Here is a 72,089-nt window from a genome sequence, read left to right as displayed (position 1 = left end):
GAGTTGATGCGGTGCAAAATGGACTTATATGGAACCTTGGAATCTCTAAAGATTTTATAATTCCGCCACTTCCATGCACACCAGATCATAATAACAAGAAGAGGACGCCTTGACTCGCTTTGAATACACCACCATTGAAAGGCTGCATGAACAAAAACAAAGACAATATGAGGAAAACCAAAAAGAATGGCAAGATCATACCAGATTTCCTGAGAGGAGTTGCATTGAAAAAACATGTGTAGATTAGTCTCCTCATCTGATTTGCACATCGAACACCTGCTAGGACCATGCCATCTGCTTTTCCTCAAATTGTCCCATAACAAATTCTTATTATTATACCGTTGAAATTAAGTGTTATTTTCTCTCCAATTGATTAATTATATTATCGTTTTGTTTATTAACTTAATTTTTTTGGTACCTCCATGATCACGGTTAGTGAGATATGTAATTGTTATTCCTCTCTACAATCTAAATAACCGATTATTTATAACTTGAAAATTACATGAGTATATCATTAGTTTGTTACAAAGTAAAAGGATATTTGATTGTGATAGGTTTGATAAAAAAACGGAAAGGTAAATAATGTAAAGAATATATAAATTTTGGGCTATAGAGTCTAAAATAGTTGATGATATATTTTAATATTAAAGTGTTTTTGGTATAAAAATTATTAATTCAAAATTTAATGGATTTAGTTAACAAAATTTTTTATATAAATTTGGATTGATTTGTTTTTTTAATTTTAAATTTTGAAAAACTAAATAATTATTTTTTTATAAATTTGGCAGGATAGAATCATTATCATATTCAATATTATCTGGTGGGGAATTGATCCGATGACTTCACATCAAAGAGTGCCTTAACAGAAATCAATAGTCATTTATCCAAAAACCCTAAATAGTTATATATAAATTATAAAAAACAATATATAATATAAAATTTAGATAACAATATGTATAATAATATTTAGACATTATTATATTGAAAGAATTGAAATGTATTATACTAGTATAGATCTACTTTAATTACAGATGTATCAAGTGAGATCAAATCTCTTAAGATGCAAACCTTCTTTTGAGTGTAAAATTTGAGAAAAAGTTTGTATGTCAAAAGATTTAATTCCTTTAGATGCTTGAAAAATTCAAAGTTAAAATGAATCTATGTTGATTCTTAATAACAATATGTATATTTATATAAATTCAAATCTCTTTTTATATATAAATATTTCTATACATATATGACATTTTTCTTTAACATGTTTTATAAAAAAAATTGTTAGTTTAGTTTTTTGTGTGATTTCTATAGTATTGATTATATATATATATATATATGGAAAAAAAATAAAAAGGATTTATTGTAAATATTGAATTTTTATATGTTTATTAATTAAATTTAAATATGAAGTTTGACACATAATGATTACACATATCAATCATTATTTTAATTTATATGGTTCAATGGATCTTAATTTATAACTACTATTTATATTTGACATACATTTACATTTTTATATTTAGATTTTTATTTTATTTTATTTCTAGGTTTATTAATTAATTTTATTAAGTTTTTATATGTTTATTAATTATATCTTATGAAATGTCATGGTTATGACTATGAATTATTGTTATTTAAATTTATTTTAAGGTGATATGCATATTATGATTTATAAAAAATTTGTTTATGAAAAACAAAATTACAATATAACCAATTGAATTGAATTGATCTATTTTTCTTATTACTTTTTAATTGAGTCACCATTATGTTTTATTAACCCAACATTTGAATGTTTACACTCATTTACATACATTATAACATCTCTCCCACAGTATGCTATAATTCTTCCCTATACTAAGCTATAATTCAATGTTAAAGAGATTGTAACAATCATCAGACCTAATATCCATCTCATTAAAAGTCAATCCAATATAAAATGTTATACAAACTAAAAATATATTATTATAAATATAATATGAATAAAATAGTAATGATTCTCTCATGGACACACATAAACAAAGTATTATAAAGCACAAAATTTATATTAATTTTCTTTTCAATTATTTTTTAAGATTCCTCTCAACACTTAATAAATCTAGAGTGTATTTGCATTTATGAATCCCTAAATAATTATTTAAATTACAATTATAATTTTATAAATGAATTTAATCATTTTCAACAACAACAAGGCTTCAAGCCATTACAACGAAGTTCCTTGTGTATCAGATCAATATTAAAAATATATATTCGTTCTTAAGATGGATATTAGTAAAATGAAGATGAATCCCTAAATAATTATTTAAATTACAATTAAAATTAATTTATTCATTTTCAACAACATGGTTCAAAGCCATTACATCAAAGTTCGTCATGTCACTTGAAGAAATTGAACTTAGTTGAAGAGGATCCCAATTATTCCTCCCAATAACCTAAGATAAACCCAATAGACCATTATTCTTTGAACTTTATATAGAAATGTATTAACATAAAAGTACTATTTATATAATTTTATATTAAAATAATTGCTAAATTTTAAATTTAATATTGATAATGATAATTAACATCTACTAAAGTCAAATTAGTTTATTTCATTTTAAAAAATCAATTATGAGATATTATTATAATTTCCTATATATTTTTAAAGAACATTAAAAAAACATCCCAAAATTACTTTAATTTTACTAAGTTAAAAAATTATATAAGGAATTTCCAGAGAAAATGTGTTTCTAATTTAACCTTAACCTTATTAGCGTGAGAAATGACCGTTTTTATTTCCAAGGAGTTTTGGGAATTACGTGATGTCTTCTTCCATGAAAATTGAATTTTTTTAACAAAGTTAATTTTTTCCTTTACATCCTTTGAAATAAAAAAATATTTTTGATTTTTTAAAATAAAACTGATAATCTTTTTAAAATATCTTAATTTTCTTTTTTTTTTCAATTTTTTTATATCATCATTATTAATTTTTCTTAAAAAAATTCCAACAATAAAATTAGAAATTAACACATTTTTATTAAGTCAAATTAATTTAAATAATATTTAATTAAAAAATAATAATTTCAAAAATATATAATAAACTTTATATTCCAACCATAAAATTAAAAATTAACATATTTTTATTAAATCAAAATAATTTAAATGATGGTTAATTAAAAAATAATAATTTCAAAAAATATATAATAAACTTTAAATCTTTTTCTTTAAATAAATTTAAATTCAATATAAAAATATAATTACTATATTAATTTTATATAAAAATTTAATAAAAATATATAAATATGTTTAATTTTTTTTAATGTTTAATAAAAAATACAACATATTAAAAAAAATGTATATTTAATGAGCAATAAGTGAAATTTATATTAATGGAAGATCGCCTCAACCCCGCAACGTGGAGGGTGTCTTTGAAGAGACCCGTCAAAATAACCGAGGATGTCAAAATCTAGAAGATTTTAATAACCAAAATTAATTTTAATAAAAATTAACCACCACAGTAGTCCTTATCATCATACATACATCATTGTAGAGTCAAGTCTACATAATGAATTCTTATAAAAAAATAAAATAAACAAGATTATTCTTTGACAATTTTGTTGACTTTTCAAAATAAAAATAATATAATATTGTTTGATCTTAGGAAAGGAGGGGTTTTAAAAGATATTTGACAATGGCCTCTCAGAATACGACGAAATCTTTGTGGATCTCATGTGCACCGCACTAACGTAATAATCGTTATTTTAAAGCATAAGAATTTGCATACATCAACTTATATTATAAGTGTATTTATGGTTTTTTTATACAATTTAATAAATTTAATAAATTATTTTATTTTATTTATTTTTTATTAATATCTTTAGTAAAATTATTGATATAAAATATATGTATTTTAAAATGGAGAAATATTTATTTATTTTTTATTTTTTAATCATAATTTAAAAATTTATGAGTAGAAATATGTATTTAAGATACAAGAGAAAATTGTCAAGTCTTACTAACATAATTGGTTGAGGACAGGGCTCATAGCAAGGTGACCCAGGATCAAACCTCGCGGGGGTGGTTGTGCCCTGTGCTAGGGGGAGGAGATATGCTAAAAATTCTAGTTAGCTAAGGGTTAGTGTGGCCCATGTCGGGGGTGATCCCCAGGTGACTTTGACAGCTTAGATGCCCCTGGGACATGGCTTCTCAAGCCACAGGTCGGCCCAGGTCGGGTGCGATCCCCAGGTGAGTTTGACGGCTTAGATGCCACTGGGACATGGCTCCTCAAGCCACAGGTCAAGCCTGGACGATCATAGACAACTTGACAAACAAAACAAAAAAAGATAGAAGAGAAAAACAAAATTATATCTAAAATTGCCCTTAGGCTAATTTTTATTATTAAAATTAAAGGCTCATATTTTATAAAATATAATAACTTAAATACATTATATTCTTTATGCTTTATTATGTATATTAGATAGAAGATTTACAAAATATTACATAGATCTTTTTTAACTATGGAGGATCGGTAACTTGTTGGAGTGATCTGGGCAAGGCCCAGTTCCCTAGTATCAAACCTTCTGGCTGCCACTATACCACCACCAAGGGTATATTTGATATGCCATTAAAATGAATATATGAGGAATATATGACTTAGCAAGAACCGAGATGTCTCATATTGACTACAAACGGAGTAACTCCCTATAGTTGCCTATTCCTCTAGAATCATCACAAAAGGTTTAACATGTCATTTCGAATCGAACTCATGTGGAGAGGGAGTTAATGTCTCTTGTTAACCACTCGACCTACCCTTGCTTGAAAAAATATTACATATTGTAACTTGCATATGAAACTCGCTTAAAGAGTTGTTGACCCAACTTGAGGAGGAAGCTTGTTGATCAGATACGTAAATTCAATGTTGGTGGGGGGGTATCAACTTGAAGTGCTAATGAGTTTGAAGTCTAGGGAGCTTGTTGTCATGTAAAATCTATATCTTCTATCTTGGACCCAAGTGCATTTATCTCATCCTCTAATTTATATATTTGTTACCTCTAGCTGAAGTTGGTTAATTTCATGTTGTGTGCCATCCATTACTTCTACCTCTTCGAAAAGATTTATCTTCTGGTTCTTATTGGGATGATGGGCCATTTTGACAAAGAAGCTTAATCCCTCAGAATGAGACTTAGGTTTGTAGTTCTTTGGAGTCTTCCCTAAAGAAAAATACGAAGAGAAAAGGAGGAATAAGGGTTGTTCCATAATTGCTACAAGTATGTTGCATGTCAACTTGTGGGACCACACCACCACCAAACTTTCCAATATGAGGTCCTTAACCATAATCAGGGGTTGAGGGTGTGGGAACCCTAATCATTGATTAACATAGTTCCTTCTTAACGATGAGTGGCTTGGTTTACCAAAGTATTTGTTTGTTTGTTATTTTGACACAACATGTCGTAGACTTGAATTTCTTGGATATGATTTAAGGTCAACCAAATCCTTTTGAAGATAGCTTTAAGTCTTGTCATCTAGTGGGAGGGAATGTGAATGAAGATTCTCAATTATGAGAAAGGAATCTCTAAGAATGATTGTTTGATATTTAGTGTTATGACTTACTTGATTCTTTAATAGACTACATATGTTTTTGCTTAATTGTTGGAAGCTATGCCCTACTTTACATGAAAAAGCTATTTCTTCACGCCCTCCAAAGTGCACACTTATCGCCTTAACTTATTAATTGCTTAAATTAAATTTTTATTATAATATATAGTAAATAAAAATAATTGTAATATAATTTATATAATTTTATCATCAATAAATAATATTATTACTCGGTTGAGAGTCACTCTCCAGTCTGGTATGGAAGAGATGTTGTATTGTCCTTTTGTCATGTTATTACATAAAATTTATTGTTGATGATTTTTAAATCTACCAAACCTTGAAAAAAATCAAATTTTTTAAAGTGCACATCTCTTTTGAAAAGAATAGAAAAAAAGAAATCTCGTGGCACTAATTAAATCCAAAATTAAAATGATAAATAAATATTTATTTTATCATATCTATACAAACAAATAAAAATTCATAATACAGATTCAAAAGATTACGTAACTTTATATTTTTATTAAAATAATATAATTACTGTCACTTTTAAAATATTGATGAAGTGAACAGCCGGCAAGTAAATGATATCAAACAAAATGAGCATCATTCACAACTTCAGCATAAAAAAAATTACGTAATTTTGCATTTTTAAAGAATGTGTATTAAAATTTTATATTTTTTACAATCATTCATTAAAATATTAATAATAAAGAGAAGAGTTAAGACGTCACGTACAAGAACGTCTTTCACCAATAAACTTTCAAAATAATAATTTTTAAAATATATGATATAAAATAATTTTAACGATAAAATGGCATATATCATGTGCTATATATATATATTTATGATATAAAATATTTTTAACGATAAAATGGCATATATCATGTGCGATATATATATATATATTTTGGGCATGATATTTTTTTAAGCAAATTATATTTAAAATTTTTAAAATAAGTTTAAAAATTGAGCAATTTAATTAATTAAATATAAATCACTATAATAGGGGAGATAGAAGTGGGATGGGTTATTTTTCGCTTCGCTGGAGAAGTAGGGAAAAAAAGGTTTGTATTTGAATTCAGATTAGCCTCAAATAATCATGCGGAGGAACTAGGACTATGGTAAGGGTTTAAGTTGGCAGTTGCTGAAGGAATTTTTCAATTATGTGTCTTTGGAGACTCTCTCATTACTATTCAAAAAAGTATCAACCTGAAACAAAACAAGGATCTCAATTTAAGGCCAACCATGCAAAGAATCCATTTAATTATGGATAAATTTGAAAATTTGGAGTTCTATCATATTAAGCGGGAGAATAACGATTTGGTAGATGTCCAAGCCAATATAGGCGTCAATTTGGAGCAAGGTGAATTAAGGGAGGACGAGGGCATAATAACCACATGTCACATTCCATGATTGTTCATAAATTGAGAACCTCAAATTGTTGCAGGATCATTAAGGAGGATAATTCGTCTGACAGGTCGATTGAATGTTGTAGTTATACCATGGTACATTTGTTTCGTGGTGGATGTCCCAAAAAAAGACGGGTCGTTCATCCAACAAATGGTTAATAGTGAGGATTAATGACAAGCGTGTGGACGAGCGAGATGTCGTCGTCCAAGATTTAAGGCATGCTAGCAGTGAAAGGGGAGTTATTTCTATGATTGAGGAGGAATACCTCAGATCGATCATGTGTGTTCATGATCCAGATCAAGAAGCAATGAATCCTAATTTGGTACTAGGGTGTGCAGTGAATTCAAATAGCATTAAAATTGAAGGGACTTCCCCCGTCGTCATTTTGGAGCTAAGTTTGGATATAAGAAGATGGTTGTGCAGATTACATGCTCTGTGGCTTTCCATTTATTCCCGTCGTGCTGAAGAAATGTCCTGTTGGAAAAATGTAGCAAGAAAGGCTCAATTTGACTTTAGCCTTAGTCAAATTGAGTAAAATCAAATTTCCACATCAACATGACAACTTGGAGGTAGTTAACTAGTGTGACATGGATCTTGTCACTCAATTAGCTCAGTAAATTCGAGTTAGAGGACTTGGAGTTCAGTTATGCATGTGTGATTGCTAAATTTTAGTAATCTAGTTCAATGATTTTCAGTTGTATTTAGTTAACTGGTCTCTAACTATTGATAGAGTCAGTTGAAGGTCAATTGTGTAGTGGGACAACAGTCTAACTCAGAGATTTGTCAATTAACTGATCAATCAACCCAAAATAGCTAGTGCATGCAAGGAATTCAAATTCCTCAGTTGAAGTGGAGATGACAAGGCAATGTAACATGATTTGTATACTAGTTTGAGTGTACAGGTGTTGCATGAGGTCAGATGATCAATCCTTGGGAATTGCACAATTGATTCGGAGGAAATTCCTATCTTTTAGGGATTAATTTCCTCAAGATTTTCACAAGGAAATAGGAGGCCCAGTAGCAAATATTTGGTTAAGTGTTGGCCAAAGGTTCTCATTGAGGAGAGAGAATAATTATTCTTTTGCAAGTTGAGCTTAGAGTTGGAGCTAGCAATTGTAATAGTTTCTATATTCAACTGATTAATGCAAAGAGGCTTGAGGGTTTTTTTCGCAGTTGGGTTCCCTTACAAATCACTTTGTATTTGTGGTTTTTCTTATTGCATGTCTATGCATGTTGTTCTAAATTGTGAATTTCATTTCGCAGATCATTAGAATAGAATTTTGACTCTTGTATTTTATGTTTGAAATTTTGAGCAGTTGTAATTTCTATCAAATTTCTACATGGTATCAGAGCCTTGAAATCACATCAGAACCAATATTTCAAATTTGTCTCTCAAGAATTTTGATTTTGCAGCTTCAGAGCAACATTTTTTCTTCAGGATCGGGAGAATTTCTTTCAACGGGCTGAGATTGGAGTATGCCCTGGAGGGTAGCTCGAATTTCATAGCTTGGAATGATCGAATGGAAACAATGCTCAATGATAATGGTGTGTTAGAATATGTCAAAACTGATATTGCAAAACCCCAGCAGTCTGATGCATATCAATTATCCCAATGGAAGAAGGATGTTGCGAAGTCCAGGAGAATTCTTCTGGAAGGTGTGAGGGACCATGTGGTCTCAAATCTCTATGGAAAAGAGACAACATCTTCTATGTGGAAGACGTTAACTGAGCGATTCGAAAATAGTAGTGACCATAGATAATTAAACCTGAAAGACAAACTTCGAAACATAAGGATGTAGAAGAATGATACCATTTTGCAATATCTCTCCAAATTTACACAAGTTAGAGATTAGCTTGGAGGGGTTGGAGTGAATGTTTCAGAAGATGACTTGGCAAGCCTAGCTCTTCTAGGATTTCCAAAATCTTGGCACAACAACCAATACTTTGTGAATGGAAGGGAAAAATTACCGAATTGGGAAAGGTTGTGGTCCGACTTGGTTCAAGAAGAGTTCAGGAGAAATACCAGAGATGGGATATCATCTAAAGCTGAGGATGAAGAGGATTTTGCCTTGGTTGGAAAGGGGTAAAAGGGCAAAGGAAAGAAGAACCAGAGCAAACCTAAATCTAGCCAAAATAATGACAAGAAGAAAGATTTGAGCAAGATAAAAGGCCTCCACTACCACGAATTCAGGCACTATGCAACAAAATTTTCACACAATAAGTCTACCAAGATGCCTTGAGGAGGAGCAAGAGGTGTTGCAATGGCTTCACACTTTGAATTAGACTTCACCCTAATAACATGCATGGCCAAAATTGCTATGGGGAGTGTGTGGTACCTTGATTCTAGTGCCTCGTTCCATATGACAAGGGTGCAAGGAGTTCTTTAGTAGCCTGGAGGAGAAGTTCTCTAGATGCATATCAAAATGGGGGATAATGGGAGGCACAGTGTTTGAAAATTTCATCTATCACAACAACTTGAAATTATTTTCCTAATTGTTAATTTATTTAACAATTTATTGCAGTTTTCTACAGCAAATACCAAATAATTCACACTGTGATTTCCACAAATAAACTGCGGAAAAAAATAGCGCTAGAAATTGAGAAAATCTAGCACACACACATAAAAACATGACACCGTTTATTTTTGGGCAATTGTCCCCAGAGAAACCCAACTTGGGAAAACAAGTGCAACAACTGAGGGTTTTATTATTCACTAGTATAAAATCGTGAAATTAGTGACTAAGTGACTAAAAATGTTAATCACCACAACTTTTCCAAGTGAAACACTACCAAAAATTAGCAATATTAAGAGACCCAACTAAAAACGACTAACATAAATGACTAATTTAGTCCTGAGTTAAAATATATGACTAAATAATAAGTAATACTACTAAAAATGACTAACCTGAATGACTAATTTAGTCTAGCAACAAAAATATGACTACATAACAAGAACTACAATAATATGAATTAGCCGTTTATGTTAGTCATTTTAATTGTGTCACTTCAACAATCTAAACTTACAAGTGATAGGGGATTCAAAGGCTTTTATAGAGTGGATGAAAGGTTATACTTTCTTACACACTTCTTTATTAGATCAAAGGATGATTAGAATTATGGAGCTTATTAGAATCTTTATGGTTATATCATTTGATCATATTCATAGGGAATTAAATTAAAATGTTAACAAATTATCGAAAATGGGAGTGGGCATTCAACACCTCCTTTTGCAACACAACATGACCACCTATATATGTTGCAACAACCTTTCCAACTTATTTAATGGGTTGCACATCTATTTCACATTTCTTCTTTGTCTTTCAAAGTGGTAGTGCTAAGGAGAGGGTATGAACTTTGATTAAGGAATGTTCAGTTAGTACCACTACCAAGTTTCCTTCGACGTGCAGCTTGTCAAGTGTCTTAAGTTTGCTTCACAACTTCTCATGGTGCTTAAATTACTTGTCTAAACATCTATTTGAGACTACAACCCTCCCACTAATCTCTCACTAATCACTAAATTCCCATATTTCCAGCTAGAGGTCTTGTTCATGGAAATTGAACATGAGAAAGATTAATTTAGGGACTAAGGCCCTTGGTTTCTTGTCCTAACCATATAATAGACACTAACTCCCATATGTGGTGATAAACACCTCGTATGGTGCCCATATCCCGACTTAAGACCAAAGATCAAGATCCATGTGGTTTTTAAGTTTATCTCATAGCCCTTGAGACTAAAAAGCTTCTTGTAAGGCCTAATTCCCTTGTTTACCTCCCTTACCCATGGTAAATTCCTTGAATCCTATACATGGTGTGAAAAAAATCCTAATGGAATCAATATCCTATATATCCCTAAGATTATTTAGATAGGATCTATGTGGTTTTCCAATGCCAAATTCATGGCCCTTGAGCATGAAAAGCTTCATTTTAGAAGTAATTTGTTTATCTACTTTGAACGTACCTTATGAACATAACAAAATTAGACTCTTATGAAATTGTTTGAATCCTAATGAAATTTTGATAATGCTCAAACATTAGATGTTTCACATATTAAAATATCACGTCATATAAGTGAAATAGATTTAGTATACATTAGATGATGTAAATTACACCTTGGCATTAATATTAATACAAAAATGATAATTTTTTTATTGGAATTTTTTTTTTATGGAAGAGGTTTGATGACACCTTCCCTTGCCCATCTAAGACACTATGTATAGGAAGAGGTTGCTTTATGTATCACATTTAGCTTGGTATGTATGATATATGTGTATATGATATTTTCAATGTGTATTATTTTTATTGTGACCACTTAATCACTCTATTCTAACTCTTGATGCTTTGGCTATAAATTCTAAGCATAATTGTTTCATGATATTTCATAATTTTACTCATATTTGATGATAGAAGTATAATATTTGGTAATTTGAATAGCTACACATCTATGTTAAATTCTAAGCATAATTGTTTCATGATAATTCATAATTTTACTCAAATAAATATCATATTTGATGGTAGGGGTATAATATTTGGTAATTTGAATAGCTACACATCTATGTTATTGGACCCTTATTTCCCACCAAAAAATTTCGGCTCCACCTTACATTTTTTGGTGCTAATGAAATCTTGTTTACCGATCGAAACCTTCACATAATTTTTTTAGATACACAGAAATATGTAAGTGAGCTAAAATCCGATGAGTTTTTTGGAGAATGCAGAGAATAGCAGGATGGGTTTGAATTTTGGTAATGGACCAGATCGAAATTCATTGGTTTTAGTACTGTCACTACTCTCAAGGAAAAACCAAGAGCAACTCAATTTCTCGAAGGTGCCAACAAGAGCTCTGCAAACACCAATCCCTATGTTGGTCTCCTGCAGCGCTGCATTGGAAAAAGGACTTTGGCCGAGGGAAAAGGCGTCCATGCCCATATCATTAAAACTGGAGCTGAAGGAGCTGCTGGATTATCTCTGGGAAATCATCTTCTTCACATGTATTCCAAGTGCCAAAGCATGGAAGATGCGTGCCAAGTCTTTGACAAAATGCAGGGTATGTGAAATATGGGCGATTGGAGAATGCTCGTGAGTTGTTTGACAAAATGCCTGAATGAGATGGGGTGTCCTAGAATGTGATGATTGTCGAGTATGCGAAGCATGGACCGGCTAAAAAAGCCTTGAAACTTCATCGACAAATGCAACATTTGGTCGTAAGACGAGATGAGTATCCTCTTGTGAGTGTACTTAGTGCTTGTGCATGCTTACCTGATCTACAACATGGCAGGCAGATCCATGCTTCTGTGATTAAAGGGGGTTTTGAGTCGGATGCTTTTGTGGAGAGTTCCCTTGTTGACATGTATGAAAAATGTGGATGCATCGAGGATGCTCAACACGAATGAGATGTAGTGTTATGGACAAGCATGATTGCTAGGTATGCTTGCTGTGGAAATATGGAAGATGCACGCCATGTTTTTGATGAAATGCTTGAACGGAATGTATTTTCATGGAATGCAATGCTAACAGGATATGCACAGAATGGGCTAGGTGAAGAGGCTCTGAAATTATGGTGTCAAATGCAAAGGATTGATACTAAGATAGACAATGTTACCTTTGTGGCCGTTCTAAGTGCTTGTGCTAGCTTGGAAACTCTGGAGCAAGGTAAGCAGGTTCATGGCCATGTCATTAGAACTGGATTTGATTCAGATGCCTTTGTAGGGAGTGCTCTTCTTGGCAGTATAAAGAATGCTCACCAACATTTTTAGAATATGCCAAAACGAGATGTGGTATCATGGAACACTATGATCACAGCATATTCCAAGAATGGGTACGACAAGGAATCCCTTCAGATCTTTGCATGAATGTTACAGGCATGCATGAAGGCAAGCATAATTTCTCTCATCACAGGGGTCTGTAGTGACCTTGTTACCTTGCTGGAGGCATCCAATTAGCTGGTTGCGTGACCTGTGCAAAAGCAGGGAGCTAAGCACCCTGTTGTTCGTACCATTACTGCTGACTTTGTATGCCATCATTTGAAGGACGAAAATTGGATTATGGCAACGTATTCATTCCTATAGTACTGCTGGAACGATCTCTAAAATGGACTGATATTTACATGTAGAAGAATGCCAGGTTCCTCTAAACTTTGCTCGTAATACATGTGTTTGGTTGTTGACAAAGTTTGAAGGGGACTAATATTAGTTATTGAGTACTATAACAGTCCATATTAATGGCTTGGGTCATAATGAAAGACATCAATTTCGGGTTTCTTATTTACTTGTCAAGTCTGTGCATTTCCTGATCATTATGCAAACACATGTCACTGATTTGTAGTTGTTATCAGTCTTATTTTTGGTACTATGCATTTCTGGTTGGTGTAAACAGACAAAAACTAAACCTACAAGATGTCAATGAAGTACTTGAATATTTTGGAAACAATTTTGTTGAAAACACTTGGGAATTGCACCTTTGTTCGTGGGCTTCAAGAGGGAAGATTGTGTGGATTCTAAGGCCATATCTTTCCCCATAAAAGTCTCTTCACACTATTGTTATAACTAGGTTCATATACCACTTTGAAATCATAGTATAGGTATGTATCAACTCTCAGACTTTGAATAATCTCTTAGTATTATTATTGCTGGTGCAATGTTATAAAATTTTGAGTTTAATAAAGAGAGCAATTGAGTTAAAGTCTTTTCATATGGGCACTATTTAAATGATGATTTTTCCTTCAAGTAAACGTAATGAAGATCACCTACAACAACATGCTCATCATATACATTTGAAAATATTCCTCACTAAATAAATTTGTTTAAACTCAGGAGTTATTGGCAAATTTTTTAGATATTTCCAATAGCAATATTACAACAACACTACTACGAGCTTGTAATAAAAAAAACAAGTTCATGTTGTTGTAGTTTATGAAGGAGTTTCCATACCATTTATTATCAGAAAATATCCAATATAATTACTGTGATAGCCCCAATTGGTTGCACTCATGTATGCAATGTAAATATCTTATAAATGGGCTAAGTAATGGGACACAATAATTATATTGCCCAAGTTGTACATGGCTTATGCTACACATTTTATGGTACATTATTTTGAACCAGTTATTGGTGCTTTCTCTCCATGATCTTAATAGTGAGATTGTTAAAATTGGCAACTAGGGCCAAACTCCATATGGGTCACCTTATTTATGGCAGTTGATATTTTTCTTGGATTCCTCTCTCTGAGAGGAATAGGATTTATCTAAAGATCATCCGATTCTGACATGTGTATATGGATATATGAATTTATTTATATTATTGACAATTTGTCAAGCTCGACCATCAAGAAAAATAATCATTTTCACCACCAACTTAACCTCAACGTTGCATATAAAAGGAGGAGACCTCATGGAATTATTTCACCATCTCGTCCTCACACATATATCTCTCCTCTCTTGATTTGGGTACATAGATATGGGCATCTCTCTCACACGTGTGAAGGAGGAAGACATTTTGTTTAGGGCAGCGTTGACCAAGCTTGAACGAGGTGCAGAAGTGTTGTTTTGATAGTGTTGACCAGCGCTAACCTATTCTTGTTTGTGGATTAGGTTAGGCTATCTCTCCTTGGCAAGCCGTAGTTTTGGACATCCACTTTGACCATACTTTGACCTTGCGTTGACCAACGTTGACTGTCCTAGGGTTGGTCGCAGGCTTGACTGTAGTTGACCTATGTTCGATTGGGATTTTTAGACTGATTCGGGCTGATACATCTTGTTGTTGGAGGTCGAGTTGATTGAGCTTTGACCGAGCTTGATTGGAGGTCAAAACTGACATGTTTGACCAATGTTGATTTGTTGGCTATGGTTTCTTGTTGATGTCATAAAATAACAGATTTGTATATTTGTACTATCTCTCTCTGCTGAACTATTGAAGAATATAAGTAGAATTGATCAAGGGTTTCCCCAAATTGGAGTTTGTCCCTGGTTGGTGCCACATCTTGTGTCCTCTTGTCTTGGCTTGTCTTCTACTGTTTATGTTTATGTTATATCTACATTTTACTATCATGTTGATGTGATTGCTAAATTGGATATTGATATTGGGATAATAAGAAAATTGAAGTAAATTGCTCTTAAGCATTGAACATACCCAAAATTAGCATGGTATCAGAGCTGAGGTGAAGACAAAGCCTAAGCAAGAGTGAAATAGAAATCACCGAAGACAATTGAACAAGGACAAAAGGCTCCATGGGTTCCTCATCCCACTTCCCAGTTGAAGACAAGCTCTGTGAAAAGTATGACTGTCACGGATGGAAGATGTCGCTTGATCTGACATTGGAAGAACAAGAAGTGTTGGACTATGTGAAGGGTAAAATCCCCAAGCCTCCATCAAATGCATTGACTGCTACAAAGTAAAAGTACACTAAGGCTAAAGTCAAAGCGAACAAGATTATCAGAGATTCCATTGACAAGCGTCTCGTGGACTACATCTTTGATTTGAACACCTCCAAGGAGATCTACGATAGATTGGTAAGCATGTTCAAGGTTAGTGATGAAAATCAAATTTTGTTCCTCAAAAATAAGTTGAAGGATATTAAGAAGGGCAAGGACGAGGATATTCAATCCTACTTCTTAAGGATCACTGAGATCAAGAATGATCTTTTATCGATTGGAGAAGTCATTCCTAATAGGGAACTTATTATCACTACCCTTGGAGGGCTTCCGCCTGAGTGGTATATATAATTTAGAACCACTATTCTCAATAATAATCGAATTCCAGGATTTAAAGAATTGATGGCAAGATGCATTCAAGAAGAAACAATAATGGTGGAGCAAGAAATTCCTTCTAACAGAGGCAACCCCACTGCTTTCTCTGCTCATGCCAAAAGGAGAAATAATGCAAGGTCTAAAGGTCATTTCAATGGAAAGCTCAGATCTAAGGGCGAAAGGAAGGGTAGGTGCTTTGTTTGCAATAAGTTTGGCCACTATGCGAGGGAGTGTCCAAATAGAAGGGACACATCACATGATGGTGATCTCAATCACTCCAGGGGCAACTTCAACAACAACAATTGAAGAAATGGTAGGTTCAATGGCAAAGGAAAAAGGAATACGGGACATCATGGAAATGGTCAACCCTCCAAGAAAGCAAGGAACTCCAGGTATGAAGAATCAAATGTTGTTAATAATAAGCAAAATGAGTATTATCTTATATTGGCCCTCTCTACTATCTCTCCTCCAGACACTTTAGGGAATTGGCTTATTGATAGTGGTGCTTCAAGGCACTTCACTGGATGCAAGGAAGCTCTCTCTAATTTGATAGAGAAGGAGACAAACTTGGAGATTATTCTTGGAGAAAATGCCACCTATCCCGTAAAGGGTGTAGGGAATGTTACCCTTCAATTGAATCAGGGTAATGCGATTCATTTACAAGAAGTTATGTTTGTACCTGATCTTAAGAAGAACCCGGTGTCCATTTCAACATTGGAAGACAAATGTTACAAGGTGGCATTCATCGATAGAAAGGTATGTGTTTGGAAAAGGAATTTTAAAGATGCTTGTACTCTTGGGTTTAGGGTTGACACTTTGTATCAAGTTGGAGGAAGTACATTGGGAGCCATGTCTTGCGACACATCTCTACAATCTGAACTATGGCACCGAAGGTTTTCCCATCTCCATTATAAGTCTCTTCCCGATGTGAGATAGATGGTAACAAGTATCCCTGAGTTCAAAGTAAAGCATGAAGTTATATGTCTGGAATGTGCCGAGGGAGAACTTACAAGGGGACCATTCCCCTCAAGTAATAGAAAGACCACAGATATATTGTAGTTGGTCCACTCTGACATATCTGGTATGATGCCCGTAAACTCTTTAGGGGGATATTTATATTATCTGACTTTTACGGATGATTATTCTCACAAGACTTGGATCTACTTCGAAAAACAAGGATGAAGTGTTCACTTGGTTCTGTCACTTCAAAGCCATGATCGAAAATCAATCCGAGAAAAGAATCAAGATATTGAGGACTGATAATGGGATGGATGAATCCAATGAATTCCATGACTATTGCAAAGAAGTTGGCATTAAGAGGGAGACCACAATACCATACACTCATGAGCAGAATTGTGTGTTTGAAAGGAAGAACCGTACTATTATGGAAGTTGTTTGTGCCATGCTTCATGATCAAAGGCTTCCGAAGTTTCTACGGTCCGAAGCTGCGAAACCATCGTGTATGTTCAAAACTAATGTCCTCATCAAACATTGGACTCCAGGACTACTGAATAAATGTTCACTGGTAAGAAACCCGATGTCTCTCATTTTATAATTTTTGGAAGTCCTGTATACTTTCATGTGCTGAAAGAGAAAAAGAAGAAAACTGGGTGCATTTGGAAAGGAAGGAATATTTGTGGGCTATAGAATTTATGTGGCTAGTCAAAGGGAAGTTAGATAAGTTGTGATTTCACCTTTGACGAAGATATGGCTCTTAGCAAGGTTGACAAACTTCCTATACCAAGGAAGGATAAAGAAGTTGACACCGGAAAGTAGGTGAAAAAGAAGGGGAAACGATGCCTAATGTTGATGAACCTGTGGATCCTATTGCTCCTCCTCCTCCAAGAAGAGGCCCTCATGACTTAGGGAGACTCTTGAATATGCCGAGAGACATATTGCATGAAGGGGGACTTTCTGTGAAAGCAAGAAGCGACCAGGTATCAGGGATACTTGACCATTATGAGCACTATCATTCAAAATGAACCTAAATCATTCGAAGAAGCCGTGAAGCATCAAGTATGGAATGATACTATGAATGAAGAATACGAGTCCATTATGAAGAATGATGTCTGGGATGTGGTCCTTGTAAAAATTTTGAATAATTTAACACATATTCAATGGAGATTATCCTGATCATGTACTATTGTGGAAAACATACACAATACATAAGCTCCTCTACGTTGATCATCAATATAGCAGCATCAATAACAATAAAACATCAAGAGCATTCACACATTAACACAATATGTATCACGGGGAAAGCATCTCGCTAAAAACCCCAACTATCTGTATATTAATGATTGAGTCATGTAACATTACACAACATAATACTTCTCACAAGTATCTCCACCTCTGTTACACACAATACAGCTCAGATATGATCTCCAAATCTCTTCCACTACTTGCCTGCCTCCACTGCTCAATACCTGCTCAAGAACTGATGAGAATGGCTTACCAAACTCGTTTTTCACTTGCAAAATAGTCACTCACACTTTGTTGGACGTGAGCACAAGCTATAATGTGGGAAAATACGTGAGCAAACTCATTGGCATACTCAATCCCTTGATTGTGCAAGATCTGGTGCACAATTATAGTCACAACTGATAGCAATCTGATTCTCTACCACCTGTCCCTGTTGAACTGAACATGCACTGACATGCAATTGAGTTAACTGATGTATTCATTAGTTGTATTATGAGTTAATAACTTGTGAATTAATTAATAACTAATTCACACAACTCATCTCTAGTCTATTTGCCAGTTAGACTAAATACAACCAGTTTAACAAAGCTAAACTGAACACAACTCCATCAACTCCACAATCAAATCCACCAAACTCAACTGATTGAGTTCTAACTGAAGTCATGCATGCAACAACTCAACTGACTCATAAGAAAAGCGTATTTCCTTCTGACAGCTGCATGTGCCACCTCTGTAGCTCAAACTGAAGTGCTCCAAGAGAATAAGATTAAGTTTATAGTCCAAATATTATTGTGAGATAATAATATTTGATTTTTAAATTTGACAGCCAGTCTAAAAATAGACTTTGATCACTCACACTGTGATCAATCACACTTTCATCAAAAATATAAGTACATCTATTTTTTTCCCAACTTGATCAATCATCCATAAACAACAACCTGTAATCCATAGACATGATCCATATGTCTAAAAATAGACATAGTCTAAAAATAGACTTGTGCCAAAAATAGCCTGCGGGCCCACTTAGTGAAGGCGACTCTTTTCACTAAGCTCCATCATCTTGTTTCAATCTCAACACTCCCTCTCGACAAGATATGGATTATCAGCAACCCCTATCTGGCCTCGGTGGTACTCGAATTTTCTCCTGGTGAGAGCCTTCGTCAGAATATCAGCATCCTGATCCTCCGTTGGAATGTACGAAAGTAACATGATCCTCCGCTGCACACAATCTCTGATATGATGGTACCTGATGTCAATATGTTTAGATCTATCATGAAATATAGGATTAGTCGAGAGTTTAATGCAACTCTGGTTATCACAGTAAATCACAGTAGGATCCAAATGAGAACCGAACAAACCAACTAGGATCTTCCTCATCCATATAGCCTCGCATGCAGCCAAACTTGCTGCCATATACTCGGCCTCCGCTGAACTGAGTGCCACGGATCTCTGTTTCCTGCTGTACCAAGAAACTACTGTCGATCCAATACTGAAGACCCCTCCTGATGTGCTCTTTCTGTCTATTGGGCTCCCTGCCCAATCTGCATCCGTGAAGCCACATAGTTTCACCTCATCCTCCTGTCTGTACCACAAACCATATCCCGATGTGCCTCTTAAGTAGCGCAATACATGCTTGCCCGCCTTCTAGGAGAGCTTGGTAGGCTTAACCATAGCTTGTGAAAGCTGGTTAACTGCATAGCATATATCAGGTCGTGTATTGACCAAATACATCAGCGACCCCACCAACTGTCGATAAACAGTGGCATCCACTTCTTCTCCCGAAGTGGCATCCTCCTTCCTCCAACCTCCAGGAAGAGGAGTATCAACAGGCTTGCAGCCATGCATGTTGAACTTCTCCAGTATCTCCCAAGCATACTTGCCCTGAGAAACAAACAGTCCACCACCGCGCTGCCATATTTCCAATCCCAGGAAATAGTGAAGGAGGCCCAAATCCTTCATCTCAAACTCTGTAGCAAGATCCTTCTTGCATGACAGTATCAACAACTCATCACCCGTTAGAATCAAATCATCAACATACAGTACAATGATAAGCAACTTACCCTCCACCACAATCTGGTATAGGTTCGGATCCGCCTCGCTCTTGGAGAATCCAAGTCCTGTGAAATAGTTGTCTATCCGTGTGTACCAAGCACGTGGTGCTTGCTTCAACCCATACAACGCTCTCTTGAGCCTGCACACATGCGACTCGCTGCTGAAGACTTCAAAGCCTTCGGGTTGCTCAATGTACACCTCCTCCTCAATGACTTTGTTGAGGAACGCAGTCTTCACATCCATATGATGAATGTGCCATCCCATCTGCGCTGAGAGAGCAAGAATCGTCCGTATGGAAGAATACCTTGCGACAGGTGCAAAGGTCTCCTCATAATCGATCCCCTCAATCTGTGAAAAGCCTCGGGCAACAAATCTTGCCTTGTACTTCTCCACACTCCCGTCAGCTGCCTGCTTAACTTTGTAGATCCATCTCGAACCCACCACTGATTTCCCTTCCGGTCTAGGAACAATCTCCCATGCACTATTTCTGACAATAGAATCATACTCTTCCACCATGGCGTCTACCCATGCGGGATCCTCCACAGCTTCCTCGAAAGAGGATGGCTCAGTCACAACACACTTGCTCATAAGAGCCATGTATCCAGTGTACCGATCAGGTGACTGTCTCTGCCCGCGTTGGGCTGTAGGTGGTCCTACAACTTTCTCTGCATCTTGAGCCAGTCGCTCAGCTTCTGTCAAGCGCTTTCGCCCTATGATGGTTGGCACTGCATGAGTGGTCTCTTCCACTCCATGAACCTCGTCCTGTGGCTGATCCACGTCCTAAAGCTCATCCTTAGGAACCAATAGCTCCTCATCTGCATGCAAGTGTAGCTCCCTCTCAAGCGAACACTTCATGGCTTTCTCCTCCTGAAATTTTATATCCCGTCGCACAACAGTTTTACCACTATCTGGCAAATACACACGATAGTTGTGGGGCGTATCAGTGTACCCCACAAATATCCCAACCTCTGCGGTCGGCTCCAACTTCTTCCTGGCATCCTTCGTCACATGCATGTAAACGTTAGCACCAAAAATCCTCAAATGAGAAAGATCAGGCTTCTTACCAGAATAAGTCTCCTCAGGTGTACTCATGCCAAGTATCCTATGAGGACAATGGTTCTGCACATAAACTGTTGTATTGCATGCTTCCACCCACAAGTGAAGGGGTAGGCCCTGATCATGCAACATTGCCCGTGCAGCACCCACAATCGTTCTATTCTTCCGCTCAGCTACCCCGTTCTGATGTGGGTTATGGGGAGCTATGAGCTCTCTACGAATCCCTTCTGTCTTGTAGAAATACTTGAGCTCATCCGAGATGTATTCACCACCATTATCACTCCTAAGAGCCTTCACCTTCTTCCCCAACTCCTTCTCGACTAGTGCTTTGAATTCACAGAACTTTGAATATGTCTCGCTCTTCTTCTGCATGAAGAAGATCCAGCACTTACGAGAGAAATCATCAACAAAAATCACATAATACCTGTGTTTTGTTGTCGAAGCAACTGAGAAAGGTCCACACACGTCTGTGTGAATTCTCTCAAGGATCGTTGTGGCGCGACTATCCTTCTCATGAAAAGTGTCTTTCACAAACTTCCCCAAAGTACACCCCTTGCACTGATCTGACTGCGCAAGTGTGCCTTTAGGAAGCCCTGTAGTGATCTGCTGCAGTATCTTCAAGGCTCCATGGTGAAGGTGACCCAATCTCCTATGCCACAACTCGCCATCATCCCGGCTCACCAATCCTTCTGCCTTGCCTGCCATTGTTGCCCATCCATCTACATGCAACTGATAAAGGTTCCTCACTCGAACCCCTATCTTCCGGGTCTCACCAGTTGTCTTGCTGCGCAGGAAGGCCTTTCCCTTGCTGAAAACAACATCATACCCCTTGTCTTCTAACATCGCCACTGAGATGAGATTCTTCTTCAATCCTGGAACATGCATGAATTCCTTCAATACAAAGGGTTTACCAGACTCCCTCTCAAAGGAAATGGTACCGATACCGGTCGCACTATATCTACCATCATCGCCCATCTCGATGTGCACTCCAAGATCTTTGTCCTCCAGATCAGAGAACAAATCTCTATCTCCCGTCATGTGAAAAGACGCACCACTGTCCAAGAACCACACTGATCCCATCACACTTGAAACCAAGCATGCGATCAATGAAAAATCAAGCTCAAACTGAGAAGCTAAGGCCTCTCCCCCTGCAGATCCAGCAACTTGCTTGTTCTTCTTCTTCTGCGGACAATTTGTGGCATAGTGTCCGTGCTGGTGACAGTGAAAACACTTCACCTTGGACATATCCTACTTCTTGCCTTTAGCACCAGACTGAGAAGCTTTCTTTCTCTTCCCTTTCTTTGCTTTGGCAGCCAAAGCACAATTCTCTTCATCAGATACCTTTGATGAAGATCCATTCTCACCTTTATTGTTTCTGAGTTTATCCTTGAGCGCCAGGTCGCTCTTGCTTTGGAATAAAATTTGCAATCCGTTGAAAGACATTTCAACAACACTGCTGCAAATTCGATTTCCACCAGCTCCAACTCAACCGCTTCCGATCTAGAATTCATGAGAACACAATATTTCTCGTACAGAGATTGACTGTATGGGTATTCACCGGATATCTCACCTTCCAAAGGAAGGATGAATCCAGAGGCTACCTGGCCCGATTACAGACTCTGCCTGAAGAAATAGAATGTAAACACTTCCTGAATAGTAGATTTGATGATCAATCCTCGCTTGATATCCTGTAAAAATCTCTTCTACAAATCAAGCAGCTCTGATACCATGTAGAAACTTTTTCTACAATTATCTAGCTCGCTCTGATACCATGTAGAAATTTTGAATAATTTAACACATATTCAATGGAGATTATCCTGATCATGTACTATTGCGGAAAACATACACAATACATAAGCTCCTCTACGTTGATCATCAATATAGCAGCATCAATAACAACAAAACATCAAGAGCATTCACACATTAACACAGTATGTATCACGGGGAAAGCATCTCGCTAAAAACTCCAACTATCTATATATGAATGATTGAGTCATGTAACATTACACAACATAATACTTCTCACAAGTATCTCCACCTTTGTTACACACAATACAGCTCAGATCTGATCTCCAAATCTCTTCCACTGCTTGCCTGCCTCCACTGCTCAATACCTGCTCAAGAACTGATGAGAATGGCTTACCAAACTCATTTTTCACCTGCAAAATAGTCACTCACACTTTGTTGGACGTGAGCACAAGCTATAATGTGGGCAAATACGTGAGCAAACTCATTGGCATACTCAATCCATTGATTGTGCAAGATCTGGTGCACAACTATAGTCACAACTGATAGCAATCTGATTCTCTACCACCTGTCCCTGTTGAACTGAACATGCACTGACATGCAATTGAGTTAACTGATGCATTCATTAGTTGTATTATGAGTTAATAACTTGTGAATTAATTAATAACTAATTCACACAACTCATCTCTAGTCTATTTTCCAGTTAGACTAAATACAACCAGTTTAACAAAGCTAAACTGAACACAACTCCATCAACTCCACAATCAACTCCACCAAACTCAACTGATTGAGTTCTAACTGAAGTCATTCATGCAAAAACTCAACTGACTCATAAGAAAAGCGTATTTCCTTCTGACAGCTGCATGTGCCACCTCTATAGCTCAAACTGAAGTGCTCCAAGAGAATAAGATTAAGTTTATAGTCCAAATATTATTGTGAGATAATAATATTTGACTTTTCTATTTTTGACAGCCAGTCTAAAAATAGACTTTGATCACTCACACTGTGATCACTCACACTTTCATCAAAAATAGAAGTCCATCTATTTTTTTCCCAACTTGATCAATCATCCATAAACAGCAACCTGCAATCCATAGACATGATCCATATGTCTAGAAATAGACTTGCACCAAAAATAGCCTGCGGGCCCACTTAGTGAAGGCGACTCTTTTCACTAAGCTCCATCATCTTGTTGCAATCTCAACAGTCCCTAGACCCCGGGACAAATCAGTTGTCACCTCTAAATGGCTTTACAAAATCAAGCATGGAGCTAATGGGAGTGTAGAAAAGTACAAGGCTCGCTTTGTTGCTTGAGGCTTCTCTCAAAAGGAAGGTGTAGATTACGATGATATATTTGTACCTGTTTCCTGATACACCACCATCTGCTTGATCATAGCCCTTGTTGCTTCGCAAGGATGGAACCTACATCAGATGCATATGAAGACTGCTTTCTTGCATGGTTCGATTAAAGAGGAAGTCTATGTGGAAAAACCCGAGGGGTTTGAGATTCATGATCAGGAATCTCATGTGTGCAGGTTGAAGAAATCTCTCTATGAGTTGAAACAAGAACCCCGAGCTTGGTATGAGAGGATTGATAGCTATCTGATGAAGCTGGGATTCACTAGGAATGAAGTCGATCTGAACCTTTACTTTAAGGTTGAAGATGATAGGCCTCTCATATTGGTGCTTTATGTGGATGACCTCTTTCTGACAGGTGCAAACCCTCTCGTTCACAAATGTAAGAGGCAGTTGGCTTCCAAATTTGAGATGAAGGACCTAGGGCTGATGCACTACTTCCTAGGGTTGGAGGTCTGGCAAAAGCCAGGAGAAATTTTCCTATCTCAAGGAAAATATGTTGTGTAGATATTGGAAAGATTTGGGATGGTGGAATGCAAACCCGTGATTACCCCGATGGAGCTTAACTTTAAGAAGTTATGTGGTAGTGCTGCCAGACCTTAATTAGGAAATGCTTATGAGTATTGTCAACTCATAGGAGCACTGATGTTCTTGGTGAACTCTCGTTCGGATATATGTTTTGCAGTTAACATGTTGAGCCAATATATGGTTGAGTCTCATCACACACATTGGATTGGTGCCAAGATTCTTCTGAGATATCTTCGGGGCACAATCACTCATGGACTGAGATACACTGCTAGAGATGTGAGGTTGCATGGTTATTCTGATGCTGACTGGGCAGGCAGTGTGGTGGATCATAAGAGCACTTCTAGGTGTTGTTTCTCTTTGGGTTCTGCTTTGATACCTAGATGAGCAGGAAGCAGAAATGGGTTTCCTTGAGCACCGCTGAGGCCGAATACATAACTGATAGTATGGCCTCCTATAAATTTGTCTGATTGAGGAAGATCTATAGTGAGCTGTTTGGACATGTGTTGGATACCACCCCAATCCTCTTTGACAACCAGAGTGGGATCCGATTATCACAGAATCCCGTATTTCATGATCACTCCAAGCACATCGATATCAGGTACCACTTTATCTGGGATATGGTACAACAAGGAGCAATAAGGCTCCATCACATTTGGATTGATGAGCAGGTCGCTGACATTTTGACAAAGCCCCTGGGAAAGGTCAAATTCTTGACTTTCCAAGAATGACTAGGAGTCGTGGAGAGACCCTCTTATGAGGGTCTTGTATGATATGGACATTGAGCTTTGGGAGCTCTTGGGGGCTTGGGGTACTTCTTGGAGCAATGATCAACCATAGGGTGAGTGGTTCATCCTTCCCCTAGTGGTTTGCTATGTAGAGGGTGAGTGGTTTAGCCTTCCCTTGTGATACCTCATGGCGACATGTAGGCAGGATGAGAGGTTCATCCTTCTTCTGCTGAGACATCCTACCCATACAGTCTAGGACTCATGGGAAGTACCTCTCATCTAGTCAATGAGTAGGGAAATGAGGATAGGGACCATAGTACTACTGATGGACGCATCATGTACTATCGTACTCCTTATGCTAGGATGACCGATATTGATCTGGGATCAATTAGAACTAACTTCGAGTTAGTAAGAGTGGAATGACACACTCTCTTTATTAAAACTAACTTTGGGTTAGTAAGAGTGGTATGAGACACTCTCTTTTATCTGGGACTGAATTTGGGTTAGTAGAGAATGGTATGATACATTCTCGATCATTTATTCTTCTTCATAGTTCAACAGGAGCAGTGTAGAGCAATGCATTGATGGTAGAGATAGTACTGATTGACAAATGGATTAGCAGATGGAGTTCTCCCTAGCTGAGAGGGAGTGCTAAAATTGGAAACTAGGGATAAACTCCATATGGGTCACCTTATTTATGGCAGTTGATATTTTTCTTGGATTCCTCTCTCCGAGAGGTGTAGGATTGATCTAATGATCATCCGATTCTGACATGTATATATGGAGATATGAATTTATTTATATTATTGACAATTTGTCAAGGTCGACGAGCAAGCAAAACAGTCATTTTCACCCCCAACTTAACCTTAACATTGCATATAAAAGGAGGAGACCTCATGGAATTATTTCACCATCTCATCCTCACACATCTATCTCCCCACTCTTGATTTGGGTATGCAAATCTGGGCATCTCTCTCACTCATGTGAAGGAGGAAGGCTTTTTGTTTAGGGCAACATTGACCAAGCTTGACCGAGGTGCAGAAGTGTTGTTTTGACAACGTTGACCAATGCTGACCTCTCCTTGGCAGAATGGGTTAGGCTGCCTCTACTTGGCAGGCCGCAATTCTGGAAAACCACTTTGACCATACTTTGGCCCTGCGTTGACTAGCATTGACTGTCCTAGGGCTGGCCGTAGGCTTGATTGCAGTTGACCTATGTTTGACTTGGATTTTTAGACTATTTTGGGCTGATACATCTTGCTGTTGGAGGTCGATTTGATTGAGCTTTGGCCGAGCTTGATTGGAGGTCAAATATGACCTGTTTGACCAGTGTTGACTTTGTTGATTAGTGTTTGCTGTTGCTATCATAAAATAACAAATTTGTATATTTGTACTATCTCTCTCTCTGCTGAACAATTGAAGAATATAAGAAGAATTGATCAAGGGTTTCCCCACATTGGGGTTTCCCCATGGTTGGTGCCACATCTTGTGTCCTCTTGTCTTGGCTTGTCTTCTATTGTTTATGTTTATGTTATATCTGCATTTTACTATCATGTTGATGTGATTGCTAAGTTGGATATTGATATTGGGCTAATAAGAAAATCGAAGTAAATTGCTCTTAAGCATAGAACATACCAAAAATTAACATAGATCTGCCCTCTCCCACCAAGCATCATTTAACACTGTGTCCTTCAATTTTTTTGAGGCCACTTGATTTTTCTTTCTCCAAAAAGACCAAAACTCTGAAATAACCATGGCCCCAAGAGCGGTCTTGACCTCCCTTAACCTCTTCAACATGACGAATGAAGAGGAAAACCGTGTATTTGCAATATTTAACAATGATAAATGGGTGTACTCTAGGACATGCTCTAGGACACACTGGACACGTTCTAGGACTCTCCGCAGGACATGTTGGAGTCTAGACATGCTCCATGACATGCTAGACACGAGAATCAGACACGTGTCCTAGAGAATCGTGTCCAATTTGTGGGATTTGGGACACAGGGATGGGGGGGGAGGACGAATCTGGTTTCTTAGCTTGTCATAGACTTCAACTCTATTTAGATTTTCAGTTTCCAATATCTCTTATAAATTAGGCACATTGCCTATTTTGTAAACATTATTCTATACATGCTATAACTCTTTGGTGATGATGCCCTATTACATTTCATATTCTATGCCTTCCAATCTGGTTCATAACTTTATAATTGTTAAATGGTTGATGTTATTTAGTTCAACTTCATTTCCTATTATACTTCATGCTATTGATTTTGACTTTGTAACTTCTAAATAGTTTATCACTGGTTACAAAGTCTTGATATTTGTACTAAATTTTTGATGTTCTATTGTACTATGAATCACATTTCTAAGCTCTTAAAAATATCATATTTCATAATATTAGCATTAAGTTTACATTCTTGACAACTAATTTGGCATTCTACATATTTTTATGAAGGTGTTGGCACTAAGGCTGGGAACTCCATCCATCATAATACTCGTTCTATTTGCAAAACCATGATGGCTTATAAGGGGCTAACATGTTTTTTCTTTTTCCTTTTTGTAATTAGCAGGGGTGGGGTGGAGGGAATATCACTACACTTGGTTTACCAATGAGCTAGGTCTTGTTTTACAAGCCCTTTTTATTTGAAAATATATGCATTATAATATATAAATATATGTGTTTAGAATGTCCCCAGGAATGCTTCGCTTCCAAGACTTTTTTGTAAAATATTGCTTTAAGAATCTTGAAAAGTTTGAAGGCCTCTTGGCTTTGCATGATTTGTAGATTTGAAAGTAAATGATGCTAAAGTTAGTGTAGAGTCCATAGTCAATAAATTGAGTTTCTTTGTTAATTCCTTGAGATTGATTACTATTGGTGGTTGTTGTGCATGTGTCTCGATAGCCTTGTGATAATTTTCACAAATCTAGAGTTAGTATTGTATAATTTCTATTTAGCAAGTTTAAAGATTGTGTTGCACAATCATTGTTTGGTTTGACTAATTTGTTCTATTTGTTGTAGTGTCATGGTAGAAAATCTTGCAAATAAATCTTTGTTTTACTAAGATTTTGATTCCCTTTTGCATGAATTTTTCTATTTTCAATTTCAAACATCGTTGGATTTCCTCCTCCCATCACATTGTTGCTTTGTTCACTACAAAAGCTGCAAATGGTAATTTATTTCTCTTTGCAAATTTCATGGCATTCTTAATGGTGGTTCTCATATTGTTTGTTAGTAGTTGAACCTTTATGAATGAATTTGTTGATGTATACCTTTTGTGCTTTTATTGCTGACATAGGACCTTTATGTCTTCAATGTTGCATAGTAGGTCAATTGGAGAAGTGAAAACATGTCACTTGTGGCCATTTGGTTCTAGTCATATAGTTTTTCCTTGATTTTGACTATTTGAGCCCAAGGTAGAATAATTGAGATACAATGACCTTGTTCTACATTATGGTTTCCTTCATTTTGGATACATGGTTGCTACCTCATGCCACTTGCTTTGTTTTTGCTTCAATGAATTGGTCCCACAATTGTTGATTCTTGACCTCTTTGAGTGCTTTGAGTGTCATAGATTTGGAAGCGCCTTTGATAGCACACTCTTGTAATGAATCTGTTTGGGAGCACTCTTTGGGGTATGGAGTGCTCCAGCCTCCATGGGAGGCACTCTAGGAAGTGCACTCTTCTAGTTCTTTTGGAGTGAACACAAGAGCACTCCCTAGGTGAGCCTAGAGGTTTCCTTGGGTGACCGAGAGTGCTCTCACCATTAAAAAATGCTCAGAAAGCATTCTTATCCTTAGTGAATTTGCTTTTACAAAATTTCACATTTGTAGGGATTTTTTCATGAGAGGCCTGAGGGAAGGTCTTAATAGCCACTCAATTCCTAGCCAAGGTTTATGGAGAGCTCGAAGGGCAGTTTAAATGATATCATACTCATTATTGTTGAATATATGAGAGGTAAGGTCTATGTTTGATCTTGCTTGTCTTTTTTCCCTTTGTGTGGAATGCTTTATTTTTACACTCTTCTCATTCCTTTTCCTTCATTCTATTGCAAGTTTTTATCAAGAAGCATGTTGGGTATATGGTGTATTCTTCCATCTTTTAATGATGGTGTTGATTGGAAATACAAATGATGAGAATGGATTTAAGAATATTCATGGTGAGGAGGGCCCATTCCGTAGAGAGGGACTTTTGGCTTTGTGATATATTTAATTCCATCATAGAGGTATTTGATTTGGTGTTGACCTATGGAATGGAGGAAACTCCTCCTAGAAGATGCTAGAGTTCATTTCTAGCCAAATGGATCTGTGCAATCAGATGAAGAGATCTATGTTTTGATAGATTTATCTTCAAACCATTTCTTTTTATAGTCGAAATCAATTTTTATTGTGAAGTTTACAATCCTTTAACCTTTTGCATTCACAACATTTTTACATTTTACATCTTGTATTTCTTCAAATTTGTGAGTCTTTAAGTGCATGATAGGCTTTGAATATCAGTTGTTGATTTATAAAATATGGCCCTATTGTGTATAGATGTAGTATATTACAGACTGATAGTATTACTAACTTTCTATTGTCTTTGTGTGATATGAAATAGCTCTGGACCACCTCAACATTTGGGAGGGTCACAAAAGCTAACAACTGATGTTGTTATGGCCTATCTCAAAGTAGTTAAAGAAATATTTAAGGATAGGAGGGAGAAGTATGATGAGTTTCTTGAAGTAATGAAAGATTTCAAGGCACAAAGGTTCACAATTGATATTTTATATGATATTAGTAATGAGAATATTTAGCTATTCATTATTTATTTGAGAGGGGCCTACATTTTTGACCTAGTTTCATTTCCTTTCAGGATCATGCAATGTTTCAATTGAAAAATGGAGGATCTAGCCCCTTCTTTTATCTCCACAAAATGGAGCACTCCAGGTTTGCATTAACAACACTATCCAAAACCTTTGTCAAATTTTTATGTTCTATAGAGTTTCTGTAACATTGTTTTATTCCATTTCCTTTACCTTTTGTATTTGATTTAGATCATTGTGGCATTGCTCCTTTAAATTTACCATGAAATATCATTAGAATTTCCTTCTCCTTTGCATTTTGTATTTGATTTAGAGAATCATGACACTTCTCTAAATTTAATATGACATCTCAGTGGAATGAAAGGAAGCTGCACTATGGAATATTGTTTTTGAGCATGCACAAGATGCTCTGGGAGTCCCTAGATGGAGCATTAAAGCAACAGTCTTGATCGAGACTCTTCTTGCAATTTTCCAAATGCATGAGATATTGTATGAGCTAAGGGAGAATTCAATAGGGTTGAACTATGGTAGAGGGATTATATTTTCAGTTATGTTTAGACATTCCAATCCTACCCTAATAGGCTTCTTCTAGACCGTGTTCAAGTTGGATGACACAATATTTCATGAAAAGCTATTTGGAGCTGCTCATCTAGACATGCCACAAGCATGGAGTGCATGTAATGGGAGGCATGGCGAGTGCAATAGGAATTCATTTTATGATATACTATACAACTTAATTTTCATCATCTAAAAGAGATGTAAATTCACAATTTCACTAGTCACAATATTGGTGTATTTTAGTAGTAAAATGTTTACATATGTATTTCATCTTACAGTTGTGTTTAAAGTTTAAACTTTATCTATACTTTATTTCTATATGAATACACAACTTCACCTCACTACCTATCATCACGGGATTGAATGATATACATGTGTGCAGTCACCCTCCAAAGGTGAAGATGCAAACAAATGCATACATTCACTTTGGAAAGATAGGGTGGCAACTTGGAAAGGTGAAAGTGTTCATTTTGATTTAGTCATGTTTAATATCTCTGTTGGACTGTTGGGTTTTGTTTTCATGAGAACTTGGAGCAAAGTATTGGACAAGACTGTGTTATTGAATGCTCTGTTCACAAGACAAGAGAACATTGTTATACAAAGTTGCATTGTGGCATGTTATAGCACTGCCTATGGAGGTGTGCCATTGGGCTCACCACACTCATTCATATTAAGATTATATTTTTTTTGAACACATAATTTTAAGTAATTTGAGATAATGGTGAAAGAATTTTTTAGGCTTATGATAACCTTTGTTGATTGAAGCTCTTAGGTGGATTTGGATCCTATTTGCTAGAAATGAATAGGAAGACATATGAACAAGAATGAATTGATGTTGAAGGGAATCCTCCCAATACCATAAAGCAGCCCAGCATTGGTTGGATGGTTGGATTCCTTTTCCTGGTCACTTTTGGTCGTATTTTAATTTTGGTACCTCTAAGAAAGATGATGATTACTAGCCATGAACTCAGTTTTCACAACATATTAATGCTGGTTATGAATGGCATTACCAGATTATTTGAATTTAACGGACTGTACTAGTTTCAAGTACTGATTATTAACAACAAGCTAACTTATCCAAGTGGTGTTGCAACAACTGTGCTCATCAACAATTTCCAGACACCTCAGGGAGACAAATTAGCAAGGTAAGGTTTATATAAGTTTTATCGTTGCTTCTCTAATGGGGGATCTAGTATAGATTCATATAGAGAGGTTTTGGTCTTGATTTTTTAAAATCCCTCTTAATGCTTAATAGATTCAGAGATTTGGAGTTAAGATGGATTCTGATTTTTTCCAATTGTTCACTGTGATTAATAAAATTCAAGTTTAACATGAATCTAGGTAGAGTAGTTAGAAGTAGCATGTGTTTATGAGATTGAAATCTAGTTCAATCCCTTTGTCTAATGAAAGTGTTTAAATCACGCGATTAGTGATCTGATATTTTTTAAGCCATTGTTGATCTATATGCAGGAAACAAATCAGATGCTTTGCTAAATACTTCACATTCAGTTTCCTCTGCGGATTTTTTCCAGTGGTTCTTCACTGGTGGTGATAATTGCAGCTTCATAAATTTCCCTACCTTTGGCCTGAAATCTTGGAAACAAAGGTAAATTTTCTGATTACAAAGCTAATCAAATTTTTTTTTATCTTTTATTTTTTTATTTTTATTTTTATTTTCATTTTTTATTTTATTTTTATTTTTTATTTTCTATTTTTTATTTTTATTTTTATTTTTTATTTTATTTTATTATATCTATATATATATATATATATCTATATTCCGAAGAAGAAAATTCATAATTTCTATTGATAAGAAATTACATGCTGTTGATGCCCATAGCCATATGCTGTATTGTGGCTGGTCGCCACTGTTCAAAAAGCAAAAAAAATAACATAAGGTTCCCATAGGGATACTGAGATAGGTACTGTGTCCATCATAAAAGTGCGTAGTTGCTGTACATGAGTTCATACTGTAATATACTGAGATATATACAAATAATATAAACAAAATATTATGCTCATCAAAATTGTTGGTTTTGAGGCCATTGCCTCACTGAAGTGGTCCATCTATATATCGTCTGTGATAATATCTGTGCGTCCCTGTAGGAGAAAATTCCTCGATCATCCAATCACCTAGAGGACGATCCGCCGCTTCTTTCGAGAGCCAGTCAGCAATTGTATTTCTTTCCCTGTAGATATGAGAAACAGTTATCTCGTCAAAAAATGTTTTGAAAAAAACAATTTCTTCCAAGATATGTTTCAATGAATATGCATGAAAAATGGACTTGTTGTTAAACCAATCAACCACAGTCTTTGAATCTCCATATATTTGTATTTGTTGGCAGTTTTTGGTCATGGAAAAATATATAAGATGACGCAAAGTTATAAGTTCTGCATGGTTGTTTGTTCCGGGACCAAGTCCCAAGCATATCTGGAAGTAATGTGTGTCGGATAGATGAAGGAGGATGCCACCACCGCATCCTTGCTGATGGGCCGCCCCATCAAAGAATGCCCACGACACATCTCTGTTTATTTGCTCTGGAGTGATGCGCTTGGGCTGTTTCTGATTGATCACATTAGGTATCTCTGCATATGCCACGCAAATGATGGGGGGAAGGAGGTTCCAATTTACAGTACTGTTCTAAAAAATGATCGCATTCCTTCGGATCCAAATGTACCAGGAAACCAAGAGGGGGAGATTCCGGGGCTTTTCTGCCGCCACTGAGATCCACCACTGATCCCACGCCGATTGTATGTCCACCCCCTGCCAGTCCGCATTAATGTTTAGAGATTGAATGACCTGTGCCCAAATATCTCTGGTGGTCGAACAGGTAAGGAATAAATGGAGGGTTGTTTCTTCCGCTTGCCTACACAAAACACACCAAGATGGGCCTGCGAAGGCTCTTTTCATAAGATTGGATCCAGTGGGGATTTTGTTCGCCAGTATATTCCACATTAGTAGTCTGGTTCTTGGCTGGGCCTGCAGTCGCCAAATAGAGGACCACCAGCTTTTGTGGCTGTCCGGATTTTTGGCTTCAATCAATTTGTTGTATCCCAGCTTCGGCGAGTATTGACCAGTTTTAGATATGGCCCATATGAGCTCATCCTCAACATCCCTTAATCTAATATGGGACTCGATTAAGGCCTGTATGTATGTCTTCCAGTCTTCGTTCCACTCATTTGGCAAGTTCCATTACCGATCAGTTAACCAGGCTTGTGAGTAAATTGTAGAGTGCTGCTGATCTCTAATCTGAGAGAGAAATTTTATGCCTCTGTTGTTTAAATGGAGAACCAGCCCTTCTAGTAGATTGTGCATTCCCAGAACCTGGCCATGGGTCAATACCAATGTGGACAGATGAGCCATTTCCGATGCGCCATAAGAGGCTATCTCTGATAAGAGGCATGGCATTCAGAGTGGCCTTCCAAATCCCAGAGATACCCTGTCTATTCCAATTTGGCCAACGGATCCAGTCTGTGATGGTCAATGGCCAAATATACTTGTGATGGATGACTTCCGCCCAGAGACTATTCTGTTTTAATAATAGCCATCCATGTTTGGCTGCCAATGCTTGTGCAAATTCCGGGAGTGATTTTAAGCCCCCCCCCCCCCCCCCCCCCCCCCCCCCCCCACTTTTTGGGAGTAGCAATCTTGGACCATTTAGCCCAGGCAAAGATCTTTCCTTTTTTGTTGCCATTCCAGAGGAATCTATTGCAAGTTTGTTGTATTCTGTGAAGAATTCCTCTGGGAATCCAGGAAAGAGACATCCAGTACACTGGAGTGGCTTCAAGGACTAATTTTATAAGCATAAGCCTGCCTGCTTTAGAAAGGAGCCTATGGTGCCAACAGTTGATCCTCTTTTCAATTTTAGTGATGAGCCAAGTCCAGTTCTCGATCTTGTATCCATCTGGTTTTAGTCTGAAGCCCAGGTATTTGATGCCTTCCAAAAGATTTGTTTCCTGGAAGGGGAATTTCTGGTTTGCAAGCTGTGTTTCCTGATTTGTACACCCCGAGAGGGATATAGAGGATTTCCCCCTGTTAATCTCCATGCCCGTAGCACTACAGAAAAGCTGTAGAATCTCATTGAGTGCGGTGGAGTCCCGGACACTCCCATTTATGAAAATAAGAATATCATCTACAAAAAGAAGATGGGTGAGAAAATAGTTCTCCATAATTTTGAGGCCACTGATACTCCCACTCCTTTTGGTGGATGAGATGAGCCTGCTTAGACCTTCTATAACAAGCAGGAAGAGGAGTGGGGATAATGGACATCCTTGTCTGATTCCTTTGTTGATGTTGAAAGGGGATGAGGCCGAGCCATTGATGAGAATAGTGAAGGAGACGGAAGAGATACATCTCATAATCCAGGCGATAAAATCAGGGGGGAAGCCCACGTGAGTGAGGATAATCTTCAAGTAGAGCCAATTTACTTTGTCAAAGGCCTTTGATAAATCAATCTTGAGGTATATACCTTTGAGGTTCTTATGCTTGATGGAGTGTAGAGCTTCCTGGGCGGTGCCAATGGCCTCTTGTATGTGGCGGTGGTGGAGGAAAGAAAATTGTTCTGAAGAGATGTGTGTAGATAGGATGGGCTTGATACGGTTAGAAATGATCTTGGATATGATTTTGTAGAGGCAGTTGTAGAGAGAAATAGGGCAGAAGTCATTGAAGGATGATGGGGCATCCGATTTAGGGATCAGGGCTATGAAGGTGTAGTTCATAGGGGGGTGAATGTGCCCGGTGATCCTGCTCTCTTCAATAACAGCCAACAGGTCCTCCCCCAACAGTTCATAAAAGGCCAAATAGAACTCCACTGGCCACCCATCCGGACCCGGGCTCTTATCTTTTTTGAACCACTTTAGAGTTCCTTCCAATTCCTGCATTGTGACCGGTTGAGTAAGGTCCTCGAAATCCTCCTGCTCAACAAATCTAGGAAAGTGGCCAGCAAGGTTGATGATATCTGGTAGATTAATGGCTGCCGGGGCAGTGAATTGCCTTTTGAAGTGTGATACACCCAATCTGGCGAGTTGCTGGTGTGTTGTAGCCCAGCCATCCGGTTCACAAGGCAGCTGCCAGATAGTGTTTGAGGCCTTTCTGCCATTTGCGAGGTTGTGGAAGAATTTGGTATTGCAATCACCCGCTTTAAGCCAAATGGCTCTACTTTTTAACCTCCACTGTTCCTCCTTTTCTTGCAGCATCTTGATTTTTTTCTTTTCCAAATTGTTCAATAGGGATTTTGATTCCTCTAATATGAAACCAGTCCCCCTTTCATCCGTAAATTGTGCAATCTGTGTCTCTGTATCCAAAAGAAGCTGGTCATCTCTCAGTCGTTTCCTATTTGCCCAAGCCTCAGTCATTTTCTTAAGTCCATTGAGTCTATCACAAAAATCTGCTGCCTTTCTCTGTGCCCTCAGAGGGGGTTGCGATCTCCAGAAGTCCGTGACCATATTAATAAAATCTGGGTCTTGTAAATATCCAAAAAAAAATATGTATGGGGAGCGGGGCTTCTTTATGGCTCCATTGACTTGTAGGAGGATGGGAAGATGATCAGATAGGCCACCCGAGCTTACCCATTGTCTGTATAAGGGAATTTTTTGAATCAGGTCTTCATGCACCAGGAATCTGTCTAATATCCTACCCAAGGTTGCCTCACCTGTTCTCCTATTGTGCTAGGTGGGGAATTTCTTGTTCATTGGAAAGTCGACAAGCATGTGAGAATCTAATAACATGCTCATCTGTTCTGAGATGGGATCAAGCTGAGCATGGTGTCCCCGAGATTCCCCGACTCCCAGAGAGAAGTTAAATCACCACCCAATATGGTGGATCTTGTGATGAGGTTGCTTCCCAAAAATTGAGCCAGAAGGCCAGTATGTTTTGATTCGAACCATATATATTGATAATTCGAATAGGAATCCCAAACTCTCCCATGAAATGTCCATACCCAAAAATCCCCATTCGCCCGAAGAGTATAAGAGCTTGACCTTTCTAGGGTTGATGCCAATGGCGAGGCCACTAGAGCGACCATTTGCATCCAGACCATGGAAAATCCATCCAGGAAGAAGGGCTTGTAGGGTTCTCACATCCATATCTGAGGTGCAGAGGGTCTCCTGTAGAAAGACGATGTCACATCTAGATTCATGGGTCAGTCTCTTAAGATCTAATCTCTTTTTGGGGTTGGCTAATCCCCTGTAGTTGAAGGAGAGCCAAATCATGGGGAACCAGTGGCCAAGGGCTCAATTTCTCTAAGTTCCCGCTCGATTGTGCATTGTCGCCCCAGGGCGACATCTGCCACAACATTTTGTATGGCCGAGTTGATCTTAGATGGGTGGCCTCTTTTTGGTTTATGGTAAGAGGACCGTCTAGGTGAATAACCAAGGCCCAGGAGTTTGGTTCGGACCCGAGGTCGGAGGTGGTAGGGGTGCGATCCAGAGCCAGTGGGGGAGGAAGAGGGGTTGAGGAGGGCAGTATCCATCCTATGAGAGGAGGGAGTGGTGGATAAGGTTGGGGGAGGAGGGGAAATGGGGCAGTGAATAGAGGGAATGGGGCCCGATTCAATAGATGATGGCTGTAATGTGGAGTGCATAACAGAAAACATAAATTCTGATAAAATAGCAGAGGTCATGGGGAGAGATTCATTACCTGGAGTAGATGGTGCATCCTCCGCTGTCTTGGACCAGGTGCGAGGTGGTGCAGGAGTCGATATTGCCTTCCTTCTATTGAGCCTTCAGGTTCCGCATCCGCAGGGTCTTGACTATGAATCAAATCACCTTCTCCCTGATTGATGTCACCTCTATTCTGTTCCACAGATGGTTGTTGTCTAGCACCTTTAGTATTTTCCGAAGTCACTCCTGAAAGTAGAGGACAGTCCTTGTACAAATGGCCGACTTTGTGGCATCTTCGACATCGAAACGGGACTCCTTCATAATCCAGCAGCTGCTTGCTCGAAAAGTGTCTGCGATGCAGGGTAATTTTCTCCTCCAGCCCAGCCCTGGTGTCGAGATGAACAAGGATTCTAGCCATGGTCATAATTCCGGATTTCTCATAGGATTTATCATGCTCGAGATAGGTGCCCAACGCATCTCCTATGCACTTGAATACTTGGGGTGTCCAGAATTGCATGGGCAAGCCCGGTAGTCGAACCCATATAGGCCCGGTGCCCAATTGTTCTCGCTCCGGGTCAAACAGTGGATCCCAACGCTTCAGCAGAACAGGCGCCAACTCAATATGCCAGAATTGGGATAGAATCCATTGGGTGTATTCAGGTCTATGAAAGTGTAAGGCAAACCATCCCCGTGCTAAGACTTTGATAGCTGGTAATTCCTTTAGCAAAGATCCCTAAATCTCCTCCATCCATTGCTTTAATCTTTCCACAGAGTATGTTCAACCACGAAACTAGCCGACCAGAATCTTACGAGCGGTGTCAATAGCATCCGCCATTTGAACGTCCTCCCCAAATGTTAGGTTGATATTGGAGTCGATGGCTCGAAGGCACCTCCCTTTTTTCTGTTTTTCTGAGCGCTTGCCGATGGGGAAGTCCTTGAGGAGTTTGCGGCACGAGTCAGAGTTACTATGCTGAGCAGGCCCGACCGAACAAGTAGGTAGAAGCAGGGAACTGAAGCACCCCGAGTGGATGGGGGAGTGGGGATTCAAGCTGCAAGAACCGGGTTGAAAGGTGGGACGAGAGGGGCACAGCGGGCCATGGGGGTTAACCGGCGTCAATGAGATGGATGATGGGTTCGAGGGTTGAATGGTAGGCGAGGGCGTCGGTAGGTGTTGGAGAGGTAAATCCCCTCTACGGATAGAGGCGATCCCAACTAGCCCGGAATGGGTCTAGCAACAATCAGTCAATGCTACTATGCAAGTTCCTAATTGCAAATAAAAGATAGGCAATGAACACCTACTTGGATTCCAACGCTATTGTTTGATGAAGAGATGCCGCTCTCGCTCCTTTGCTTTGGCCGGTCACGATCCTCCACAATCCTCATGGATAGACACCTGCACACACAAAGAGAAACACAAACACAAGCGTGAAATCTAATAAATGCAATTATACATCAGTCAGAAAGGACATAACTCACATTAACCATTACAAAGATAAATGAAAGTGGAACCATAATAGTAGTCATCTATTATTAATCAATAACAGAGAAAGGTACAACCAAAGTTCTGACGTTGAGTCCTTCTCAAGAGGGTCCAGCCAGCAAGTCTCTTAAGCATTCACCCTTGGAGGTAGATCTCCCAAGACAAAAACTCTCTCTCACACAAGGAATACTTCACAACCTTCCTTAAACTCTCTAGCAAATCCACACTTGTCACACCAACTACCTACTAGCAGCAGCACTCTAAGCACTATCAATTCCACACTATCCAAAAACTAGCTGCTCATGGTAATGGTAGAGGCTTAAATAGGAGAAGGAGTCTCCATGAATGGTGGGAGGATGAGCTTATCTCCAAGGAAGGTGGCTCAAATGACGAAACAAACATGCCAGAGAAGGGAGGGTGACATTCACAAGGCCAACAACCAGGCCTGGAGTCATCTGGAAGGCCGACTGTTAGAACAAACTCGCCCAAACAGGATCAGCGCGGGTGTATAACTGCACTGGAGCGTTGACATCGCATCTTAATAATAGGGAAAGTTATGTCAGCGTGACTCAATATAAATAGAAGATGCGCTGGTTCATGAAATTCGACCAGCGCGGAAAACACGTGTGCTTCCACGCTAGCAGCGCATTCGTTGTATTATGAGGCGCCAGTCAGCGTGGTTATTTTAATAACAGTCGCGATGATGGAAAAAACTTTGGCAAAGTGGGTCATTTGGCACCATTAGAGAGCACGAGCATGATTGATTTGAACTCATGACACAGTAGGGAGACTGACAGGGAGACAGTGACAAATTACTGTGTAACAGCAGGGAAAGCTGAGCAGAGGTCGGGAGAGGTGAGTCGAATGATGGAGAAGTCTGCAGGCAGGATCCCAGAAGATGAAGCATGGCCGGCGAGAGAGGCGGGCATTCAAGGACCGGAAGGTCCGCCAAGTTGACATCCGGATGGTGCTTCTTCCCTGAGCGCGGCGGGTGGGGCTGTATGTTGGAGGCAACTGTCGCTATAGCTTGTTCTTTGCCCCAGGGTTCCATGGCTGGTCGGTTATTGTATGCCCAAATATCCTGATCTGGCATGGGGTCCTCCTCGTAGTCCACGAGGTCCTCCTCTACCATAGCAACCTGACAAAATAGCAACCCCAAACTGCCGACCAGGGGACCGACAACAAGTTGGAAGGATAAAACAACACGAGAAAGTTCAGCCGGGAAGGTAGTAAACCCTAGGAGAAACCAGTAGCCAGGATTCAGTGGGATAATAGTTGTACGCTCAAAGGGCCCGCGCTAGTTAGATACTCGTGAACCATGGACCCGACCTGTTACCTGCCATGGGGAACAGGGTTTTGAACGGAGATAAAACTAGGGTTAGGTTATCGCCATTGTCGTCGATCGCCAGAGCTCCTGTTCCATTATTATCTAAATGCTCGAAGCAGATTCCTATATATCTATATCTATATATATATATATATATATATATATATATTATTTTTATTTTTATTTTATTTATTATTATTTTTTTAATTTTTATTTTATTTTATTTATTTTTTTATTTTATTTTTTTCGAATTGGGCTTTGTGCAATATGTGATATATGTTACACATTGCAGTTTTTACTTCGATTTGATCACAACATACATGGGAGCAGGTATGATCTGCCAAAATATTGTCAATATATTACTTCTTATTGGAGCGTTGGCTTCGTGGGGTCTCATGTGGACTTAACAAATTGTCTGCAGCACAAGATTGGGTGTAGAAAAATGTGGCTCCTTTCGTTCCAAGTACAAATATAATCGCCATATCTGTGGGAAATGAAATTCTTTCCACATGAAACAAAGTGTTAATATCCTCTGTAGCCTTTGCTATAAGATTTTCTTTCCTAGCATAACTCTGGAAATGTACTATCAGACCCTGAAACCGAAAAGGAAAAATTGAAAAAAGAGACACCAAGTATAATTATCAAAAATTTTAAAAAAGATACACCATGTATAATTATCATTTGTCTTGAAACCTTGAAAATTACGTATGGAACTCAGATTTAAAGATCCACCTGAGGCATTTCAGCGATGGTGGTGATGATATGAGTCACTGGGTTTTCAAGGAATTGAACTGGTCCCGCTGGGCCCATTATGTTTGAAAATAGAAGAGTCGTGTTCTGGCATACTCTGTATAGTGTCTTCATTATAGTCTATCATCAATAGATTGTTAAGATTTTATTAATTTATCAAATTTGATCCATAAATCGCTGAAAAAAATGCATTGGATAATGTTTAATGCAATGGTCAGTGAATACATCAACTCCAAAAACGAGGGGAAATAAGCCTTTAAGAAACAAGTTGAATCATGGTTGGTAAGATGCTTTCTTCCTTTTTAATTCAGCTCTTGCCACGAGGAAATACTTGAGGAAGACATCCTCCTGCTGGTGCTTCTGTAATCGAACATGGAGCATCCAAAAGGCAAACTCATTCCCCCATCTTGCTTCTTGGGGATTCTCCATCATGTATTCAAGCTTATTAACTATTTATAGAATATTTTATTTTTAGCTTATACAACTAACTAATATTTATATAACCTCGTTGATTTATAATTAATTTATTTTAAGATTTAAATCTCCCTTTGACTAATATTTGATTTAAAATATAATTGGCTTATATTTATTTAAATATAGTTAACTACCTTTAATTACTCGATTACTTATGAGTATAGTATATTAACTCACTTATTTTAATATATATTTATAAAATTGTCAATTTATGTTTAATCTAATAAGAAAATTAATAATCGAATTAACTGATTTGAATTGAATAAATAATAATAATAATAATAATAATAATAATATATAAATAAATAAATAAATAAATTAATTAATTAATTAAATTTTGGTCTAACTAGTCGTTTCCCGGTCAAATCGAGCTGTTACCTGGATATTCTGCCCGATCTATTTATAATGCATTGCAAGATCTGCTCATTCAACTTGTCCTGACGATGAAACACACTGGTTGGTTCGAAATGCGTCGACAAAATTATCTTTATGTGATTTTCGCCGAAGATTCTTCTCAAAATTGATATGGATCACAGAAGCCTAAATTTTATAATGTATTCAAGCTTCTGCTAAAAGCAAATTAGAAACATGAATGAAGTGAATGATAGAAGCAAAATAATTTGAATAAAGTATTCATGATGCAGTGTGCTCTCATATGGAGTCGTAGTGACGATCTCATATTCACTGGAACATTCAAAAGTTTGATGCTTTCTAGTAGGATGATCTATCCTTGGTTGTCGATTTTACAAAAAGTCAAGTGTTTTGATGTTAGAAATATTTCTTGAACATCAAAACAAATATTTCCATAACATCATCTACTCTAGAATCCAAAGTAATGCAATTTAGGACTTTTGAGAAAACAAAATCTGCAGAGTACTCAACCAATTTTCTTCAATTTACTGATTTATATATTTTTTAGTCCTAGCATTGACATTGAACCAGAAAGGGTGCCTTACATGAAAAGGATGTATAGCTCAGTGGTGATGGTACATGATAGAGATGACATGGCAAGTGAGGTCCATCCTTATCTTGATTGTAGATTTTGGAAATGTTCCAGAATCTTATGAATAGGAGCAAGGTCAAATAATTGACTTCATTCCTTTCCATTAGATTCTAGAATATTTTGAGAATATGCAATCCAGTTAAGTTCAATTGTAGCAAAGGATGACTTGTGGTGTTACTTAGTAGACTTTATAAGATCTTTTAATGTGGTCCCTAGAGATATGGGATTGATTCTCCAAGATAGGCTTCCCAGCTGGTAGGGAAAGAAGTAGTTCACGATTTGCATGATAAGTATCAGGCCAAAATTTGAACCAAGGAGGGTGTGTTGGACTGTTTTAGCAGTGTTATAGGAGTGAAACAAGGGAACATATTCTTCCCAACATTGTTCTAACGATACATCAACCAGCTAGAGAAATGGATCAACGAGAAAGTGGGGAAGGGTTGAACATCACAGTAATATTAGAAATATTACTGTGTACAGATGATGCCATCTTAGCAGCAAGAACACTCTGAAGCTTAATAGAGCACCTCATAGCACTAGAAACTTTATGCTTGGGAGGTCGATATAAATAAACCAAAGTTGTTAAATTCATACCCGCTTGCACTGGAAGCGATAAAGCTGTTGATTCTTTATAGAAAAAGAGTGGATAATATGTGTAGCAAGCATCTCCCATGTAAGATCAACAAGGAATTCCTTCATAGAATGAAAAACAAATGGGAGATACAATGTAGAAAATGGATCAAAATCTGGTTCATAAAAGAGAGAATGCCCAATTCACAAAAAGGAGATGAAAAACTACATAAAAAGTTGCCATAGGAGAGTTAAACTGTAGAAAAAGTAACAATAACATATCAACCAGTTCAACCCCGCAATATGCTAGATTGAGATACAAAGATATCTAAATTAAATATACCATGGAGAGGAAAACATGCATTAGCTCAATTGAGGAAAATCTCATAGGTTACGGTTATAGTCTGAGACAAGTAGATAGAGCAAACCCAAAGAGGAATGGGACAACAGGACTTGTCAGGTTTGTGACTCTTTCGTTCTTCAACTTCTTACTGGGAACTTCACGACTTGTTTCCTCAGGTGGGGGAAGTAGAGATCAAACAACATTTTTTTCTCCAATTGAAGGCATATAACCACATTAAAAAAATGCTTGATATGGGAAAGAATTGGTGGGAAAAAGGTATCTCATGACAACAAAATGGATGACATTGCAGGAAGGGAATCAAGGGTGATGCATATCAAGAACAAATTGGTATAGGAGCACCCAAACAGAGTAGATGACCTACCCCAAGGGGGTTACCTAGATAAGCAGTCAAATGTTTTTATTCAAAAAGACTTAAAAAGGGGTTTTATAGACTTTATCTGCTTCCTTAATATAACATACCTACATTTGACTTTTCATACTTATGTAAAGGTTTGGCCTCAAAAGGAAATAACTTTCTGTCCCATAGACCAAGCAGTGTCATGGATGTTAATAAAACTTTGATCTATCATGTTTGATTCAGTGGTATAGTAAGGGTGCCCTGTATGAAAAGGGCATATAGAAAGGCACTCAACAATGAAAGTGCATGGAGCTCAATGGTTGTGGTACCATATGGGTGTTCAGTGTGAAATGTGCACAGAATTAGATTCTGTTATAATGGTGTCTGGCATTAAGGATGACATATAACTGGCCTGGTAGTGGTAGATTAAGGGTGCTCAGAATTAAAAGGGCATGATCGTATGGTAAGGATGCATGACATGAAAGAGGAATGTGGCTCAATGGTAAGGAACTTGACAAGCTATCTGGTATGAAAAGGGCATGTAGCTTAGCAGTGTGTTTAGAGTGTCTAGCGTCAAATGGGCATGTGTCAGCTTAATTGTACAATGAGGGTGTCCAGCATGAAAAGGGCATGTATTTAGCTCAATAATACACAAGGGTACACACTTCCCAATATAAAAGGGCATGTTCCTGGCCTAGTTGTACATAACGGTACCCAGGATGAAAAGGGTGTGTAGCTAGCTAAGCCATATGGGGAGGGAAACAAGTATACAAAGGGCATGTAACTCTTGATCACTTACAGTAAGGATGCCCAACATGAAAAGGGCATGTAATGCTTGGTAGTGGTACATTAAGGATGCCCAACGGTAAAAGGGCAGGTAGATAAGTTGGTACTAATAAGGTAGGGGTGTCAGTCATAAAAAAAGGGCATGTAGGTCAGTGGGATTAGCAAGGAAAGAGCACTCAGCAAAGAAAAAGAGTATGTAGGTGAGAGTGCAAAACATGTAACAAAGTGGGAGAGCCACCAACCATTTGGGGGTAGGTCTAGTCTGTCCAATTTTTCAACTTCTTCATCTGTCTGAAGTTAATTAATTTGAACAAATAATTTTATAGTTGCGCTTGATAGAAAGTTCAGATGTGTAGTTTTTAACCACTGCAGAAACACAAACCAATGATATTAAGAGTTGTTGGATGCAGAGAATATATACAGTGCTTGATTGTAGCTAGCAACACTCATGAAACATGCAAATAGAAAATGAAGTCCCCATGGAGAAATTTACCCACCACAGATCTCTTAAGAACTTCAAAATTCTTGAAAGGGTTAAGGAAAACCAATAGACTTAGATTTTTTCTTTTTCAAAATATTTATGGTTAGAAAAATTTAATGTATAAACTTATGAACATATCATAGTACAAGAAACTTGATCAGGAGACCTTGTTTTTCATTCTGTTCTAGTTTCCTTTCCTATCTTGACACATACATAACAGAAAACAACTTATATACATAACATAATCCATAATGTATATTGTTAAAACATCCTATATACATAACAAAAAACAACTTATATACATAACATAATCCATAATGTATATATTGTTAAAACATTATATACATAACATGGTAGAGGAGAATTTTTTCCGTATCAAATCGAATTTGAATCCATATTCAAATTCGAATTTGTTAACTATGTAAGAAAGGGCCATTGAAAGCGATGTGGGACAGGTAGGATCCATGGAGTGGGTAGAGGAGAACTGTGATTTATTGTACTCAAGAGAAGTTGCATATATCAATGTGGATTGTGCAGTTGCAGTGCCACATTTTATTGCTTCTGCTACACCCCAACTAGATAATCTTCTCAGGGAGGCAACTAAGCAGATTTAATGTATAAACTTATGAACATATCATAGTACAAGAAACTTGATCAAGAGACCTTGTTTTTCATTATGCTCTAGTTTCCTTTCCTATCTTGACACATACATAACATAAAACAACTTATATACATAACAGAATACATGATGTATATATTATTAAAACATTATATCCATAGCAGGGTAGAGGAGAATTTTTTCCGCATCAAATTGAATTTGAATCCATATTCAAATTTGAATTTTTTAACTATGTAAGAAAGGACCATTGAAAGCCAATATTTAGTGATGTGGGACAGGTAGCATTCACAGAGTGGGTAGAGGAGAACTATGATTTATTGTACTCAAGAGTAGTCGCGTCTATCAATGTGGATTGTGCAGTCGCAGGGCCAGGTTTTATTGCTTCTGCTACACCCCAACTAGATAATCTTCTCAAGGAGGCAACCAAGCAAGTTTGATGCTTTTCTCAGTATATGGTTTTGAGGAAATAATCATAATTATTTTGATGAATTTATTCAGGGCTTACTGAATGTGAATGTCAGAATTGTTTCAGTATATCATTTCTGCCTTCTCATAACTTACTATATTTGTTTTCAGGTTGTAGATCCTGATTATGCACCCCAAACTGTCTATGAATCCTGGTTTGCAGCTAACAATAAATCTGAGTCAGCTATGGTATGCTATACATATATTTTGATGTTCTAGTTTTTTGAAGTTATAACTTAATATTTTAGTCTCTTGAGAATATTATAATCAGTTTGGTTTCTTTGCTATGAGTGAATATCAGATTGGTAGACTAGGCGGAGGAGGCTCAGACTTTACTTCTTTCTTGCATCACGTTGGAGTTCCTGCAATAGACATTTACTATGGGAATGGTTGGGCACAATTTCCTCAGCTTAATCTACTAGTCTTTTATAATCATTTTAGTTTAAGAGAAAAAAAGTTTGAAACCTGTTAGAAACAAACTTATAATATGGCATCATAGCAAGGTATTAATTTTAGAAAATCTGTTCGCAGATTATCTAGTCTACCACTCTCTGTATGACAACTACATGTGGATGGAAAAATTTGGAGACCCACACTTTTGCAGACATGTTGCATGTAATTATACCATCTAATCTACCCCACATACTCATCTTCAAAGACCAAATCATGTATGCAGCCCCTTCTGGTTTGGGATGATACCAGAGGAGTGAATTCTAAATAAATTTTCTAAAAAAAGGCTATGGTGAGTTTTCTCAACAATTGCACTCAAGCTTGGTGACGAGGACATCCTGCCTTTCAACTACGAGAATTATGCTGATGAACTCCAGGTAATGCAATCATGGCTATTAAATATTGGCACAGTGGTTACTGTAAAATACGCAAAATATTTCTGACGTGTTTGAGCCTTGTAAGGTATGTAAAATATTTCGGATGTGTTTGGGAATTCATGTATGTCATTTAGCATTAGTCATTTTTTATAATAACGCTTAAAAGCAAAAGAGAATATCAGTAACCATTATTTATATTGTAAAACAATTTATATACATAACAAGGTTGACACATCTTTATCCCATGAAACCCTATAGTCCCATTTCTCGTTCGTTTTCCCATTTCTGGTAACATAGTTTACAGATAAATTGAAATGACATGTGAATAAGAACCCCAAATTAATGACAACTTACCATATAAATGGTCAAAATACCGTGCAAATACTACACTAAGCATCCCAATAACAACATCATTAACTATCTACACAATAATGAAATGTTGATTATCATATCAGATGTTATTATTACCCAAAATATTTCAAAACGCAAGGCCAAAAGCAGTGCAATAGATGAGAATGGAAACACATAAAAACCCCGTTAATAGTCTTTTAAAAACCCCGTTAATAACCTTTTGAAAACACCGTTAATAGCCTTTGTGACGATGGAAATTTCTTGAAGATCAACCTTGACATGAGCAAGGGTCTTTAGATGATGAATTACTCTTGGAGGACCTCTAAGCATTTTGTTGTCTTTCATCCACAAGAACATAGCCATAAATTGGAAAATAGAAAAACTGTACACCAAACCACAAACATCACACCCCATAATGCCTACAGAATTCCTATTAAATTCCATATGGGCAGGTTGCTTCCACTATATCGGTTAATATGTGGTATAGAGGGCATGGATTCAGGCTGACAATTTTTTGTTTGTTTGTTTTCTTGTTTTTGGTAAAATCCGATAATAGGGACATGAGAGATATGCAGTGTCCTATACAGTGATGTATTTTAAGAATGACATTGTCCTCAACTTTTGTTGATTTGTAATCCAAAACATGGATTTTCCATAAAGGAAAGGAAAGGTTCAAAGGTAGCCAACGAGGCTGTATACTTCTCAACAAAATCAAAACCCTGGGTATAGGAAACACTAAGCTCTGGCACTGTAACATGATTATCTATATCAAATTTTTTCCAGAGCTATTGTTGATGCCCTTTTTTGTTTCTCTTTTGCATCCACAGATAAATGATAATCTCAACTCATCATTCCAAATGAAACTTTCCATTAAATTTATTAAAAAATATGTAACATTTGTAGTTTTCTAGAATTTGACGAAGATGAAAGAGCCAAGGATAGAGCACACAGAGATGATAACAAAGCTCCACTCCATCAAGGATATTGCAGCAGAAACTTGTATCATCTCTGAGCATATTCTAGTAAAGGATGGGGTCAAGAGATTGCTCGACTTTTAAGAAAAGTGATGGACCTATCCCATATGGAAAAGAAGACTTCAAAAGCATGGGTTATATTCAAAAAAATATTCTTCAATGGCAATGATTGTCACATTTTTGTCTCTAATATTGTATGTTTGACTGTCCTCCACTACTGCTTTCTAGAACCAACTTTGAATCAGTAGAAAGAAGGACTATCTTTTTGTTATTGTAATGTCCCTTCTTAATTATTTTCCCAAGGTGAGAAGAAAATCAATTTTGGAAATTTTGTTATTTTGGCTTAAGGAAAATTTGATGGGAGAACTTAGGAGAAAGGGGGTCAATGTGCCTTTTAGTGGATTGTGGGGGCCACTCACCGACCCAAAATATGCACCCCATGAAGGCAGTTTGATTTTCCTAAGTGGGGATCAAAATATTTGATGGGACCCATGTGGGGCCCAAGGGAGCAAGCATAAATAGAAGGAAGTGAGAAGCATTTGGGGCCTTTTGATAATTTGAGAATTTCATTGTTGCTTTGGCTGTTTAGCTAAGCTACAAGTGTTGTTCAACACAAGAGCTTCCCAAGGAGTGAAGCTCATCCCTCTCTTCGGTGGACTTCGAGTGCCACCCTAGGAGGGATTTATTTCCCATTGGAGATAGAGAGAAGATCATCCAGTAGAGGAGAATGTTGCCTTGGCCAGCAAGGATGCAGTTTGGGAGCAGCTGGGATGAAGTGGGAGAGACTGCGTGTTTGGTGGAGCAGGAGAGTCAAGGAATTTAGTTGTGAAGGTTGCTGGAGGTATCCACATCGAGTTGCCACTTCGTAGAGGAGAAATTACAACAGGAAGGCTAGTCAAATACCCAGGTCGAGCTGTTGGTCGAAGGGCCTGCGTCATCCTCACTTATGATTGCATAGTGCCCAGTGGGGGTCACTTGGAAGGAGCCTTAACTAGAGGATTGGGGAGTTGGGTTGTGGAGAAATTGTTGGGAGTTCGATTTGGGGAGGTTTCCTGACTTTGTGGCAGCAAGTTACAACAGATCCAGTTACAGGCAGTGAGTTCCAGTCTTGGAGGAGGGCCAACCCTAGGTCAAAACTAGGTAGGTCAAACTAGGGAAAACCCTTTCTGGGTTATTCGGGTTATTCTGGATTTTTGGAGAGGAGTACATCCCCAAAGTTGCAGAAATTTCTAGGTTGTTTTGAGGGGGTAAATCAGAGCTTGAAGTCAACCAGTAACGCAGTTTTGAGGGGACATCGCAGTTTTCTGGGAGCATCAAAGTCACAACAGCTGGGAACTTTTGTATTATTCACCTGAGGCTTGTAGCTTGCCTTGTGCAAGCCCAGGTGCACCTCATCCAACTTCTTTGTACTCTGACATATTTGATTAATGAAAATTGGTCATTTGGGTGTTGATGAGAAATTTTTGTTTATATGTTCCTTACTGAATAAAAATTCATTGTGAATGTTATTATTTGTCTTTGTTATCATTAAAAATCTTCCATTAGGCATATTACAGTTATCAAAAGAAATATTTTGACATCATAGTACATGCAAGGTTGATAGAATGGGAGCATGAGCAACTCAATAAATATGGTCAGTACTTTTTTGAAATCTATCAATAACATCCATGAATTTATGCTCCCAAGGCACCTAATTGAATGCTCAAGCCTGGAAACATGCTCCTACAAGAGACCATTGCAAGGATCACTCTTAACTTCAACATGTACTCATTTATGTTCTAGTTTGAGGTCCATGTTTGTTTTCACTTCCACAATTTTTTATTTTTTTTTATCTTTTTTGTGTGTGTATGATTGCACTGATCATGCCAAGGCTACAAAGGAGGTCTGTCGAAAGGTTGCTCCAACCAAGGTTTGGTGTACAAAAAGGTACATGCTTAGCGATGATTATTCTAAGAACTATTTAAAGTTCTCTGCAAGATGGACAATAAATATCTCATACTTAATTGTTTTCCTTTTGAATTTTCCAAAATGATGTGGGATGTTGTTGGGGATGACCTACTAATGATGGTAGGGAGATCTTCCATTCTGGTAGGATGGGTGACCTTTAGAATCAGGCCTTGATCAAGTTGATCCCCAGGAATTCAGTAAAGGATGCCATTGGCAACAAGAGGCTTATCGTTATGTTGAGTGTATCTTATAGGATTCTAGCAAAGACCCTTGTCTTTTGAGCGCCCAGAAGCTAGCTACACGTATTGTTTGGTTTGAGCAGATCAACTTCATTCATGGCAGATTCAATTTGGTTATTCTCATCACAATGTAGGAATCTATGGAGTTGGCTAGAGAAACTAGACATGAAATGTTGTTGCTAAATATTGATTACGATAAACCCTACAACAGGGTAGATTGGAAATTTATCCTTCATATGCTAACATGTTTTATGTTTGTCAAAAATTTAGTTTAAATGGTCAAATCTCTTTTCAGTTATGCATCAAACATTGTTTTGTTGACTGCGAAACCATTGAACATAATTGTATTACACAAGTTAACCAGACAAGGTTACGAACTAGCTCCCTATTTACACATCATTGCAACTCACACTTTGGAATTTCTCCTGGATGTTAGCAAAGCTCAGGATAGGGTTCATGGAATTCTCATCCAGGATAGCACTGAAGTGATCAGTAGTCACTTTTAAAATGAGTTCCTTCTCTATTACAACCTGATCTGGAGTCGGTCAACAATGCCTTTGAGTGTTTGGATATCATTTGTAAAGCATCTAAAATCGTGGTGAGTGAGGCTATTTTAGAATTCTAGTTTATTTTTCTTGATGCTTTTCCCTACTAGCTCAACCACTCTTAGAAAATAGTTTACATATTGTGTAGTACCTAGGGATCCCCTTGGTAGTTAATGTCAGATTTGGGAATAGAGTAAGTCAAGAAATCATCAAGGAAGGGTGAGGTTATCAGGGTTATTATTAGAAGAATATAATAGAATATTTATAATTACTTCATCAAGAGACTGATTCTTACAACAAAATTTTGTATGCATTGCCTCAGCCATTTATTACCTCAAGGATGCCTTTACTTGCTATATTTATATTTTCAATACTCATGTTTCAAAGTTCTAAACATTCTTAATATATTTACTTGTTCAAAGAGAAAATTCAACTAGCTATGTAATTGTAAACTACTAAATATTCATGGTTTATTGAGTTTTGCCTCATGTTTATTTCCATATGAATTAATATTTGGATTGTTAAAAGTCACTGATGTACAATGATTAACAAACTTGATTTTGATCTAGAGTGCAACTCATGTGCTTATTTCTATAGCGTCAGTAACACCAGCCACCCCTGCACCTATTTCTACAACAATAGTAACACCAACCACCCTTGCACTAGTTACAAGAACATATAAGTCTTGGTGTGTTGCTAAACCAAATGTAGATCCCAAAGTACTCCAAGACAATATAGATTATGCATGTGGACAGGGAGTAGACTGCAATGCCATTCAAGCAGGTGGTCCATGCTTTACTCCAAATACTGTTGTGGCACATGCTCACATGTAATGAATTCTTATTACCAGCTAATTGGTCACCACAACTATGATTTTCATTTTGCTCAAAAAAAGGTTCTTACACAAGAGGATCCAAGTATCTTTTCATCTTTTCTCTATATTTATCACTTTAAATAATAGACTTGAATCTTTGTTACTCAAGCTTGCACCTTAACTAGTGTCAAAGAGCCAAGAATCTCCTTTTAAAATGGAACAAATGAGTTGTTACAATTAGAAGGTTCCTTGTTTGAGTTCCTCTCAAGACACTGGCTATCCAAATACCCAAGAATGAAATTGCTAAGAAATATATAGATACTCTTCACATTTGCATGACCACTTACTAGCACTTTCTTATCACAACCCAGTTTGTTCTTACTTTAGGGCCTAGTAATAGACCTTGTGGATATCATGGATTTGTTTGTGATTATCTGGTTTAGTGTCTATTATTAGGCCTTCCAGGATTTTATTTTTACTGACTGCATTTGCATTCCATCCTTACATATCAATTTTTCCATCACCCATCCCCCAAAGCTATCAAATGGTCATCTTGATCTGTCAAATCCAATATAAGGGTATATTTTAACCCCATTCCTTCATATTTTTTCTTGCAACAAGTCATATTTTAGGTCTCCCCTTTTTTACTTCTAAAACTATATGCAAGTCTATTTTTTCTAATCTTTCAATAACATACCCTGGTGAAGTTAAAACCCTTTCAGGACCCCATTATCTTAGCCACTCTTAGAACCTTGCCTTTTTATCCTAGTAAACTTTATCACTTGGTAAGGGCACTTCCTAGTCGATTTTTGATTCTCTAACAATTACCCAGGGAATGTTCCAATTTGTAAGCTAAAAAGAAAAAAACACTTCACTTACATTGAGATCTTTCATTTTAACTTGGTAAGGGAACTTCTTAGCCTATGTTCGTTTCTCTAACAATTACCAAGGAAATGTTCCAATTTGTAAGCTAAGAAACAAAACAAAACTTCGATTATATTGGGATTTTTCATTTTAAGCTTGTCTTCATTGCATCTGTAAAGAATTATATGTCATTTGCATTTGCAACAACTACAATATAATGAGCTGACTGGCAATTTCTTGTGTTGCAGGTTATGGATGATCAAATTAATATCCAGGAAAACAAGGAGAAAATAGTAGAGAACCTTGATATAATTGAAAAAGAGGGATCCCTCCCTTTTGAGCAGAAAAAATATGCCCTGCCTTCTAGAAGGTCAGGATAGAAGGATAGATGTCTACCCTCACTAGCGGTGGGAAGTATCGCCTCAAAATTGTTCAAAACCAAAAATCCATAAGTATATCCAACAAGGGAAACAAAAGACACCAGATAAAGCTCTTAGACCAGACTGAGTCCACGACAAGTTAGAGCCATGCTAATCATGTCCTAATATCAAGGCTCTGGAGATCCATACAAAATATTTAGCCTTCAAAACACCATATTTGATTTGAACCTAAATAGTCTTATTATCTCTGATTATTTCCCTAATCACAATGACCAGTAGATTTTCCTCGTGGATTATTTCTCTCATTCTATCTATTAGTAAAATCTACAAAATGTATCCCTACATTTGAATCTTGGGAAAAAAAACATATGATTGTTATCATTTAAATTATCCATATCTCTTGGAGCCCAAAAATCCATTTGCTTTGGATAAGCTTTATCTATAACCTCAAAAACAACCCTATTATAAGCTGAAGGACAATTATGTCCTCTTGAGTCTTGAAAAAGTATGATGGAATGAAATTGGGTGAGGACCAGATCTAGGTTTACCATGTCAGAACCTAGGTTCATTAAGATGTCGACCTTGGTTTGAAGATATCAACCATACAAACTAGGACCACCCATACTTATCGTTGCCATCTCTCTTTCATCATCAAGACTAACATATTGAGGACCTGTAACCCGTGGAGGCCCATGGTAGTCATTGCAATGAAATTTATTAGAATACATGCCATGTCCACAAGTTTTTATATTTAATCTTTGCGTCCAATGTGGCCATTTCTTATTATGAGATTTACCACATATGAAAATGGCATCATTCACATCATTTTGAAGAAGTATACAAAGGTCAACATACATTTTTTCACATTTACAAATTCCTTCACATTTTTTGGTTCCTAAAGCTTGAGAACTTTCATAACAAAAACAGGGAAAGTCAAGCAACGAAAATGGTCCACACTCTTTTCATTTGCTGATATTAGAATGAAGTTTTATTAGAGGCACTGTTTGTTTGTTTGTTTTGGTTAGAAAATGGTTTGCTCTTGGTTTTATGTGACTTTCAATTTATCATATGTAGCATGTTGAGAAATGGTAAAGAATAATGTGTGACATTTATCTTGCAAAAATTGATGTTAAATGAAAGGATACATACTTTAACCAAGCTACAGTTCGCTTTGGTAAAGGCGGAGGAAAATATTGAAAAGATGCCTAAAAATACACCATATACAAAGTTTGAACATAAGTAATATATGGATTTTTCTTTTGCATATATGTTTTTTTTACCCAAGATATCATAGCAAGAAAAATATTGATATTGTAGAAATTGTTTGAGGACCTCATTGAGGTCGATTTTTCTGATGTCATGCTTGATTGATACCTTCTCATATGTCAGGAAGACTTTAAATATGAATTAATATGTTCCTGAAACAAATCAGATTCAAATTTTAAAGATATAAAAGATAAAAACAAATGTCAATGCCTTCGTTTCATTGTAACTTGACTCTGCTGTGGGCAAGTTACAGGAAGTGTGATTGGAAAAAGGATGGGGAGACAATGCAGAGCATGTCTTAGATATGATTCATTTGGGGTTAGAGATCCTTCAGGAACCTAAGCCATCAACTTTGGAAATGTTTCTAGTAGGGATTCCTATGACTTTTAATGTTGTGATTCTTTCACCTCATGATTATTTTAGGAAAGAAAATGTTTTAGGGATTCCAGACAAGACATCGGTGAAAAGGTAAACAATTTTTTTTATAATTTCAATGTGCATTCCATGATATTCTCTCTTTATTGTTTGATTATATTTTGAACATTTATTTTGATTTTGTTTTGTCTTTTAACTAGGAAATTGAAAATACTTGGTATGATGTCCAATTAAACAACAACCAAAGCTTGAAGATGAAATTAATATTACACAACATTGATTTGAATCCTTATAGCTATTTTGTGTTAAAATGTTTTCAAGACTATGAGAAAATTTTACTTTCATGTTGTTATTTGAGCTGCAACATGTTGTTTATATACTTGACCAAGTTCATGCATTAGAAAATGAAATGTCGTTGCGAATAAAATGACAAGGATTAAACATCACACCTCAGATTATTTGTTTTCACATCTTATCTATAACTTGAGCTTTTTAGCATGTAACCTAGTTGGCATGATTGTGCCTAAGCTTTCTTTGAAGGTTGAATACTAAGTTACTAAGGTGTTATTTTATAAGGTGACATTTTATTTTCTTTGTTTATACAGGCCATCTGGCCACATTATAGTGGCCACTATCGCCCAATTGAAGAAAACTTGTTCGAGTTTCTTATTTGTATGGGGAAAATGGATTTGACATTGATGATGTTGAGGTATATGTCGTATAAACTCGTTATAATCTACTTTAGTTTATATTCTAGTGTTCATTATATTTCATGTCTTACACTTTGTATTGTATCTTTTTTTGTTTTCAGAAAAGAAACTCAGTATTGAAGGTAAGAAGTAGGGATTGAAGAAAGAGGTTGAGAGAAATAACAATGGAGCAACAAATGAAAAAAGAGAGAGAGAAGAGAACCGATCTAGTGATACCCTTAGATTCAATATCCCACATAAGACACACACATAGAAATTGATGTTCAAGTCTTCAGAGTTGGTGAATTCACCTGCAATGCCTTGGCAACACAATGATAATATTTTCAAGTGATGAAACATCATTTCATGTGTAAATTGTAGTCCAACTAATATCAAGTTGGAAATCATATTGTAATACTTTAACATTTCATATAATATAATTTATGTGGTTGAAATTATTTATAGTTGCACTTGATATTGTTTAGTATTGTACTTAAGATATGCAACTGCGTTTTCATATTAGATGAACATGCACGTTGTATGACATTTTTTAAATTTAGTCGCAAAATTATACAAATTAATATATGTTGATTAATAATGAACACATAAAATAAATCTAAAAATACTAAATTAGTAGTTTATATTGATTAATAATGAACACAAATAAATGAATATACAACTAAATCAGTCATTTATAATGATTATTAATGAAAGTAAATGAAATGAATATAAACTACTAAATTAGTCGTATATATAATGAATATGAAACTACCAAAAAAAGATAAATGACTATTGAAAATGATAAATTTATGATTGCAAATGACAACTAAATTTTGCATATATACGACTATCAATAGATAATTTACAATATCTTATAACACAACCAAAATTTAGTCATATTTCTCTGGTCATTAATTGGTTTCAGACAATGACTAAAATTTGCATATATATGACTATTAGTAGCTAATTTACACTATCTTATAACACGACCAACATTTTAGTCATATTTCTTTGGTCATTAATTCATTTTCTCAGGTGATCATATAGTAATATATTTTGTTATATATTTGGTCATTAATTGTGGAAATTAATGACTAAATTAATGATCAAATTTATGACTAAATATACTACTAGAAGATAAAATTGAGACAAACAATTAATGACTAAGCTAAAAATGACTAAAAGTTGGTCGCGTTATAAGATATTGTAAGTTAACTACTACTGATCATCGAATGAAAAATGGTAATTTATATGCAAATTTTAGTCGTTTTTTAGTAATTAGTTATCCATTTTGTATTAGTGATTATGTAGTAGAGAAATATGAGTACAATCTATGGATGCCCAATTGACAATCCAAACAATAAGAAAATCTGGCCAAAATTATCTAAGGAAATTTCCCTTCCCCCACAAGCAATCGCGATACAACTCTACCTCAAACAACTCGTCTTCCTAGACCCTCTATGTCAACTTTTGCGCATACTTGGATGTCTAGCCTGAAATTGCCTCTGATGAAATCGTTATGCTTATCTCTACTGAGGAAACTAATTCTCTGTCCCTTTGGAAAAATTTCTTGGCCTCTGGAAGATGAATCAAATTTTCCTCCAGCCAAATCGAATTTCTCTTCTAAATCAACTATGCAGTCCTCTGTGCTGCCTCACTAGGAGTAACTTGGCCTCTTGTTACTACCTCTCTAGATCTAGAAAACTTCCTTCGGATCACTGTCTCTTCCCCTCACTGACTTTTCTTCCTCATTGAAGCTCGAACTCTCCAGCAACTAACTACAACTACTATGGAAAATCAAATTCTCCAAGTGTCTCTGGTGTATTCTCCAAGTTCCCATCGACTTCTTCTTATAATCCTCTGTTGGAGCACTAATGAATAAGAATAAAACTTAATCAAAGGCTAGGATCATCTTGAAGTAAATCTATGTGAGTTTCTAGACTATTCTCACCTTGAATTAATTAATTATGATCAATTAACCAAGTTTTCTAATTTTAGACTTAGGAAACATTAAAAAATAGGTTAATGATCTAATTAAGTCATCTCTAGGTGGTATTTCCAAAAATGATTTCTGTTTTGCATACCTCATGCATTCTATCCTCTCCACCAAATTTCGTGGCTAGAACACATCCGATGTTAGAAAAACTAACACTCTTTCTTAATGAGGACTGTGTTCTAGTGTTGCACATCTTTCTACAACACTCTATCTTTGTATCGTCCTATGTCATGCTGTTGGTGTCTGGCTGCTTCTTCCCACCAACCACTGTGCAACTCTGATGTTGCATCTGTGTTGTTGCTGACACTGCCATATTGATGCCAACATTGCATCCGGCCTACAACTCCCTCTCATTTGTTGCAACTGAGAAGCATCCTAAATATTGAATCATTTATGTTTAATATGATGCCTATGTCTCCGAAGTCCTGACTACTACTAGCCTCTGCTCCTGCGTTGCTTCCACCTCTTCACTGAATCACCTACTCTATTTTCAACACTGCAATGCACTCCTCAACATCTAACTGCTACTAGTATTCAGGTACCACTCTGGTACTTACTGCACCAACTGCCACTGATCCATATTGCTACTAAATATTGTGGGCCCTCATAGCCAGGTAATGATTCTATGATATGGACTCCTCAAAGGACTCTGCCCAATCTCTATATATCTCTAGGGTTATAGCACCAAATCACTCCACCTCACTCTTAGAGGTGTATCTGCGAACATAGCAAACTCTTCCTCTAGCGTAGAGGAAGGCTTGTCTATTTCTGCAGATGTTGCCTGCTGGTCATGGTTCTCTTGCTTGTCCTTCTTCCTGATAGGACACTGCATGTTGTAGTGATCGAACCCATCACACCTGAAGCACTTGACCTTTAACAGGTCCTTCTTGTCTTCTTCTTCTGCTCCCCCTACCCTTGACTGGGACCCTTTGATGCTAGGGCCACATTCGCCTCCTCTTTCACACCCTTCGATCTGCTACTAATGCTACCACTGATGGAGCTCTTAAGAAAATCTCACATCATTTCCTCCTATTGCAAATCATCCCACATCTTGTCCCATCTAGATAGCATGTCTCTGCCCATTATACTTTGGCCAAAGACTTTCCAATCCTCTGAGACATTGTTTAGTGCCAACTGTACTAGGTCTAATGGTTGAGGCACTACCCCAGCAACTACAAGTTGATCTCGGACCTCCTGAATCCTATTGAGGAAGGGATCTATGCTTCCCCCCTTCTACATCCTAATGCATCTCAAATTTTCTTATAGTAACATCTTCCTCTCCTCGCATAGAGAGAGCTACCCACATGTATCTGGTTATACCTCTATCTGCCACATGTGAGACTATATAATGATCTTAGAATACATTCAAGATCAATCGCTTCGCCCTCACCATCTCCTTCTTGTATTCTTTGAGTTGATCCGCAGGAACTGCCACCACATTATATATGTAGGCTTTTAGGCCATATTCATCTAGAAGCAACGACATCCTAGCCTTCCAGATGATGTAGTTGGAAGCTCCATCCAAACTATCCTAATCTTTAAGCTCTACTGTGGTCATATATGGATATGATATGGAAACTACCTCTTCTCCTACTCGAATTTTGCTCTGCTATTCGCACTCCCTACTAGAATGTGTAGATCTGCTAGTTATTATTGCCAATTTGCGATTGGGAAAATTAGATTTCTTGGCTAGAAACCCTCTAAGAGAAATCTCCCTCTGCATGTGCAATTTCTCTTCCACCCAACGTTGATTCTACTACTGCAAAACCCTTTGATTCCAACCAAGGAATTTTCTTGACAAAAATCTGAGTTGTTGTTGCTCCCTCTAACTACTAGAATCATTATCCCAAGCAACTCAACTTTTCTTCCAACCTGCAATTGAAAATCAAATTTTTTCCCCGACAATTTGGCCCGCCTGTCAATGAACTATGTAGCCTCTAGGAATTCTGGCTTATTGTTCCCACTGAACAATGAAATTCCCTTCACCACTTTTGAGCTTCCTGATTGATCACTCACGCTCTGATACAATGTGAAAATATCATCTACCACAACATCTGGAAATTATTTTCCTAATTGTTAATTTATTTAACAATTTTTTTGCAGATTGCTACGAAATATACCAAATAATTCACACTGTGATTTTCACAATAACTTGTGGAAGAAAATAGTGCTGGAAACTGAGAAAATATAGTGCACTCACACACAAAAATATGACACCATTTATTTTTGGACAGTTGTCCGTGGAAAAACCCATATAGTAGCTGAGGGTTTTATTATTATTTATTAGTGAAATATGAGTAAAATATATGGATTCCCAACTGGCATACCAAACAACAAGAACGAATGGCCAAAATTATCTAAGGGAATTTCCCTTCCTCTACAAGCAATCCTGACACAACTCTACCTCAGAAAACTCGTCCTTCTAGACCCTCTGCGTCAAATTCTGCCTAGTGCTTGAGAAGACCCTAGGACGTCTATGATTAAAATGACTTTGATGAAGTCATTTTTCCCATCTCCGCTGAGGAAACTGATTCTACGACCCTCTGGAAGCTGAATCAAATTTTCCTCCAGCCAAATCGAATTTCTCTTCTAAAGCAAATACATAGTCCTCTATGATGCCTCACTGGGAGTAACTCGACCTCTTGCTGTTGCCTCTCTAGATCTGGAAAAATTCACCGAATCACTGTCTCTACCCCTGAACGACTCTGCTGCTTCACTGAAGCTCAAAGTCTCTGGAAACTGATTGTTGCTACTCTGGAAAATCGAATTCTCCAAGTGTCTCTGTTGTGTTCTCCAAGTGCCCATCGAATTCTTCTTATAATCCTCTGTTGGAGCACCAACAACCAAGATTAAAACATAAACAAAGGTTAGGATCATCTTGAAGTCGATCCGTGTGAGTTTTTAGACTATTCTCACCTTGACTTAATTAATTATGATTAATTAACTAGTTTTCCTAAGTTTGACTTAGGAAACATTAAAAAATAGGTTAATAATCTAATTAAGTCATCTCTTGGTGGAATTTCCAGAAATGATTTCTGGGTTTTGGAGATCTCATGCATTATAGCCTCTCTGCGAAATTTTGTGGCTAGAAGACATCCGATGCCTAAAAAACTAACACATTTCTATAAGAATTGGTACTATGACCTCTCCTCTTCGCCTCAAAGATGCTATGTTTGTACCTGGGTTGAAGAAGAACCTGATATTTGTAGCAATATTGGAGGATCATGGATATGATGTTATTTTTAGTAAAAAGAAATCCTTTCTAAGACACATAGCTACAAGGAAAGTGAAGCGGATCGGGGTTCGAATGGAGAACTTATACAAACTCGAGGTGGGAGATTGCACTGCATTGAGAAATAAGGCTAAAAAAGTGCAGAGTCAAGATTTTGGAGAACTCTGGCACAGGAGATTGGGTCATCTACACCATGGTGCCTTAAAAATCATGCAACAAATTACCACCGATCTCCCTAAAGGCTCCCTTGACCAGTAGGATGTCTGCAAGGGGTTCACATTAGGGAAATAGGTCAAATCCACTTTCCATGACTAAGATAGCAAAGCAGGTGAAGTCTTGGAGCGAGTCCAATTTGATGTTTGTGGACCCTTTTCTACAACCTCCACAACAAAACATAATTACTATTTATTTTTATTGATGATTTCTCCAGAAAATGTTGGATATTCTTCACGTTGAAGAAGGATGAAGTTTTCTCAAAATTTGTTAAATTCAAGGCATTAATTGAGAAGGAGACTAGGAAGAAGGTGAAGGCTCGCAGGAGCAAAAATGGAGGTTAATTTGTTTCGTATTCCTTCAAGGATTTCTGTGCCAAATAAGGTATTCAAAGAGAACTAATAACACCATAACCCATAATAGAACATGGTAGCTAAAAGGAAGAACATAAGCTTAGTGGGAGCAACAAGGGCTGTGTTTGATGATTAGGGGTTGCCTTTACATTTATGGGTGGAAGCATGCAACACTAAAGTCTACTTGCAAAACCAAATTCCTCATAGAATACTTGGTATGGTCATAACAGAAGAAGCCTTCTTTGGGAGAAAGCCTGATGTGTCCCATTTTAGAATTTTTGGAGCTTTAGTTTATTATCATGTCTCCAAGGATTCAAGGAAGAAACTTGAGCCTACAACAAAGTTGGGAGTTTTTGTAGGATACACCAAAACTCCACATAATTATCGAGTGTATTTATCTTCATTTAAAATGACATTTGTAAGGAGAGATGGCAAGTTCGATGAGGAGAAGGGGATGAGATACTGTTTGGAATGAGAGACGAGTATCCCACCAGAGCAGGAGCTTCTAGATCCAAATGAGGAGCCTCAGGATGAGCCTAAGGAGGTTGTGGAGCAACCACATGTAGAGGAGAAAACACGAGGCTGAGTGGAGGCACCCACTCAATCAGAATATTCCAAAGAGAGGAGAAAGAGAACAAGAGAAGATGATAGATTGTTGTAGGATGCAAGGGAGAATGTGGGAGCCCCCACATCACAACACAAGCATAGGAGGTCACCTGATAGGTACATTGGCTACATGGATCTCATGATAGAGCTCATTGAGATAAAGCGTTCTTCATTTGAGGAAGCAGTTGCTAAACTAGTTTGGGTTGATGCCATGGTGGAAGAATACGAATCCATCATGAAGAACAATGTATGGGAGGTGGTACCGATACCATAAGGAAAATCAGTGGTTGGTTCAAGATGGATCTACAAAGTGAAGCATGTAGCTAATGGGACCATCGAGAAGTACAAGGCCATATTTGTGGCCAAAGGATTCTCTTAGATAGAGGGAGTGGACTATGAGGAAATTTTTCACCAGTTTCAAGATATTCCTCAATCAAATCCATTCTAGCATTGGCTGCACGGGTGGGGTGGAAAATCCACTAGGTGGATGTGAAGACCACCTTTCTCAACGGTGTTGTTGAGGAGGAAATTTACATAGAGCAGCCAAAAGGATTTGAGAAATATGATCGGGTGTCACATGTGCGCAGACTCAAGAGAGCATTGCATGGTATCAAACAGGCCCCCCGAGCTTGGTACACTCAGATCGACAATTATCTCAGTGGATTAGGCTTCACCAAAAGTGAAGTAGATGTGAACCTTTATCACATTGTGGTAGATGGTAAGTTTCTTATTATTGTTTTGTATGTTGATGATTTAATATTGACAGGTGATGAGTATTGATTTGCTCTTGCAAAGAGGATCTTGCAAGGGAATTTAAGATGAAAGACATGGGCCTTATGCATTACTTCCTCGAGCTGGAAGTATGGAAAGGTGATGGTGAATTTTTTGTGTCTCACAGGAAGTATGCCTCTAAAATAATTTATAGATTTCACATGGAGAATTGTAAACCCATGGACATACTCTAGCTACAAATTAGAGGAAGGAGAATGCCACTTCAGATGATGAGGTTGATGCTACAATTTATAGGGAGCTTGTGGGGTCTTTGATGTATCTTTTGAACACAATATGTGACATGTGCTATGGAATAAACCAACTGAGTCAAGCTATGGTGAGGCCTACCAAGTTGTATTGGAAGGCAACAAAGCATGTGTTATGGTACCTCATAGAGTCATAGGCACTATCGATTATGGATTATGGTACGGGAGGACAGAGGGAGTGAAGCTTCAGGGCTTCATTGATGAAAATTGTGTAGCAAGTCCATAAAATAGGAAAAGTACTTTAGGTGTTATCTTTAGTGTTGGGTCCACAACTATTTCATGGTACAACAAGGAGTAGAGGTTTGTGGTGCTCAACTCAGCAAAGGATGAATACATGGTTGCAAGTCAAGTAACATTTTAGGCCATATTTATGAGGAATATACTTGTGGGACTTTTCAGTCAGGAGATGAATCTAACAATGATATATTGTGATAATCAGGGTTGCATTAAGCTCTCCGAGAATAAAGTATTTTATGAGAGGTCCAAGCACATTGATATTAGGTATCATCATTTGTGGGACTGTGTGCAAAGGAGAATTATGTTTCTACAGTACTTTCCAACTAAGGAGCAAGATGTTGACATATTGACAAAGGCATTGTCCAGAGGTAAATTTAAATTCCCTAGGTGCAAGATTGGGGTGATAAAAAATCCATTTCTTGCTAAGAGGGAGTGTTGAGAAAAAGTAGCAAGAAAGGCTCAGTTTGACTTTAGCCTTACTCAAATTCAGTAAAATTGAATTTCCACATTAGCAGGACAATTCAGAGGTAGTTAACTAGTGTGACATTGATCTTGTCACTTAGTTAGGTTAGTAAATTCAAGTTAGAGGGCTTGGAGTTCAATTATGCATGTGTGATTGCTAAAATTTTGTAATCCAATTCAATTATTTTTAGTTGAATTCAGTTAACTAACCTCTCTAACTATTGATAGAGTCAATCAGAGGTTAGTTGTACAATGAGACAATAGTCTAACTTAGAGATCTATCAGTTAACTGATCAATAAACCCAAAATAGCTAGTGCATGAAATGAATTTGAATTCCTCGGATGAAGTGGATATGACAATGCAATATAACATGAGTTGTATACTAGTATGAGTGTATAGGTGTTGCATGAGGTCAGATGATCAATCCTTGGGAATTGTGCAATCAATTTGGAGGAAATTCCTATCTTTTAGGGCTAATTTCCTTAGGATTTGCGCAAGGAAATAAGAGGCTTGGTGAGAAAATATTTGGCTAAGTGTTGGCCAAAGGTTCTCATTGAGCACAAAGAACAATTATTCTTTTATGGGTTGATCTCAAAAGTGGAGATAGCAATTGTAATAGTTTATCTATTCAACTGATTAATGCAAAGAGGCTTGAGGGGTTTTTTCCCGGTTGGGTTCCCTGAGAAATCACTGTGTATTTATGGTTTTTCTTATTACATGTCTATACATCTTGTTCTAAATTGTAAATTTCATTCTGTAGATCAGTAGAGTAGAATTGCGTCTCTTGTTTTTTGAGTTTGAAATCTTAAGCAGTTGAAATTTCTATCAAATTTCTACATGGCCTCTGTTGATTTTTGTAGCATTGGATGTGCTCTAGGCTCAAGATTTTTCAGAGAGGCTAAGACACATGCATTCACCAATACCCATAAATCGTTTGGGAAAATTCCACCTAGAGATGACTTAATAAAAATAATTAAATTTTTTAAATGGTTCCCTAAGTCTAAACTTAGGAAATCTGGTTAATTAAAGGGTATTAATTAAATCTAGAGTGAATCTTCTAGAAGAAGATGAGGATCAACTCCCAGTTAATCTTAGCTATTGATTATGTTTTAATCTTGGCCGTTGGTGCTCCAACAAGATATTATAAGAAGGAGTTCGATGGGCACTTGGGAAACAAACTTGTGCAGTTTGATTTTGCTGGGCAGTTGATTTCCTGAGTAGCAGCTGTGAGTTTCCGCAAGCGACTTAGTAAAGTCGAAGTAGTGAGAGAGGGGTAGGGCTAGTAGATGAGAGGAGACTTTTCTAGATTCAGAGAGTGCAAGGCAGAGAAGGCATCGAGAGGTTCAAAGAGGCAGCTCAGAACTTAAGAGGGAGTTTGAAATTTTGTTGGGCGAGTTGAGATCTAGTGCTAGAAGCCGGGGTGTGAGACCAGAGGGGCAAAGGATTGAAGTTTCGAAGGCAAATCGACCAGCAAGGAGGGTGATGCAAAGCGTAGAAACTATGATGAAGATATTCTTAGGCTGACGCAGAGGCTACGCAGAGGCGACGTAGGGCTAGCCTTCGAGAGACTAAACAATGTTAGATCACCACTGATAATGTGAGAATACTTCTCGCTACCTCTTTGCTAGTTTATTATCTGTATCGGATTGTAAGTTTGAGCATCTAATGATTTGTACTCATATTACTACTACAAAATAATAAAACCCTCAATTGTTGCACCGAGTTTCCCACATTGGGTATTTCTGGGGACATTGGTCCAAAAATCACAATGTATATGTGTGTGTGCATCTATTCTTGCAGTGTTTTTATTTCTTCCGCAGTATTTATTTTGTGAAGGCTGCAGTTTATGTATTTCAATATTTGTCGTAGAAAATTGCAAGTTATTTGTTTAAAGTAATTTAACAAATAAGAGAAATATCATCAGTTGCTGCAGTAGGATTCAGTGTCACTGAATTTTCACATGGTATCAGAGCACAGATCGTAACTCAGAGAGCTCAATAGCAGAGAGAAGGAGAAATTTCAAATCTCTGCAGAGGCCGTTGTTTGAAACCCTCAAGGTAGCGCAGTCCCTTGGGTTAGAAGGGTCAGTTTCTAAGGAAAATTTATTTCTCTGAGAGAGTCGACAAAGAATTTATTTTCTAGATCATAGGTTACCAAAGGCAGAGGGAGTAGCAGCATTTTATTGCAGAGAAGATATTTAGCTGGGATGCAGAGTTTGCAACATTTTGCTAGAGAAAATAACGTCAGGAGGGAGGAAGGGCACAAACTAAGGGAATTCTTTCGTCAAGGGACTTCTAGCTAAGAAGTTTGAATTTTTCTAGCAGAGCAGCGGTAGTTCTATGCATAGTTTCTCACTCCAGAACAGAGTGAAAATAGCTAGGCAGCAGCTGCGCAGAGGAGAAGAGGAAGAAGTTTGACATTTTCAAGAGAGATGGCATCAACTTGGTTGATATATCAATATCGGTTGGATGGAGCCTCCAACTACGTGATCTGGAAGGCTAGGGTTTCCTACCTTCTAGATGAGCATGATCTCAAAAATTATGTTGATAGTGTGGTAGTTGTACCTGTCGATGCAGTTCTGCTCAAGAAGCACAAGAAGGAGATGGTTAGAACTAAGAGGTTTATTCTCGATTGGATTTGAGATCATGTGGTATCCCACATAGTTGGAAAAAATGCTGCCAGACAGATGTCGAAGGCATTAGATACATTGTACGAAGGATCTTCCAAGCAGCGGAAGATGTATCTTGAGGAGAAGCTGAGATGCATGAGGATGAAGAAAGGGGAGTGTGTGGAGCCCTTCCTTACTGGGCTTCAGGATTTCCGGGATCAATTGGCTTTAATAGGATCAACGCCATAGCCTACAGAGTTTGTACGATTAGCACTAAACAACGTTTCTGAAGATTGGCAAGTTTTCATCCAGAGTATCCCCATGTAGAGAAAAAATGCCAGATTGGGAACGTGTGTGGGCTAATCTACAACAGGAGGAAATGAGGTGTGATCTAGTGAAGGCCACCATTAGTGGCAACAAAAATAGTGGGATGAAGCACGTGAAGGAATAGGAGGACATGACCCTTGTATCAAAGGGAAATAAGGAGAAACACAAAAGAAAGAAGGACATTTCGAAGATCACTACAACACTCAATGGGCCACTACAACACTCAATGTCCTCCCAGAAAGAAGGAAAAAGAGGAGAAGCAAGATTAATAAGCTACATCCGCTGAGCTCGATAGGCTGTCGTCCAGATTGGAGGAAGAGTTTTCCATGGTGTTTGAGATGCCTCTAGGGGTGAGGTGGGGTGATATGGAGTTGTAGCCCTAGAGAGCTACAGGATGGGCATGATCCTTGAGGAGGTCCACCTCATGAATCAATACATTGCTACGGGAGCCCAAGACATGCAGTAACATGATGGATCAGTGGAAGTTGGTGCAGTTAGGTGCCAGAGTGACAAATGTAGTAGCTAGTAGCAAGTCAGAGACTAAGCAGCGTAGAGCAGAGTTGGCAATAGTGTAGTTGGTACATCGCAAAGTCAACAACAACGTAGAGGCTTCAGTGACAATGTAGAGGCTATCAATAGTCAGAACTTAGATGATGGATGCATCATATTGACCACATTTGGTTTAGTATTTTGGATGTGTTTCCATTGCAGTTGCAGCAACAACAAATGGAGAAGGTTGCAGCTTAGATGCAGTGTTGGCAGTAGTTATGCAGCGCTAACAACATCACAGATACAAGAATCAGAGTTGTGTTGTAGTTGGTGGGAAGCAACAACCAAACATTAACATCGCAACAAGAGATGGTGTAGAGATAGGGTGATGCTTCAATGGGTTGCAGCACTAGAGCATATTCCTCACTAAGAGGGAGTGTTGATTTTTGTAGCATTGGATGTGGTCTAGCCTCAAGATTTTGCAGAGAGGCTAAGACACATACATTCTCCAATACATTAAAATTGTTTGGGAAAATTCCACCTAGAGATGATTTAATTAAAATAATTAACTTTTTAAAATGGTTCCCTAAATCTAAACTTAGGAAATCTGGTTAATTAAAGGGTATTAATTAAATCTGGTGCGAATCTTCTAGAAGAAGACGAGGATCAACTCCCAGTTAATCTTAGCCATTGATTATGTTATAATCTTAACAGTTGGTGCTCCAACGAGAGATTATAAGAATGATTTCAATGGGAACTTGGGGAACACACTTGTGCAGTTCAATTTTGCTAGGAAGTCGATTTCCTAACTAGAAACTGTGAGTTTCCGGAAGTGAATCAGTAAATTCGAAACAATGAGAGAGGGGAAGGGATAGTATACTAGAGGAGAATTTTCCAAATCTGAAGAGTGCAAGGCAGAGAGAAGTTTAGAGAGGCAGTGGAGAGCTTCAAAGGGAGTCCAAAATTTTGCTGGGAGAGTCGAGATCTAGTACCAGAAGTCGGGGTGTGATACCGAAGGGCTAGAGAGTTGAAGTTCAGAGGAAAATTGACTAGCGAGGAGGGTGATGCAGAGCATAGATACTGTGATACAGATCTGCGTAGGTTGACGCAGAGGCTGCATAGAGGCAACATGGGGCTAGCCTTCCAGAGCCTGATCAATGTCAGATCGCCAGTGACAGTGTGAGAATATTTATCACTACCTCTTTGCCAGTTTATTCTCTGTATCAGATTGCCAGTTTGAGCATCTAATGATTTGTATTTAGATTACTACTGCATAATAATAAAACCCTCAGTTGTTACACCAATTTTCCCACAATGGGTTTTTCTAGGGATAATGGTCCAAAAATAATTATGTATATATGTTTGTGTGCATATGTTCTTCCAGTGTTTTTATTTCTTCCACAATAGTTATTTTGTGAAGGCTGCAGTGTATGTATTTCAATATTTTCCGTATAAAACTCCAAGTAATTTTTTAAAAATTAATTTAACAAATAGGAGAAATATCATCAGTTATTGCAGTAGGATTCGACGTCACCGAATTTTCACAGCCTCCTCATTAGGTAATGGTGGCAGAGGTTCCTCAGGTGAGATTAACTGAGTGTTCAAGTAGGAAATCAAGGACATGATCTCTAGGATTGGTGGGCAAATAATCTTTGAGGCCCGCTCTCATTTCACATTGGTTTCGGTCAATTGGAAGGCCTGAAGAAAGATGTTGAGATCGTGCAAGCTGTTAGGGCCTAAATCTACCTCAGGCTGAGAAAGGGAGAATCTAGGGTAACATCAAACGACGCTTAACCTGGTAGCTATCCCTACCAGGTCGGGAGTGGGCTCTCTCCTTGTCAATCTCAGAAAAGATGGTCAATAAAGCTTGAGATGACTGATGTGATGACTAATTTTAGGCTAGGTATGTGCATAAAGGAGTTTGAATGAATTTAATTTTGATTTGCTAGCTTTAATGTGAAAGGAAAATTTGGGTTTGGGGAATGAACACAGTCTTGCAGAGATCTCTATGGGGCGAGGTAGGCAAATGGTTTAGCACTTCAAATTTAATGAGATGGAGAGATTTTAGACTTGTGGGGAGTTGGAGAGGGCATGAAAGTCTCAGGGATCCTCTTCAAACAGTTGAAAACACAAATAACTAAACAAACCCTAGGTAGAGCACTGCAACTTCAATGAATTCTACCTTTATCCTTGTTTGATTTAGTTAAGATGAGAAGAGAGAGAGATAATGGCATACATAAAACAAACTTGCCACAAGAATCCCATAAAGTGCTGCAAACTCTGGTCTACTCCTTTTCCAAATTGCTGAAATGAGTGTACAATAATGCTCAAAACATTCACAAGGGTCAACCCTTTACAAATGACTGAAAAACTACTAGATATAGGCAAAAAACAACTCATTCTAGGCTTTAGGGGTTGAATTCATGAGTTTAGGAGCTGTTTCAACAAGATCTAAACTAAGAACTGAAAAGTAGGCAGTGGAACAACAAGCCTCTAAAACCTAGGAAACTGATTCATTCAGTTGCAAATTATTTTTTCATGATGAATCTACCTCTATGAGTGAAAATTTATCATAATTACATCAAAATCTATCAATTCACATTAAATTACATCATGATTTTGACTATTAGAAAGATAAAAGTCAAACTGTGAAGAAACTAGGCAAAAAACAGAGTTTTTTGGCCAAAATGAGCAAATTTCATCGTGTGCACCGCTCTCCTATCCCTATGCGCTGCGCTACTTTGGAGCTGATTTTGGAGGTCTTCCCATGCACAAAAATTGCTCCAAGTTGGTTTGTTGGAAAGATATGCCTGTCTAATTTCTAGAACAAGTGGAATTTCAGAATTTGGTCTCCATTTGCCCCTCCAAAAATGAGTTCTCCCAACATTGCTTCCTATGTGTCCAAAAAGGGGCAGAAAGGTCATTTTTGAGGTGTTTTTAACCTTTTTGGAAGCTCAAAACTTGTCAAAATTTATTGGCCATGTGATGGCATTCATATTTTTCCATGAGAAATCCAAAAATGCTGAGTTTTCCTCAAAAGGAGGTCTCTAGCAAGAGCGCGCGCTAGGTGGCACAGCGCATCAGGCAAAAAAACATGTTTTTTAGGCCAAAAATTAAAAATTTGCAAAATGTTTCCCAAATTTTTGGAAATTTGGGCTAAGTGTTCCTCATCAGGTACTATGTTGGGCTAAGGAAGCTTCATCTAAGATTTTGAGTCTATCTTGCTCTTTTCTCTTCCTCATGGCTTTCTTCAACTTGGCTTTCAAAATCCTTATTCTTGCTTGGCACACCTTGTTTCTCACCAAGTAGTGGTATGCCATGTTCCTCAACATATTTTTATCACTGTTGGCGTTCTCCAACATCCTCTCCAAGTGCAAGTTTGTCCTCTCAAGCCAAGATTCACGATCAGCTTGAATTTCTTGTTCAAGTGTTGTCAACTTGGTTTTTCTCCTCTTGGCAGCTTTCCGTTTTGCCTTCATGTTTTGGAGCTCCATGATGGTTTGTGGATCCTCTAGTTGCTTGTTCCTCTGCTCCAAATAATTAATTATCCACTTGGCTCTTTCCAAGTTGAGAGACAAATGCTGAATGTCATCTCGCTGCTCCCGAATGATCTCTTTAAGCTTTGAGCTTTGTGAGCCCAAATCAGTGTCATCATCCTGAATGAGGATGAAATCTGCCTCTTGACCTCCTGAAGGTCCCTCATCATGCAAGGGATTCTTACCCTTGTCCTGTACCTGCTCTGCTGATGGAGGAAACGAGACCCCTTCCACCCTGGGTGGAGATAGTACTCGTTTTGCTGCTGCAAACAATCTTCTAGTGCCCTTTTGGTATGTGACAAACACTGGCACACTAGTGGTTTGTGTCTCATGCACCTCCTGCTGATGTGAAGGCTCTCCTGCCTCATGAAAAACTGATGGGGGTACTTGAGGACTTGTAAAGACCTCATGTGCAATGAAATCCTCCCATGAGATATTCATTAAACCAAGCTGATGCAAAACCACAATTTTGATTAGTGCAAAGTGATAGATGCTGTTATATTGCTGATGAGGAGGCTTCCTTTACACTAAGGTGGTCATCTTCTCAATGTTCTGACAAATTAAATAAGGGAGGTTCATCATCCTCACCCTTGTAAAGTGCATCAACAATCTGATATGATAGGCATACAGACGAGAAAATCTACCCTCACAGCTGAAATATTTAATTATGAGTTTCATCAAGGGAGCATATATGTCCTGTAGGCACTTGAATGGGAAAACCCTACTAACATGTCTCTGAAAACCAGCCTTGATATAAGGCTCATAATGATCTTTGTCTACCAGCTGCCTCTTATTCCACTGCTCACCTACCTTTGGAATACCAGTTGCTTGAGCAATAGCCTCAGGTGTCAAGGTGAATGTCACACCTACCAAATTGACTTGGCCATTATGAAGATGGAGCACAAATAATCTGGTCAGCTCATGGTGGTATTTGACTCTTTCCACCATCTCACAAAACTGATAACAAGATTGGTGTTGGAAACATGTGACAGCAAGAGGATAGGCCAACAACTCAGCAAGTGAAGTAGGCTCCTCCCGGTTATGTTTTCCACTCTTGTGAGGTCTCCTTGGTGCATGCATTTCTTTAGAAGAATCACTGACCGTTTCCTCATATTGGTCATAGGAAGAATCTGACTCCATGTTTGCCAATGTTTGAGTTTTCTTAGATGAGTATGAAGAGATTTTATGGTGTCAATATGTTTTTGCTGCCAAAGATATGAATGTATGAGGGACTGTGGAGGGAGTGTGTATGAGGTTTTTGGGAATGCTGCTGATAGGTTTTTGGGGAATAGAAGGGTTTAGGGGATGATATTTAGGGTTTGGGATAGCAATTAGGGTTTGGGGTAATGAGATTAGGGATTAGGGCAAGTAGTCTTAGGGATATGGGGAATAGGGAGTGGGTAAATATGAATGAAAAGTGAGGGGAAAAGTGAAGTAAGGGAGTGAGGGAATGAAAATGATAGGAATGTAATTTAGCAACAAAAATACAAGTTTGTAAACCCTATGCAATTTTTTTTAACAAGTAATGCAAGGAGGTAGGGTTTCAATTTTTTCCCATTAAATCACCATAAACATTAAGACAAACTCATTCATTGGCCATGAAGGAGTGTTAACTTACTTGGATAATTGAGGAGTTAGCGATTTTTTGATTTTGGAGGAAGCTGTGAGAGATTTTGGGCCTTGTAGTCCTGTGCGCCGCGCCACCTCGTAGGTGCGCCGCACTACC

Source organism: Pinus tabuliformis, chromosome X (assembly GCF_031772625.1).
Source record: "Pinus tabuliformis cultivar Carrire ecotype Pingquan chromosome X, CPIR1, whole genome shotgun sequence".
In the NCBI taxonomy this organism is placed as follows: domain Eukaryota; kingdom Viridiplantae; phylum Streptophyta; class Pinopsida; order Pinales; family Pinaceae; genus Pinus; species Pinus tabuliformis.
Note: the sequence above shows the minus strand (reverse complement) of the source record.